This window comes from Apus apus, chromosome 1 (assembly GCF_020740795.1).
Source record: "Apus apus isolate bApuApu2 chromosome 1, bApuApu2.pri.cur, whole genome shotgun sequence".
Taxonomy (NCBI): domain Eukaryota; kingdom Metazoa; phylum Chordata; class Aves; order Apodiformes; family Apodidae; genus Apus; species Apus apus.
The window spans coordinates 18423563-18487287 of record NC_067282.1 but is presented as its reverse complement, the minus strand read 5'-3'; the positions used below and the strand labels follow the sequence as shown (position 1 = coordinate 18487287).

General features: G+C 40.9%; 1 protein-coding gene across 3 annotated transcripts; it reads left to right on the top strand.

Moving 5' to 3' along the window:
• Positions 1 to 4157: 4157 nt before the first annotated feature.
• On the top strand, positions 4158 to 61267 carry CRYL1 (crystallin lambda 1). 3 transcript variants are annotated; one of them, XM_051609402.1, is made up of 8 exons: positions 4158 to 4252; positions 6754 to 6861; positions 16637 to 16763; positions 30851 to 31012; positions 34593 to 34787; positions 43657 to 43762; positions 57049 to 57155; positions 59147 to 61267. In XM_051609402.1, the coding sequence occupies exons 1-8, from the start codon at positions 4221 to 4223 to the stop codon at positions 59258 to 59260; spliced, it is 951 nt and encodes a 316-aa protein (XP_051465362.1). In that variant the 5' UTR covers positions 4158 to 4220; the 3' UTR covers positions 59261 to 61267. The 3 variants fall into 3 exon arrangements, with proteins under 3 accessions (XP_051465362.1, XP_051465380.1, XP_051465371.1); XM_051609420.1 differs by lacking the exon at positions 59147 to 61267 and adding an exon at positions 50856 to 50897 and having other exon boundaries at positions 57049 to 57140; XM_051609411.1 differs by lacking the exons at positions 43657 to 43762; positions 57049 to 57155; positions 59147 to 61267 and adding an exon at positions 41466 to 43414.
• The last annotated feature ends 2458 nt before the right edge of the window (positions 61268 to 63725 follow it).

The window sequence follows — 63725 nt, the reverse complement described above, 5'->3', positions numbered from 1 at the left end:
ATTAGGTTGTGCGTATTTCCAAGACGGGAACCTGTCTGGTAAGGAATAAAAGTGTCGTATGATGGATGTACAAACACATTTTGTTTCCCCCTGTGCTTTCCTCAGGAAATCACCATTTCTTCCCAGTAAGCTGAGAAATCTGCTGTCAAAACTGTATGGATCAATTAAAGTTTGTGAACCTTCCCACCTGCTGTAGTTTCTGAAATGAAATAAGAAAATAAAGGCCCTATTGTCTTAGAATAAGATGGTTCCTACTACAATTTTTACTACTTTCTCTTAGTTGGTGTTTTGGAAACCCTGATCATCATTACACTCTTGGGAAAATTTCCCATGCCTAAATAGAGTAAAGCAGGGATCTCTGAGTGTGCCTGCAGTATTTTTGAGAGGGAAAACATCTTATGAGGCCAACTGTAACATACCCCTACTGCCTTATGCTAATGGCATAAGAAACTGCAAAGACAGCATACAGCCAGAGCACCCTTTTTGTGGTCAGGGTTTGTGAGCGTTATGCAACGTCAGGGCTTTCTGCTGCTCACCTTCTGCCTCAAAGTCCTTTCCGAATTGATAAGGCCCAGAGGATATGAGTGAAAGGTCTCTCAACTCTAGCTCCCAACAAGAGAAGCAAAGATAACATAAAGAAGTATTAAGATATTATCACCTCTTGCATCAACACGTTCATGTTCCGTGCACAAACCACTTTCACACAGAAACTTCAGACTGGAGACCTTTGGACATGAGAATCTTTATACCTGAAGTTTACAAGTATCTTGCAGAATAACAGACTTATGGTGGGAAAAAATTTCAGGTGAGTTACTTGCCACAAATGAGGAACTTAAGCATGAGAAATACAAATACATTTCTAGCCCCCCTTTTCTGCCTGTGACTCCTCAGAAATAATTGACCCTGTGGTTTTTTAGATTTTTCTCATTGTCCCTCGACACAGTCATGTGTAGTTGAGCAGCAGGTCCATTCTGTGGTGAGAGCCCTAGCTCTACAACCCAGCTTGTCCATATTTGGAACCTGGGCATACTGGAGCCCAGCATATTCTGATGTTTTAGCCCAGTTACCTAGGACAGTGGAAAGAAAGCACCCTGATAAGGAGGCAGTGTATCTATCTTGGAAATTAAATGGTGCTGGGGCAGCACTGGAATCTGACCATATTCATGTTACCAGACTTTCTTAACCTCCAAAAGGTGGTGTATACATTCAAACCACCTATAGGAAGTGGCCCCTGGCCTTTATGGTCCCTGACCATGAAGGGAATTATTTGGGAGAGTGAAAACTAACTAACACTAGAATGGACTATTTTAAGCCCAGAGACAGTCAACTCCAGCACCTTGTCTAGACCCTGATGATGCTGTGAGTTGCTCACACTGCCCGAGTGTGCACCAGGGGGCCAGGAGCTTGGGAACAATCCCTGACCCAGCTCCTCAGGCCTTTCAGTCCAGCTACTACATGTTTTGTTTTGTTTTGTTTTTTTCTGATGCTATGAAGTACATACAATTTCTTTCATGGTCTATCTGTCTTTTTGCAGCAATAACATGGCAAATAAGGACTCAGACAAACTGTTCCAGGACGTGCTAACTTGGGTTCAGGGGTTACTGGCCACCATCTGCCTGTTTTAATCACTGTTAGTGTGTACCTTAACCTTGTTCTGGTAGTTTAACTGTTCATCTGATCAGCCACAAATTGGTGTTTTTAGAAAACAGTCTGAATTTAAAAAGTAATTCTCCCATTCTAATCTTTAAAAAGCAATTTTCTAGCATCGAATTCCAGGCTCACCAGGTGTTCAGAAGTTTCCTGCTGTCCTGTAGAGACACCCTTCAGCTAGCTCAACTGCCACAAACAGGGGAGCTGCATTTAACTACTCCTCTGGGAATTAATGGATCTTGTCAGCATACCTCTAAAAATAAAATACAGAATGTATTTACAATTAAAGCATTTCTAATACTGAACTTTAAAAAATATTTTCTTAGTTGAAAACATGAGCTGAATGGTAAATGAACTTAAAGGTATCTAAACTTATTTTAAAGAAAAATAAAAATTAAAAAACCCCTAAAGCCTCAGATCGTGGTCTTCCTGTACTTGAAAACTCAAACTCCAGCTATTTTGTGTTTTGCTGATTGGTCTGTGTTACAGCCTTGATACTCTGGGTTCATTTATCTCATACTGCCTGTTACTTTCTTCTGTTATCAAGTGTGTGAACAGTAGGGGTCTTAGAATCTTTCCATATTAGCTCATTATTTCTGTGCTGCTAAAAACACACCTCTGTAACAGTATTTAATGTGAAGTTCTTCCAGTTAATGTTTCCTAACACAGAAAAATAGTTAAAGAAACCTTTTGTCTCTTGTAGGAGACTTAAAAATCAATTTTATATTTGTGATCTCTGAGTTGGTGTGTATAAACATTTATAAATTATGCTAAATTATTGCTAAAAACAATGCTTTCCATGCCAGGCCACACAAGTGATGAGCAGCAGAACTGGCACGGCATCCTGCACTTTCTGTCCCACTTCCCCAAATCTTCCTGTGGCCCAGTATGGCTGCTTTGTGCCACCTGCATTTCCCAGCTACTGGCAGGTCTCAGGTTATGTGCGTGGTGTTAAGGTCAGGAAGTAAAGGAGATGCTATTTTGGTTTTCCACCTGATGTTCCTTGAGTTGTCTTTGTTAAGCCTTTAGGCATTTACACTTTTTAGATCTCTGTCTCCTTGCTGAATGTGGTTGGAATTAGCAAAGTGCTAGTGAGGGGGACGGATCCACAAAGAGATTATGGGTATCTTTTTAAAAATGTATTTCTAGGGAACTAGAAGACATGACGGCCCAGCCAAGGTTCAAACTGTACACAAACAAGGGTTGACTGAACTTTGTCAGTAACTATGAAGCTTTTATTCTGGGAACAAATGTATCAATTTTCAACTTAGTTTTTTTCAGAAAGCCAGAAACACAAGAAAACTTGCAAGTATTTCTCAGGTCTACTGAGTACAGTAATATAATCTTTGATAACAAGTTAAACATTTAAAATGTCAACTTTTGTTTCTTTTTGGGAATATCCATCATGGTTACATAGAAATAGGCAAATGAGTGCAGAGCTCACCGACAGAGCTTTAAACTAGACTTGAAGGGGGAAGCAGATAGTATCAGTCTTCCCTGTGACAAGGTGTGGGATGACACACCAAGGCAAGAGGGATGGGGCACCAGCAAGGGCCCTCAGTCTGTCGCTCAGAGACGTGCTGGTCGCACTGGAGCACACACGCAGTCTGATGGAGATGAGCCAGGGGCACCTAAGGTAATAGGAGCCAACAGGGAAACAACAGGGAAGTACCCTGAAGGAATTAAGATGTGCTTTTCTAAAAAGGTGATACAACTGACATACAGCCCAGCTGAAATGCAGGAGGTTGGACTAGGTTCTGACCTTGACTGCTCTGTAAGTCTGTGAGTAGCAACTACTCAGAATTAAAAAAATTAGTAATGCAGCATGCCAGCAAGCACAGTAGGGCAGCCTGAAGAATTATGTTGATATCGTAATGTCATATTTTTGCACAATTTTGAATTTTTTGTATGAAAACCAGGGACAGCAAGAACTTATTTTTGATTCAAAACTTAAAGCGTTTTTAAGAATGATAGGGCCTTGCTTAATGTGAAAAAAGTATGAAAATAGTTTCAAATTTGAACTTTGAAATTCCCTTTGTATCCTTCTAAAAAAAACCAGAGCAAAGGGATTTGATGTGTTCTAGTACTGCCTCTGGCCAGCGTGTGATGAGGCCTTTGCATCCTCAAAGGTGACTGCGGATCCCAAGACCCAGACACTCACAGATGTTTCAGTTTGAGAGATCACGGGGGGTACCTGAACACCTCTGCTTATTGGGCTGCAGAGGTCTTATCCTTTCCAACAGCAGAGTCAAACCTTGGCCTTTTACTCAAGCCTTGGCCTTGTCACACCTCCCTTCGGGTTCCGCCAGGCAGGCCCGTCCTGCCCCTGGTCCTGCGGGCATCGCCCCCGCCCGCCGCCCCTCGGAGCCGCGCCCCGCCGGGCACGGGGACAGCCCTGCCTGCCGGCGGGGGGAGCGGCCGCGGGCCCCGCGGCGCAGCCAATCGGAGCGCCCGTAGCAGCAGCCAATGAGGGCGGCCGTGACATGGCGGGAGCCGCGGGCGGGGCGGGCGCGCGCTGGGGCGGCGGCGGGCGCGGCGGGGCCGGCCGCTGGGCGCGCGCTGCCGCCGCCATGGACACCGCGGGGGTCGCCGTCATCGGCAGGTAGGGCCTGGGGTCCCGCGGGCGGGGGCAGCGGCCTGGGGAGGGGGCGCTAGGCCGGCTGGGCCCCTGGGGCCCCGGGGAGCGGCTGTCTGCGGACGTGCGGAGGGCCTCGGGCGCCGCGCTGGCGGGGTCCGGGCTGCGGGGAGGTGGGTTTGTCGCTTCAGCGCGGCTGGTGAGGCCCTGTCCCCCCCGGCCCTGTCCCCCCCGGCCCTGTCCCCCCCGGCCCTGCCCCCCTCGGCCCTGTCCCCCCGGCCCTGCGCTCGCAGGCGTCGGGAGCTGCCGCGAGGTGCTGCCTCGAGGCAGTCGGTGGGTTGGCGAGGGGAGGCCCTGCTGGGCAGGGCAGGGGTGCAAGGCGGGGGAGGTCGGGCCAGCCGCGGGTTAGTGCTGCTGCTGCTGGAATTCGGGAGTCTGGGGAGCAGTGCACCTGCTTGGCTCATTAGAGTGACTTTGATGAAGTTCCTCACAGCTCTTTGCTACTTAAAAAAACCCCCAAAAAAACACAAACAAAAAACAGACAACCCAAACCGTGTCTGGCATCGCTACTCAAAGTAAGTCAACCTTTAGGCCTGGAAGACTGATGCCCTTTTTCATTGCAGTGTTTTGTGTGCAAGTGCAGGAGGATTTGAGAAATCTGAGCACAATTTTAAGATGCTGATTGCCTAATATGTCAAGAAAGTCTTAAAGATTCTCTCAGGCACTCCTTTCTGGCCACGAGATACAGTGGTGTTTCGGACTTGTGTGGACATGCATTGTTGCATCCGGTTCTTGAGCTAAAACTGAAGTTCTGTCTTGGAACAATGATCCAGTTGGGAGGGAAGAAGCCTGTCAGACAGTAAGAGCCCCCTGCTCACGACTGTAATTCTGTGCTAAAAGTGAGACCACTTGAGGTCTGGGGAACTCATCTTGGTGTGCAAAGGGTTGGGAGAGCTGGATGTACTTTGTAGACCTTGTAGTTTGAAAGAAAAACAGATTCTACAGTCCTAAAACCTGTGAGAAATAAAATAAAAATACAGGTTTTTTGTCAAATGCTGATTTAAGGAAACTTAATTTAAAAGCTCAATGTGAGAGAGTTAATGCTAGTTTATAAAGATACTGAAGGCTCAGGTATGGTTGTTTAAGTGATCCAAATGCTTTTGCTTTAGAAATGCTTATTGCTCAGGAGTCAACAGTGGCTAACAAACCGTGACCTATACTTCACCTTCCTGTAACTGTGCTCGTTCTCAAGTTTGCCTGGGAACTTCTGAGATCTGGGCTTGCTACAGTGAAGTTGTGGATGCAGTTTTTGTTTAAGTTTTGAGTGAGAGTATAGTGTCTGCTTAACAAAACTAAATGCGAAGTGTCACTTTTTCTTAAAATCCCGGTTAGTTCCATTGATTCCTGCTGTTCCCTGAAACTTCCTGGTTTGTTCCCTTTTTTTATATTTAAACCAAAGGCTGAACATGTTCCTGTTTTATCTTCCTTCCTTTATCATCTGGCCTCTTGCTTTATCTCTGACTCTTACTCCCCTTTTAATTTATTATTTATGTCCTGGTTGCCTTGCATTTTTCGCTTGCCAAAGGTTGCTTAAGTTCAATACTAGAAGTACACCAATCTCAGAAATTACAGGAAATGCATGTAATTACCTCTGTAAACCTCTGCTGTAAGTCGTGAACTCTCCTGTTATCTTTGTTATGGAGATACTACCTTTTTTTTTGTGATCTCAGGATATTTAAGCTTAACTACACTTTTCCTCAGCCCTTCCATTTGAAGAGGCTGATGCCTGTTCTAAATCTAAGTTGAAATCTGCATTGCTGTAAGTTGTGATAGAATTGTCAGTTACTGCAAGAGTCCTCTGAGTTTCTCAGTAATGTGACTTCACCAAAAGATGTAGGCACACTGTTCCTGCATGGCTAGGTATGGTAGGGTGCTTCATGAGAAAATAAGGGTAGTGCTAGAGCTTGGTAGGTTGAAAAGCAGGATCAAACCCATGTTTTGGGTTTGCATGTTTATGGTATTTCATGAATTGTAGAGGACCCACTACTTTGGTAGCTGGGCTGTCGGTTTGCTGATCATCTCTGAAGCAGAATCCTGAACTCTAGGACCAATGAGCTGGTGTCTTGTCCTTAGGCAATGAACTGAACAGAGGAGTATTAAGATTTAAAAAAATCCCACACCCTAATGTAATTTAATGCACTAAGTTCAGGTTAAGATTGCAGCTGACAAATACTGCTGATGCTTGAGTCCACTGTACCAAAGTCGTAGGTCTTACTGTTTTAAATTCTACTGTTCTTTTTCTGTTTTGTCTTTTTATGCTTCATTATCTTCCTCTCAGTTCTCAGAGAAGTTGCTACACAGCTAGCAAAGGATGTTCCTCTGTTAGATTTGTTTCTTATCAATATACAACAAATCTTTTCATCAAATGTTGAAGAGTCCAAGCTCTGTTTTCCTTCTTGCAGTGCTTGTCAGACCCTCTTCCTCAAAATAAATGGTTCTTTATTAATTGCCTGGTATTGTCTTTTCAGTGGACTCATTGGTCGCAGCTGGGCCATGGTGTTTGCTGCTGGAGGCTTCAAAGTGAAACTTTATGATATTGAACAACAACAGCTAACAAGTGCACTGGAAAACATTCGGTACGTCACCTGAATTGAAACGAGTGGGATGGTAATGAAACTACAGAATTCTATGTGTCTATGATTTCTGTAATTATGAATGAACAGCCACAACCTATTATTTAAGGGAAGATAGATTTTTAAGCTTGGAAGAAGGCTTTAACTTAGAGGTACAGACCTGTTAAGATCAGAACAACTGTTCTCCTGACTCTCTCAATGACGTTTCTGAAGAGCACTTTTATTCTTAAATAATAATTTAATAACTTAAGTTCAGATGAAAGTCCTTGAAATTATGTTTAGCGTGATTAAGTTATCTATAGGCTAAGCTTAACATACATTAACATAAGAGGTTTTTTTGCGTAGAAAGAGAAAGAAGGCTTTTGAAATGGAAATAGGTTAATAATATGGGTTGCTGAGGAGTCCTGATACAGTTATTAGTATTTTATAGCTAGAACTTTTGTAATTTTTAATGTAATATTTTTTGAGCCCTAGAAGAGCAGATTGGTAGTGCTGCTAATGATGCAGCTTCTGCTTCGTTATAGTAGAGGCTGGGAGGCATCTTTAGAAGGAGAAAATCTGAGAGCATGAATACAAAAGTCACACAATTTCAGATCAACAGTCCTCCAACGCTTTGTTCTGCTGCCCTGTGGCACTATGGTGAAGGCAAAATGCTTTTGACACATGGCAGAACTACAATTTCAAGTCCTGCCTGTCTGCTTCCTTCCCCCAACCTTCAGTGCCTAGAGGTTACTCATGTTTTCATGTTTTCTCTGGATTTCCTCCAAGGTTTTCTCTAACCTTCGTTTGAACCTGTGTAAATCCTGTTGCAACCTCCTTGCCAAAGGACTTCGTGTTCTGCAGGTTTACGTCTTGCTTTGTGAAGAGCTCTTCCCTTTTGTTTGAGGTCAGCCTGGCTCCTCAGATGCCTTGTTTGGCCTCAAGTTCTTATGCTAGGAGGGACAGCCGCTGGTTGGTTCTATTTACCCCGTTCATGCTGGACCTGAAATATTGCTATCTCTGTGCCTTTGAGAGAAATAGTGCATTTATAGAGTGGCTCTGTGCGCCATCTTATGTTGCTATATCAGCATTTAATTCTGAAGTTTAGGTTAAATGCATCAGCCTTCCCTTCATGATGCTTTGGAGTGAAATAATGTCAGCTGGTATGGGGAGGAAGCTGCACCTAAAAAAAGCATCATGGTGTGTTGCATCCTTCTTGCTTTCATTAACAAGGTGGAATAACAGCTTTCTGTAATAGCAAGGAGGAGTGACTTCAGGAGCCCATTGGAGGTCAGTTCAGTTGTTGGAGGTCAGTTCAGTTGGAGGTCAGATGTTAAACAGCATGCGAAATCTGGTGAGATTTGCTAAAAAAGGCTTGATGACAAAAGAAGGGGGCAAAATCTATCTTCTGCAATTTTAAAAATTCTTTTTCTTTCATGAAATCTCTTTTCAGGTAGGTTTTAGACCAAACATCTCTGTTGCTACACCTAGATAACAGACACTTTTGTTGTTTGCAGAATTGTCATGGTGGTAGCCATGATATTCTAGAGTATTGTGGAGGAAGTAGTTTTGCAGTCTACAACACTGAAGATAGCACTTTTACCTGATTTTTTTCTTTTTCTAATATAAAAATGAGGAATTTAGGCTTCCAACGTTTTTGGATTGGAAAAGTGAAGCATAAAATGTCATGTGTAATAGGGTAGAGAATTCTGTTTGTGTGTGTCTGTACTGCCCCGTGCCTGCATGTGCTGCCCCATAGGAGTTCAAGGCAGGTTTTGCCTTTTACATTAGATGTTCTTAACTTAAAATTAAACTTGCATATCTTGGCAGTTGTAACATCTTAGTTTATAACCCTACGTTGAGGACAACATAGGTTTGGGGTTTTTTTATAGAAATACAAGCTATGTAGTTTCTTCAACCAGTATTTTAATTATTGAATCTATCAAAATATGGTCAAACTTGAGCTTCTTTGCACTGATTTCATAGCATAGAGGCTGCAGTAAATCCCTTTGATTTACTGCTGAAAGGAGTAGAAATTATACTGAAGTGTTGACTGTTAACATGATTGACTTTTAGTACTTTAACTTGTAACTCATTGTTCTGAATTTATATAAGCATGTTTCAAAAGGGCATGTTGGGGTCATTAACCTCATGAGGTCATTGACCTCATGAATTCAACTCTCACACAACAGTAGGTGGGCAGCAAGCATGTGTGGTCCTACAAGAGAACTGGAATGGGCCTGGTATGGGCCTGCAAAGGTCATGAGAGCCTGCATGTATCCGTATGGAAAATCCGAATATACTCTGTGAATGTGTTCAAAACACTTGGTTATGGGTAAAAAATAAGATGGAAGTGTGGAATTTGGATTGACTGAAGTAAGTGGAAGTGCATATCATCATGTTAGATACAGATCAGATCAGAAAGGTCTGATACAGAGGAGAGTGTGTTTACTAAGTTCTAATGTGGTGTGATGGATTTACTGCCTACCTACCTGTTGCCAGGCACATGGCAGTTGGTTCCCTGACAGACCAAATGACTGTGCATTGGGTTGAACTGGGTGTACCAGGGCTGTTATTAACCAGTGTGTGCTCTAATGGAACAACCTTTTCTTCAGCTGAAGAAACAAACTAATGAACAGCTGTGTGCCACACTTGACCTACTGAATACAAGTTGAAGGAAGCTGCCATGGAAGAATGTAACTTTTCATATCCAATATGCTTTCTTCTGCATTATTGTGATTCTGGTTTGAATGTGAGATTGAAACATTTTAAAATAATGAGAATTAGAAAAACAAGTACTACCCTGTTCTTGAGAGTATCCCTAAAGCATATAATGTAGATATGCGTTAGTACATGGCCTCCCCTCCTGTAACCTTTACAATTCTTGTAATATGTAAACTTTTTAAAGGTAGTTACTTTCCTACCATTCTAAACATAACTATGCTCTTGATAAAGAGTGATTAATTACAGTGAAAATGCTGTTGTGTTTTTTTCCCTATGTAACTGGCTCAAGTTTTATATAGAACAGTTTTTGTAGGAATAACGAAAGACTTTTTCCAGGGGAAAAAGTTTAGTTGACTCTGAAGAGGACACTGAGGCTTGGATACATGCACATGCATTCTGTGATGTCACTGTAGAAGTAGATGCTGGTTAAATATGGCATGTAGTTGGGTACAAAATGGTATCTCCTTCAGGACAGAAGAGCGGGTAACTATTTTTGACATGTAAAAACCAAACAGTTGTATGCATATCAGGCTATAGCTAACTTCAGAAAAAAAAATCATAGAAGATACGAGGAAGTGATCTGTGCTAAAATATAAAGATGAGAATCTTTCAAAAACTACATATTCAATCCACTGAACAGCAGATTTATGCTAGAAGCGCTTTTCTATCTTCTGATCCTTCCTTTCTTTTCATAGGCCAAGTAGAAAATTTAACCATAAATGATATTGAACTTGATATATAGTGAAGTGCAGTATTGTACTAAGCAGCCTTAACTTTTTCCTTGCATAGGAGCTGTGAAAAATGAACAAGATGCAGGGGCTAGAAGAAAAGTATAATTTCCCTGCCCATCCCTGGCCAAGTGGAGAAAAGTACTTTTAAGTATTTTGTATTGTTGTGAGTGTGGAGTTTGTAACGAAGTACCTGATGTATGGCAAGTTGCAAGGCCAAGGAAGCCAACCATAGCTATGCCTATGATTTTGTTATAGCCAGAGTTTTGTAAGGATTCCTTCTGTAACTCAAGGTCATCATCTTTCTAATTCCAAGAGGAGACTAGTCTCTAGAAAAGACATTTGAATGTATGTTACTTATTGCTGTCTGGTGCCCTCTTATGCTTTGTTTGTATAAAAAGGGGAACAACTTACTGGAGTGGTTTTGCAGCATGAGGGGTAGGTTTCACTGTCTTTTCCTAGCTCATGGCCTGTTCCATGGCTATGTGGTTAGATAACTTTCCCAAGTTGGCTTCCTCTTGCATTCTCTGGTTTGTATTGCTGTATTTTATAGTATTGACACTGTATTTGTATTTAGGGCAAAATTCAGCTTATCTTAGATCCTCCTTGACAGTTTTATAATATCTCCTTTGAGAGAACACCTTCTAAGTAGACAATTCTTATTGGAGCGTATTTTGATCTTGATTGCTTAACACTTGCACATCAAGCTTGTGCTAAATTATAGGCTTGATTCTGCCTTTCACTTTTACCCACCCCCCTCCTCCATGAAAAGTGCTAAGGGAAGTCGCTTCATTTGCAGATCATGTTATTATGCTTTGGAAGGGGGTAGAGTCAGTCTTTCCAAAGGTTCTGCCTGGCTGTTCTGTAGCTAAAAACACCTCTAAAGGGACATGTTGTCTTCTCACCTATGTGAGATGCCACCTGTGTGGCAGTCAGTTCCTGGGCAGCTAGAATATAAGATTTAAATATGACTGACTTTTGCTTTTGAGGAAATGGGGTCAAGTTGCACCAGGGGAGGTTCAGATTGAGTATTAGGAAAAATTTCTTCACAGAAAGAGTGGAGAGGCATTGGAACAGCCTGCCCAGGGAGGTGGTAGTGGCACTGTCCCTAGAGGTGTTAAAAAAACAGGTAGGCATGGTTTTTCAGGAGATGGTTTAGTGGTTACGGGTTGTAGGGCAGACAGTTGGACTTTATGATCTTGAAGGTCTTTTCCAACCTTGATGATTCTATGAGTACAAAGGCTGTGTTTTGTGAATAGTTATGGTGATGGCATTTGACTGGTAAGCAGAGTCATAGAATGATTTGGGTCAGAAGGGACCCGAAAGCTCTTCTAGTTCCTATGCCTCTGCCGTGGGCCAAAACACCTCCCACTAGACCAGGTTGCTCAAAGCCCCATCCAGCCTGGCCTTGAATACATCCACAGCTTCTCTGGGTGATCTGTGCCAGTGTCTCTCTGCCTTCATAGTAAAGAATTTCTTCTAAAGATCTAATGTAAATATACCCCCTTCGAGTTTAAAACAGTCATCATTATCAGATCTTGTAAGAGTCCGTGTCCAGCTTTCCTCTAAGCAACCTTCAGGTACTGGAAGGCTGTTTTAAGGCCTCCCTGGAGCCTTCTCCCCCCGGGCTGAGCAATCCCAACTCTTCAGCTTGTTTTCACAGGAGAGGTGCTCCAGCCCTCTGATCATCTTTGTAGTCCTCCTCTGGATTTGCTCTGACAGCTCCATGTCCTTATGTTAGGGGTGCCAGAACTGGACACAGTACTCCAGGTAGAGTCTCGCAAGAGCAGAGGGCATGAATTGCCTCCCTCGACCTTGAAGCAAATGCTGGCTCAGTTCCCAGAGTAGTGTTGACATGGGCAGTTGGGTATAACGGTAAAACTCTGAAGGTAGACAAAGTGGGGGTTCTAAAAGCAAGTAGTATTTTTTATTTTTTTTTTTTAATGGATCCATATTCTTCATTCTTGAGATAGTCAAACTCTTCAAGCTATCCTCGGGGATGATCACTCTCAAGTCAGTCTCGCCCTGCCAGGAATAAAAAGTCATCCAGCAGAGGTCAGTGGTGCACTTCTGTACAGACAAACTCTTCAGGTTTGTGCTTTAATGTAAGATAAATACCGGGGGGAAGCTCTCTTCCTTTGCCATGAAAATGAGGGCAATCTAATACTCCAGGAGACTATTAAGAGGTTTTAGCATTTGGAACACTTAAAATCAATTTGTGGAACAAACCAGCCAGAATGGGAGGGAAGGCCAAAATTCAAGTAATGTACAAATTGTATTTCCTATTCCACGCTTTAAATAACTATACTAATTTAAATAAATAGCTAGCATGAAGATTGATGATGTTAACAGTAAAATTTTTGTCTAGAAGGAAAAATCATTGCAGCCTTAAGTAACTGAAGGAGGCCTAGAGGAAAGCTGGGGAGGGACTTGTTGCAAGGGCTTGTAGTGAGAGGACAAGGGGTAATGGTTTTAAACAGAAAGAAGAGAGATTTAGGTTAGAGATCAGGAGGAAATTCTTTAGTGTGATGGTAGTGAGACACTGGAACAGGCTGCCCAGAGAAGTTGTGGAAGATCCAGGCCAGGTTAGGTGGGACTCTGAGCAGCCTGATGTAGTGGGAGGTTTCCCTGTGCATGCAGGGGGTTGGAACTTGATGATATTTAAGGTCCCTTCCAACTCTAATCATTCAATGAAGATGGTGATTTTGCAAGTTAATTAAGAATTTGCGTTCTTGGTGCACAGTGTAGTGTGGAGTTGCTTATGACAGAAAAGCAGAAATGATAGGATGGTTATCACTGGCAGAGAAGGAAATGTATGGAGCAGGATACAGGAGCTATGAACTTCTGTAAAAACTTGTGGAAGAAAAGTAAGTCAGATCTCATAGTCTGTCACTGTAGCCTTTTTGAATGCCTTAGTTACCAGTCATAGCATGGAGTTTCAGAGGACCAGGGAGGATGAGACTAGTTTCATACTGCATAGAAAGTGAACAGCAACTTAATCCTTTTCTTCAAATAAATAAATAATTCTCATATGGTCTGTTGAAACTTAATTTTTGGTTTTGTTTTCTAAAAGCAGTATACAGCCTACAAGCAAGAGGAAGATGCTGAATTTAGGCAAATGCACTTGTGAAATTAACTTCTGATGAATAGATAATTAAGACCTTTTAAGTTGAAGGAAATAGCCTCAAGTTGTACCCAGGGTTTAGATTGGGTATTAGGAAAAACTTCTTGGGAGGGTGTCAAGCACTGGAAAGGCTGCCCAGTTAAGTGATTGAGTCACCATCCCTGGAGTTATTTAAAAGATATGTATATGTGGCACTTAGGGGCATGGTTTTGTGGTGGACTTGGCATTGTTGGGTTAACAGTTTGCTTTGATCATCTTAATGGTCTTTTCTAACTTAAATGGTTCTATAATTGGTTCCTTACCATCTCACTTCACAAAGAGAGAAGGAGTCAGAAGTTTGAAAGCTTTAGTTTAGGTGCACCTGCTTCTTTACAGATGAAGCACTGGCACCTTTAGAATGCTGGAAGCTTTAAATCTTGGATGGAACTTCTGCCTAGCAAGATGTGATGTAACCTGGCAGCTTGAAAAATGGAGCTGAAGCTTCCTGTTTCCCATTCCTGACCACACAGTTTGCTGAAAGACAGAAGTCTGTGTGTTCCAGCTGTCCATCTGCTGTGTTGTTAAGAAACCAAATCGGGAACTAATCCAGAAACTTGATTAATTTCCTGCTTATTTTTGTGGTGCTGCCTGGAGGAGTGTGTTTGAGCACAATTTCCTCCCCCTCCCCAACCCTACCCCCCCCCTTTTTTTTTTTCTTTTTACCCTTTCTTGAAGGTCTTTTCAACAAAACTTACTAGAAAAGAGTTTCTGACCAGTTTAGCTTTGGGTAGGAAAGCTCTGGGGTTTTGAGCCTAAATCCATATTTGACAAAAGAGGCAGAAAGCTATTAATGGAACGCTTTTCATCACTTTTGGATTGCCTGAACTGGTAGGAATACTAATTTTGGTGGCAAATCTAATGAGCTCCAGGGAAGGAAAAAGGACAGACCTGAGCAGTGTCTAAAAAGTGTATGACTCTTGGCTTAATTTTCCAGCTAAGAATGAATTGAACCTCTTCAAAGCTCCTGTGTAATATAAACATGCTCTGCCTAAGAGTAAAAAATGATTATTTTTGTCAGAGCTGATCATAGACAAAGGAAGTGTTAGGACTTGCAGTACAGAAATTATTTGGAGTTAATTGTTGAAACAGTTCATTGAAGAGGGAAAGTTAATGCTTCTAGGAGTTGACTCTGTGTATGCATGCATGTGGTTTTTTTGTTGTTGGACTTCCCATTTTGAAATTTGGATGCATGTTCTGGTTTAGAAGGTGCATTCTCACCTTCACCTGCTTCAGAGAGAGCTTCTGACATCTTACCTACTCCCAAGTTGTTGAAAATACTTTGTATTTGTACTGAGTCCATGGTCATATGAAAGTTATTTATTTCTTGTGATTATTGTGTTAAACTTGGAGCAGAACTGCTCTGTGCTTTTTTGACTACTGCTATGTGGCTACTGAGTGCTCCTTGCCTTGATTTTTAGTAGGGTTGCTCTCAGGGTAAGGTATTGCTGTTCTGGATTGGTGTCAGAAAGCTGTATTAGAAGGTTGTTTTGTTTGCTGGGAAACAAATGTTCCCTATTCTGCTACTTTGAGTGAAATAAAGGATATCGAAGCAACTTGTAGAGCAGCAATTGTTTATGACCTCTCAAGAAAGTTACAAGAGGTAGAGCCTCTATTTGCTTGGACACTACACAACTGCATGGATGCTGAAGTAAAATTCTCAGTTAATGGTAGATTTAGTGAACCAGTTCAAGCTAAAGATCTGAGGGCCTAGTGAGGACTTCTGTGTAGTTTAAGTAGGAACTGGATTGTCTTTAAATAAATCCCTGCAGGCTTTCATTTTTGGTGACTTTAGAATACTGTGCTACTTTCTCTTGTGGGGGAAAAATACTTACTTCCATTATAAGACAAGATGGATTGCATGCTTAAATGCCTAAGAAAACCCCAGACAAATGGACCTGAAAAGCTAGTTTTTCCTTTCTCTAAAAGAGAGCTGAAGATAATTCTCAGATGTACATGCTGACAGCATAGGTGAGATGAATCCCATGTTCTTTGTTTAGGAAAATCTGGGAGAGGAAGCTTAATGATTTTCTTTGTTCTTTGGACTCAAAACTTGTTGACTGGAAAGATCTCTAAATAAAAGGATGGTTTTACAAAATGTGGCTGTATTATTACACATTGCTCAGCATGTTGTCTGAAAGGAGTAGAGAGAAGTAGGCAATAGGATCTACATCTGTCTCCCTTTTCAATTAATTTAAAATGCTGTACAGCTTCTGTTAGTTACAGCTTTTCCACTCTCCAACTGGGTAGCAAGTGCAATTTATTGTTGTGTAAAAATGCATCCAAAAAAGTAAGCCAAAGCTTCAGAACTAGATTGGTAGGGAGAAGAGAAGATTTTGATGCTTTTTTGCCTGTTGCTAATCATCAGCTCAGTTTCCTCCTCTCTTAAGGGTGAACAGTTTTTACCAAGCAATAACCAAAGGCTCAGAGGAGTTCTGACTTGAGGTAACTAACACATTTAACTGTGGTACTAACTACATTAAATAGCTCTAGGTTGATTGTGATCAGATAGTTTAATCCCATTTAATTTCTGTGGAAATTGCTGCTCTTAAGTAACTTTTAAAAGTTTTGAAAATGACTTGCTTGCTCTGGACATTTGAGGAGTTTGAACTGCAGAGACTTTTTCTGAGAAGGTGGCATGTTCAGCCCCAGCAACAGTGTGTACTTGAACAAGCTCTGGTAACTCAATGTGGTAACTACTTGAGATTTTTGACACTTGCTCTGTAGTCATTCATTACCTGTGTAGTGGTATGGGGTTTTTTAGGAAGGACTCCTGGCTGTATGGAGTATTTTTATTAGTTTTTATACAGTTAAACCATGTTGCACTTCATAACAAGAATTACTGGTTGTTAAAGCAGAGTAAGTATATTAAAAGGACCTTTCTTCCCATTAAATATGAGTAGAAAAACTCGTATTGATCCTGCACCAGTGAAAGCAGGTTTGAGGTGGTGAAGAGCTTGCATCTAGGAGTAGATATTAGAGCTGTGCCTGAAGAGAAGGAAAAAATCTTTTAAGACAGGGGAACAGAGAGAAATTACTGAAATTAATCTTTATATTTTTGAGTTTAAATATATGCAGCGGCGTCACAAATAGCATAGTACTGCTGGTTTGTTAAGAAGCTTTTTAAGAATTAGTCATGGCTTAACAATTGTAAAGTACTTATATGTGCATATGTTGTTTCTGTCAGCAAACAAATTAAAGAGCTGGAGAAGACAGGATTCCTGAAAGGAGATTTGAGTGCTGAGCAGCAGTTATCTCTCATTAGCATCTGTACGGACCTGAAGGCAGCAGTAGAGGGTGCTACTTTCATTCAGGTAAGCAAAGATTTGAGAATTCTTAGCAAACAGATCAGAAAGATTATCAAGAACTGTGCTGTGCAGTGGATTGGCAATGGAGAGTTCAGCATCCTGACCACATAAGGATCATTGTGTTTATTAAAATTAAAGTTCTTTCTAGCCTAGTTTCTTGACATAGGAAATTACGCCTCTTTGCAGGATTTCTCCACCTGAAAGTCCTTGCAAGTTTCTTTTACCCAATGCTGGAAGTGGCTGGTGGCTTGCTAAGCTAAGAGAGAATTGCTGACCTCCATTTGTAACTATGACTGTACCTCTTAGAAATACAAAGGTGAGGGAGGTTAGGAGGCACAAGATTCTTAGGGAGATACTATCTCTTAGGGAACACCACATGTTCTGGTGTTGGGACTAAAACATCCTTATTCCTCTCCAGCTACTCTGGAAAGGCAGGGAGCATGGCTATGCTGAGGGGTGACTTCTGTTCTAACTGTGGGGAACCATTGTAGCCAAAGCACCTATCTGACCGAGTGGTAGTATTAAAAACAGGGTTGATATATAGGGCTGGAATCTGTGCTGCTAAGTTAAACTGGGATGGGGAACAAGTTACGCTACTGGACCTAACAGTCTGTGGCAGCTTAACTGTAAGTATGCATCCTGGCCTGGCATATTTCAGGGAACAGGTGAATCGAGGACCATTTCTGGAAGAAAGTATGAATTAATGAATTTGCATTGGACTCAGCATCTCCTACCCTACGTGGTTCCCCAGTATTATTCCAGTATTGTACCATTAACTGTGTCTACATGCCTGTTATACCCAAGAGTTTGCAATTTATATATTTGAGGCAGTAAATCCTACAGTCTGCTTAACTGCAACACATCCCTAATAATAAACTGAATTAAAAGGGTACAGATTTCTAGATTTTTTCTTCCTCCCAAGTTGGTGAAATGGAGGGGAGAGAATAAGAGGCAGAGCAAAGCCTCACCCAGGAGTTAAGGTGTGAATGCACTAAAAGTTTTTACAGAGGAACACTATTTTGTTTTCACTTCCTTTTCTGCAGATCATGAAACTATGTAATGTTACCCGAGTATCTTACCGCTTTACTAGTATTGTGCTCAGAGCTTGTAAGTTCATATTATTGTCTTCGCATATATATTGCTTACCTCTAACTGGTTTAGTCTGCAAATGTGTCCCCTAGTCACTCGATCCTATGAAGTCCTTCCACAAATGTTTGCAGTTGAAATGACGATGACTGACTTGATTTTGTAAGCTAACTTTCTGGTCATCTCTGAATGGATATGACAAAAGGGCAGAAATACCTGTGAAACAGTACTGATCAGCATCTTCCACTGAGTAAGGACTGACTGTTCCTCCTGCTGTCTGTTTCCTCTCTTTTTGCCAGTTACTGTCCATGAAAGGACCTTTTATCTCACATGTGACCAGTTCACTTGCTTGAAACCTTTCATTATTTTTTGTTGCAAGATTTCTGGGCATTCACACAAACTGCTTCATCTACATGACTCTTGTGTCCGTGCTTGTTGCTTCCTTTAGAGAATTCTGCTAGGTCTGTGAATCAGGACTTAGCTATGGAAAAGTTGCTTTGATTCTTCCCTATTTATGTAATATTCATTCAATGCTACCCTTTTCTCTTGCTTGATAGAGACATAATGCTTACAGGTCGTTGTTGAGATCTTTCCTGAAGTTTCCTTAAAAGTTGCATCATGAATGCCACTCTTCTGCTCTTTGGTACCAAAATAGTGTTTGTTCAGTATTGTTTCAAGTGAGCAGTTGTTTATCACTCTTACTGTGCTGGCTATTCAAACCACCCGATACCTTAGTTCTGGTTCCTCTCTCCTGTTTTCTATGACTTGAGACAGAGCCTGGGAGTCCTCAAGATTAGGGCTTCAGATTCCTGCAAGGATCAGAAGGCAGAACAGAATAGTTGCAAAGAAATCACTGTTCTGTGCATGTACACCAGGTGGTCGTCCTTCTGGACTCTCATAAGCTACGTTGTTCTCCGTGCATTTTGAAGAAATAAGGGAATTAAAAAAAAATATTCCTCTTGCTTTCTGGTATTATTTTATGTTCCCTTTCCCCTTTTGATGTCTCTTAACATGTAGTCATTAAGCATAAAAATAATTCAAGAAGCAGCTGCAATGTGCCTGTAGGTAACAAATGTTATGTCTGAAACACTGTTGTTGTAATCATGTATCAGTTTCAAACGACAGCACCACAGTTTGGTTTGATACATGTAAGTGGGCAAATTATTTGAGCTAGTCCTTAATTTGTCCTTGGAAGGGGAATTAGAATAAAATAATCTCAATTCTAGGCTCACAGCCTTATTTCAGCAGTTGTCACCGTTTGACTCAGGTTTGACAACAATGCTCTCGATCCCCTCCCCCTCCCACCCAGGTAGGGAAGGAGAGAGAGAAAAAGAGAGAGACTTGGCTGGATTGAAAACTAACCTACACAGCTTTATTAAAACACTAATGATAAAAGAAAATATGTACAATTATATACAGATGTGTTCAGGAATGTGCAAAAGCTTCTCGCCTCCCCCCACCCCCAGCATCTCCTGAGCTGTGAACAGTCCTGACAAGTGCCGGAGCTGCCGGAGAGAGCGCAGAGTGAGGAGGGTCAGGAGAGCTCCAGCCTGGGGGTCGATGGTGATGGATGGACAGAGTCCTCCCTGGACACCTGCCATGGATGGAAGAGAAGGGAAGAAGAAGCAGGAAGGAAGTTGTCTTCTGTGATCTCTGACCTTCCTCTGAGCTTACATAGGTGTATGGAATGAAATATCTCTGGCCAGTTTTGCTGTCTGTCTAATTCAGCCTCCTATGGGGGGGTCATAGGTCTCCCCGTAGTGTCTGAGCCAGCAGGGTGAAGATGTGACCTTGAAGACCTAGCAGTTAGAAAAACATTCCACTGTCTTATCAGCCTTAGTTAGAACACACTGTGACTAGTTAAAAGAAAGCTTGCTGAGGAAAAAAAAAAAAATCAGTAAAAGGAAAAGTGTCTTCATCCTGACTCAAACCAGAACACCAGTGAACAGACTACTTTCTGTCTGAACTGTATTAAACTTCAGAAATACTGCCTAGAGCAGCTTTGGACATGGAAGGACAAAATGGACTTATTGTAACTCATGAGTGCAAGTGTTCCAACTTCTAGTTTTTTAAAAAACAAAATACCAGTTTCATTAATGTTAGGTAAAATAGAGGACACTGTTTTCTTGCTTAATGAGATAACCTACTGATTAACTTGTTAGAAGGCTTTCATGAGAACTGCGTTTCTTTACCGTAGGGTTCAGCTGGTTAAATCTTAACAGCTTCTCAAATTTGGCCTTTGTAGAGCCAAGCTTTAAAAATTTCCTTGATCTTTGCACACCTTGAATAAATTCTGCAGACAGTTGCCTTTTATGTTGTTTTCGTGGGACATAACTTAAAACAGATAGGATGAAGTAGTAAAAAGTGGAACTTCTAAAATTACATCAGTGAAGATATAAAAGTGAAAAATATGCAAGAAATAATTAGAAGGACTGAGTAAGAAGAAAATGCATAACAATAATGTCAAGAACCTTTAAAAACAAGGTATGCCTTGATGCATATTATTTTATATATTCCCTCTCCTGAGTGTTTTGATTAAGTAACGTGGCTTTATTGGTGTGCTTTGCCTCAACTTCAGAAGGAAACCAGTTGTACTGGGTTTTTTTGCTCTAAAACAGAATATTCACCCACTTTCACTTCTCAGAGCTTTCCATACTACTTAGAGTAAGTGCATAACCTACAGCAGTTAGGTAAATGTGCACTGCAGGCTTCTTTCATCACTAAAATCTTTAATTCTGAAATAAGTTTTCCATTAGCTGCAAACTGCATGGAAACAAATTAAGGGATGTATTTGTACTGTAATATCCCTGATATTGGACTATCATGGACAAGGCAAATGTTTCTTAATGTTGCTCTCTTTCTTGTGTAAATATGACTTCTGTCTGTTGTCCTTATGTGACTACTGGGTGCTGAACTTACTAGTACTCCTTTCACTATTAAAACAGATCTGAGTGGATGTGTGTCTAGTTCCTAAATAATACAAGTTGAATAGAAATCAGTGCAGCACTTGTATGATCTCTTACCACAATACTACTAAAATGAAAACATCTCCCTCTAAATGCTTTGCTTTGAAACAATTTACTAACAAAATAATGAAGTTTACTAGCTCTCAGAGGAGGATATGAGATGACTATTGTTAAGATCTTACTCTTAACACTTGAGCTGCTGTGTGCACTGGTGAGTTGTGAGGCCGGGCTGATTAAAGCAGGAAAGGTGGCTGAGAGGTGATTTCTGAACCCATCAGCTGTGCTGTGCCATGGGACAAAGCAGACTGGCAAGGGGATGAAATTAAGGTTGTAACTTGTACTTTGTGGTCTGAGGATTTATATGCTTTTGTTTTAAAGGAGCTCTACCTAAAAGCCTTAGAAAGGTTTCTCCCTCTCCTTTAAAAAGAGAGGGTATCTTCCTGGTGTCCTGTCCCATCTTCCCCTGCAAACTTTTGAACTGGTAATAATGACACTAAAAGATCTACAGCTTTGTCTCTTTTAAATGTTGCTGGCTCTTTTCTCTCTCCTGGTTAGACATACTTAGAAAAAAACCTGTTATCAACTTAAAAACAGCTGCCAAATAGCCTAGTAATATGTTAGAATGGGAAACCAGCATTGACGTGGGAGCCTTGACTGAAGATGTCTCATGTCTCCAGTTATAAAAATGTCTTTGATTGGCTGGTACCAGTTTCTGCCACTAGCTTTTGTTTTACTTTCCTGATGGCTTTCAAGAGCCCTTTTACTTCTGGGGATGAAGGAATATCTGCAGACAGCAATGGTTGAAGATGCCTTCAGATGTCCTGAGCTCATAGGATAGATGACCATCCAGGTTTGGAAGCTGTGTTAATGATGTACCTCTGTAAACACAAAGCTGGGAGGTGGAGTGTGCAAACATAGCAGTAACCTGGCTTCCTCTGGGCTGGTCAGTGGTCAGCTCTGAGCACTGGACAAACAAACATGGGTCTTGTTCTCAACTGGGTAAATGGATCCGCAGGCCTGGTGTTGCCCTACTTACTTTAAACACTGACCTGAGCCACCAGAGGTTATGTTTTGGCTTCTGAGGGAGCTGATTTTAAGCATGTGACCTGACTCGCTGTCTTTGTAGAAGTTTTGAGAAAACTCTTTTCCTGATCTCAAAGACATTCTGTAAAATACTTTATCAGGTCAGTTTTAGAGATGAGCTGAAAGATGATGTTTGAGTAAAGAGCTTGTCAGTGTCACTCATATAGTGTTGCTGCTGAATGGACATTTGTCCTTCCAAACTTTCTAACATTCACTCCCCATCTCTCCTGAGCTTGTAACAATTGGTGTTATCTACCATTACAGACTTGAATATAGTTTTGGTCCCTGTTACAGGAGGTAGTCGTTGCCATAACTGTCATCCTGCCCAGCAGTTAATCTTGCTCTTCAGATTCTTTTTCAGTGCTCCCTGGCCTCCTTTCTAGGGCTGTATTGTATTTCTGTTGCCTTTCCTAGATCACTTCCCATATTTTTCAGGGTGGATGGGATCACGGTAGAAGAAAACAGAAGATCTAATACTTTGAGAAAGGATGTAGGAAGGAGGATGTCAACCAACCTGTCTGAGATCTTACTGCTCTTCCAGAAGGGAAAAAAAAGAATCTTCATCTCTTTAGTAGAAGCCTGATCAGCTTGTCTGTCTGTCCTTTGAAACTTTTGTAGGACGCATGAGCATAATGGAAAAAGATGGATCTCTTCATGGCTTGATACTGACACTAGGTGAAACAAAACTTGCCTTAATTTGTTTTATGTCTTAAACCCAAACAATGCCATTCCCCAAAACCTGCCAAATCTGCATGTTTCGCTTTAGAAAATGTAGTTTTGAGAACTAGTTCTTTCTCGAATCCTATTTTATACTAAAGGTTGAGGAGATATTTATTATTCAGTCATTTATCCTGAGGAGTATAAAATAGCAGTAACTTGATATTTTTATTGCTCCAGTTCCTGAACAGGGTATGATTTTGAACTGTAGGAAAGTACAAAATGTTTCCATAAATGCTGGATTTCACCTCACCGAAGTGTTATTTACTTGTACAGTATAATGTGGTAGACAGTCTTTCATGTCACTCAACAGGTAATGATTAAAGAATCATCAGATTTCACAGTGGGATGAGCTCATAAATTCAATACAACTAAGAAGTTACCACTTCTGTAGATTTGAAGTGAGTTATAGCCCTAATTTTTTTTTTAAATCAGATTAGTCTGAAATTACTGAGTTTTAACTGATGCTTTTACAACTGCTTTGTAATAAGGTTACTCATCTGCTGTACTTCAGTTGATGTTCTTGAATTCTGTTAAAGCTTTTCTGAATATGAACTTAACACTGTTCTAAAAGACAGGCAATTGCAAATTTGTTATAAGACAGTTTTAAAACTGTATTTTAATGGAAATTAAAACTAGTTCAAACTGTATGAATCGGAGTTAAACTTGTTTGGGGTGTTGTTACTCTGATTCCCTCCCTCCAAGTCCTCTCCTCCTTACCTGAACAGTGTATGAGAGTACATTTATCAGAAGAGAAACCTTTACCTTTGCTGCCTTATCAACTACAGAGTTTTCCAAAATCAGGCTGGAAGGGACTTCAGAGGTTACTTGGCTAACCCCTATCCCCAGGCAGGATTAGTCATACCTTGTCAACTGTCTTAGCAAAAATGGGTTAACCTCTTCTTAAAATCTTCATGTGATGCGATTCCTCATTCTCCCCCTTCTAAGCGTTATACTTTGGTGTATACCTGCCCTGTAGAAAGCCTGTAACTGAAGCCCCAGAATGTGGACATACATAACCATGCCTTTGTATTTATTTTTTTTCTGTAATTCTGTCAGATGGTGATAATACGGACCCGTCATTAAGAAATGGTCAGTCTGCTTTTCAGTTAAAGGAGCTATTATCCTTATTCTGCTTTCTTACGCTTGCCTCACAAGATACCAGTTCTTTTTCAGGCTGAAAAGAAGGTTGTGGTTGCCAAGGTTGTGTGGCTTGTTTTGGGCTAACTAGAATTGTTTCACATCTAAGTATTGTTTTGTTGCCAGACATTTTTGTTAGTGTTCTGGTATTTGGGCATGTGCTTGAAACTATCTTGGAGGAAGTTGTGTATTGAGGTATGTGGAATGAGTATCTGCAGGGGGAAAAGGGGCAGACAACCTCATGAGCTTCTATTCCCTCATGTGTATTTCATATGGTTTCAGTTCCTGCATCACCTCCAAGTGTTTCAGGGTCAAATCCCACTTAACCTCACCTCCCTGCTGTGGTGCACAGCCAGGTTGCTCCCCCCTGTTTTCCCTGTGACCCCTTGCCGCTGGGGACTTGGGTTCTAGTCATGCTCTAACATAATCATGTCAGTTATCAGGGGTCTGTGCTGTTGGTTGTTTTTGTGGGCTTATTGTGTGGGGATTTTTTGTTCCTTTAAATCTTGTTTTAACTGATCAAAATGCTGACACCAGACTGAAGATGTGCAATAGCCTGGGGACTCCTTCAGTAACAGCTGTGTGTACATGTCTCATGTTTCTGTGCTGCATCCCAGACCTGAACAGTGGTGAGCAAGGTTGTGCATCTCCTGCCCTGCTGCTCTCCCTGCCTTTACCCTCAGATGAGCGTAAGTGATACTTGCGAAAAGGGAACTTAAGTAAATATGTTTTGTCCCCACCATCTTTGCAGTTTGAAGTGATGCATTTCTATTTGGCACCTTGTGTTAATTAACATCCTGGTATACTCTTATATCCACATACTAAGCATCTTTAAAGTGGAAATGACAGAAACACAGCATTCTGGATGCACCTGCACTTGGAGCAAATAGGTGCAGTCTTGCTTGGATAACTTCAGTAACCTCAACTTTGCTATTAGTATTGGGGGGAACAGGATTGGTTGCAGACTTGAAGGATTTAATTTGTAGAAAGATTATTTTAGCATAAGTGCCTTTTATTTCTGAAGTCACTCTTTTAATCATTATGATTGTTGTTTAGATGTGGTAAAATTATATGGAATAGCATTAGACTGTACAGTAGCTATAGTAATAGAGTTTTGAAATCTATGTATAATTTAATTAAATTTCCAAGTCTCCTTTTCAGATATCTTTAATGTCTGCATTTTTACAGAAAAGTTGAATGCTATTTAAAATCAGGTTCCTCCTTTTAAGTAATTTTGTTGATCTCGCTTTGTTTTAGAAATACGACTTTCTAAAAGGATTTGGTAGATTGAAAATAAAACAATTATACCTGAAATATTTTCTGGGAAGTTCTTTTTCTAGTGGATTATAAAGATAGAAGATAATGAATGTCTTTGTAAATTGATTAGGCAGAAAAACTTTCAGAAAAGCTGTTTTTCTGCGATTCAGAACTCAATGCTGTGAAGATCATGGCATCCTAAAATGGTTTTGATTGGGAGCTTAAAGATCATACAATTCCAACTCCCCTGGCACGGGGTGAGGACACCTCCTACTACATCAGGCAGCTCAGAGCCCCACCCACCCTGACCTTGAACACTTCCAGGGAGGGGGCATCCACAACTTCCCTGCGCAACTGTTCCAGTGTCTTGCCATGCTCACAGTGAGGAATTTCTTCTTAATGTCTAGCTTATTCTTATATCTGCCCTATTCCAGTTTAAAACTGTTACCTCTTATCCGTTTGCTACATGACCTTGTAAAAAGCCCCCCTCCCCAGCTTTCCTGTAGCCCCTTCAGGTACTGGAAGGCTGCTATAAGGTCTCCATGAAGCCTTTTCTTCTCCAGGCTGAACAACCCCACGTCTCTTAGCCTGTCTTTGTAGGAGAGGTACTCCAGCCTTCTGATTGTCTCCCTGGCCCTCCTCTGGACTTGCTCCAACAGCTTCATGTCTTTCTTATGCTGGGGGACACCAGAACTGGTCACACTGTGGGGACACACTGAGTATACGCTGGGTCTCACAGGAGCCAAGGGTAAGAATCCCCTCCCTTGATCTTCCTATTTCCACAAAAAGCTGGATGAAATGTGGTTCCTATCACAGGAATGCTGACGATTCAGGTTCAGCTTGTGAGACAGTTTGGTGATCTGAAGGCTGCTGTTACTTGACTCTGGGAACTGTTCTACAAAAGTGTCTCAAAATTGCCAGCTAAATTATAGCACTGAAAAACTGAGACCACTTAACATGCTGTAAATTACATGCATATAAATAGAGGAACAGAGCCAGGGTTTGTGGCATGTTTGGAGATCCTTGCTTAACTGCAGAAGATGAAGAGCGTCCTTGTAGCAAAGTAGTTATGGATTCTAAACTATTTACCTGCTACTTGAAGCTCTTGAATTTACTGAGAAAAGGAAGTCACAAAATTCTTGAAAATAATTTTCTTCCTCAGTATGGTTTGGCAAGGCTACAAGGCATTGTTGCTGTAGCAGCTGCAGCATGGCAGTGAAGTGCAGCTTTTGGGGATTAAGTGATGCAAGATTGAAGGTAGGAGAGGATAGCTGCCTAGGGTATTGGTTACATGCAGTGAGCTAACGTGCACAGAGCCCTGCCTTGGTTTGAATGAGGAGCCATTTGAGAGCTTATGGGTCAGGATTAACAGGATCAGCAATGTGGAAGACATGGTGAGAGGTGTCTGCTGCAGATCTTCTGATCAGAAGGAAGTTGCCTTCTTCAGGCAGCTGTAAGAAGCCTCACATTCACAGGCCTTTGTCTTCATGGTGAGGCTTCAACCACATCAATCTCCTGTGCTAGAGCACAGCACAGGTGGCCACAAACAAATCAGGAGGATTCTGGAATGCCTTCCTAGTAACAGGTGGTTGAGGAGCAGAAGAGGGGGACATGCTTTGCTAGACCTCATACTTAAAAACAAGGAAGTACTGGTTAGAGGTGTGAAGGCTTGGGAGAAGCCTTGTTACAGTGAACATGAAGTGGTGGAATTGAGGATCCTGAGAGGATAAGCAAGAGAAAAAATGGGATCACAGCCCTGGACTTTGTGGAAGACAACTTTGGCTTGTTGAGGCAAAAATTTACTTGGAAGAACCCTGTGGCATAAGATATAGCCCTGGAATGAAGAGGGGTCTAGGAGAGCCCAAGCTTGATCTGCCTTTGCTTCCAGGAATTTGTATTATCATAAATAGTAAGATGGCCAGGGGAAGAAATGGTTTATTGATAATGTTTTGAATATGAAGCAGCCAGAATCTAATCAAAAGGTTGAAACTCATAATTGTGTAGCTGTGGCCTTCAAACTTCAAACTGTGACAACATCTCCAGGTGCTCTTACAGAAAGTGTCTTGCTTGTTGATGAGTGGTGGTTAATCTTTTACATTTTTCATGCTAGTGTAAATATTTGTATTTCAGCTTATACTGCCATGCTTGTATAGGACAAGACCGTTTATTTTAGGGCTGTACCACTGTGTTGCAATGTTTTACTTCAGGCCATGCTTTGTTTCTTTCACATCCCAGTGCTAATAAATCCACAGCCTTGACAGTGATTCTCATTGCTAGTGTAAGGAGTAGATATTTTGCAAGGTGACGTTCTGGGGAATATTTTCCTAGAAGGTGGTACAAGTGAGTTGTTACCTTGGTATATCTGAGAATGGCTAGGAAGAACCTGGGCAGATGCCAGTATTTAAATATAGGTAAATGAAGTTGTGCTGTTAGAGGAGCATGGACACGTGTGGGAGCACAGATGGTGGATAACATGGTGGGAAGGGCCTCTACAAAAACACAGTCACTGGATTTAAACAGATGAAACTCCCTAGCTTTCCATGTGTTGGCATTCAAGGGGTTGTATTATATGAGTGCAACTTATTAATTAGGGTCTACTAGACCTCCATCAGCTTGTCATGTTATCAGTGTTGTCTGCTAGGGAGAGAGTCTAGTACACGTTTATCTTTGTATAGTTCTTTAAAAGTTTGTAGGCTGGTCAAGTAGCTGCTATGCGTTCTCTGAACCATGTATTTGAATAATGTAAAACCTAATACCTTTAAGTCTTTAATTGAGTACAACTCTTCCAGGAGGTGGGTTTCAAAAATTAACAACTGTCATATTTTGATCAGTCTTTTAAAAAAGGTATATATAATTAAGTTTGAATTGGAAGTCAGATTAGCAGCAGCCTTGTTCAGGTGCTCAGGCCTTAGAATAATGGTGTACTGTTTGCTGCAAATGAGATGGGTGATCTTCTCTACAAAAAGAGCACAGAAATATACAGTGTCACTTAAAATGCGTAGAGCTTTATGCTAACCTGTTTGCACTGATTCTTTGAGAGAGACTGTGATAGCTTTACAACTGTATCTTATCTGCTCACTGTTTGATCTTCTTTTTCTCAGGGTAAACAGAATAGCTTCAGACTTCATTAGGCTCCATAACTGACAGCAAGTGAGGTTCCTGTTTAATGGATTGTTCAGAGCTTAGTTTTCCCATGTTCTTCAGGGAATTCGTGTCTCTGAGAAAATAATTGCATGCTTGATGAGGACAGAAACTTTATTACTGTGGTCCAACAACCTGAATACAATTGTGACACTATATGAGAAACTTCAAGCAAATGGGCCATTCAGAAACCTTATGTAACTGTGGCAGGCTTGAGTTTCCAGCAAATTTGAGTTTGCCTTTTTGATTATCATCTGATGGGAGAAGAGGCTTAGAGTTTCAAGTTCACAATAAACCTATTCAGAGCAACTCTTATTAGCTTGAACAGTATCTGCAGAGTTCTCTTTGGCTTTACTAAAAGAAACTATTTAAACTTAACCAACAAGCAGGGATCCTGGAATTATAAGCGGGGTATCATTTTGTTTTGATAAGGCCATCTATTACTTTAGGCTCTATCTGGAGTTCTTAAATGACCTTGTTTATCTCTTTTGCATCATAGAACTTCTAGTACAGTTCATGCAACTTGCTTATTTTTTAAGACTTCAGATTCCTTTAACCCATTTACTTGGTTAAAAACTCTGGCTCTGGGCATTCCTGCCACAGAATTTGTCTGAAGCTGCAGGTATTAAATGTAAATTTTGGATTATATTAAATGTATAGCCTTTTCTCTTACCCTTGTGTGCAGTTCAGCGTACCAAGCAGGACAGAATGACATGCTGACAGGTGAGAAAAGGTTAGAGTTGGAAAAGAGCAGGTGTTTTCTGTGTTTTAAAGGAAAAGCTGAGGTTTTTCAAGTTTGGGATCCTGTTTGGATTTTTTAAACCCTTCATCAAAAACCCAGAGAAAAAGTTGACTTTGTTGTGTTGTGTTGTTCTTGTAGCCGGAAGTCTTTCCTGTTGATTGTGGGATCCACTGTAGTTATTTTGTTAGTCTGACTTCAGTACCAGGGAAGCTGATGGAGCGGATCATCCTGAGTACCATTATGCAGTACATGCAGAACAACCACATGATCAAGCCCAGTCAGCATGGCTTCATTAAGGGCAGGTCCTGTTTGACTAACCTCATCTCCCTCTTATGACAGAATGACCTGCTTATTGGACAAGAGAAGGCCTGTGGATGTTGCCTACCTTGACTTTATCAAGGCCATTGACAAGGTTTCCCACAGCATTCTCCTAGAGGAGGTGGCTGCTCGTGGCTTGGATGTGCGCACACCTTGCTGGATAAAAAGCTGGTTGGACAGCTGAGTCCAAAGAGTTGTGTTCAATGGAGTTAAATCTGGTTTGGGGCCAGTCATGAGTGGTGTTCCCCAGGGCTCAGTGCTGGGGCTGCTCCTGTTTAACATCTTTACTGATGATTTGGATGAGGGGACAGATTCCACCCTCAGTAAGTTTGCAGATGACACTCAGCTGGGTGGGAGTGATCTTTTTGAGGGTAGGGAGGATCTGGAGAGGCTGGATCGATGGGCAGAGGACAACTGTATGAGTTTCAATGAGACCAAATGTTGGGTCCTGCACTTTGGCCACAACAACCCCAGCAGCACTACGGACTTGGGGAGAAGTGGCTGGAGAGCTGCCCAGCAGAGAGGGACCTGGGGGTGCTGACTGACAGCAGCTGAACTTGAGCCAGCAGTGTGCACAGGTGGCCAAGAAGGCCAATGGCATCCTGGCTTGTATCAGGAATAGAGTGACCAGCAGGAGCAGGGAGGTGATCCTGCCCCTCTACTCAGCCTTGGTGAGGCTGCAACTCGAGCACTGTGTGCAGTTTAGGCCTCTGCATTGTAGGAAGGACATTGAGGTGCTGGAGAAGGTGCAGAGAAGGGCACCCTTTAGAGGTCTGGAGATCAGGTCTTATGAGGAGAGGCTGAGAGAGCTGGGGCTGTTCAGCCTGGAGAAGAGGAAGCTGAGGGGAGACCTCATTGCTCTCTACAACTACCTGCAAGGAGGTTGTAGTGAGGTGGGTGTTGGCCTTTCCTCCCTAGTGACTAGTGATAGGACAAGAGGAAATGGGGTCAAGTTGTTCCAGAGGAGGTTCAGGTTGGATATTAGGAAAAATTTATTCACAAAAAGAATGGTGAGGTGTTGGAACAGGCTGCCCAGAGAGGTGGTGCAGGCACTGTCTCTGGAGGTGTTAAAAAAATGGGTGGACATGGTGTTTCAGGAGATGGTTTAGTGGTTAGGGGTTGTAGGGTGGACAGTTGGACTTGGTGTTTCTGAAGGTCTTTTTCAACCTTGATGATTCTGTGATTCTATCCTCCCATGTCCTTGTTGCTCCCAGACTGATGGACTTCTGCGTGCTGTCCTTCAGGCAGCTCCTGGGGAAGATTTTTACATTCTAGTGGCTGTAAATTGTGGCTCTTTCATTCATTTCCATCTTAGAGAGAATATATTTTCTTTATTCCTCCATACTCTTGTTTGAGTGTGTGTAAAAGTCTAAATTTTAAACAAAGCAGAATAATTTGGTTTGGGGTGGTAATGTGGTGTGTGCTGGTCTGCCTTCTGCTATAGAGAAACTCTTCGACTTTCCATTTTGTGTATGTGGGAAGGTATTCTTGTGTTACTGCTCACTGATTTAGCTAGGTTAATGAAAGTAGATGGTTTGTGTCGAGTTCCTTGGTGTCAGTGAGGGATCAATGAAGTCTGTAATGTATGGATAAATACTATTGAACTAGACAACTTCTAATACTGATTTTTGTTTTTATTCCAGGAGTGTACTCCAGAGGACCTGGAACTGAAAAAGAAGATTTTCGGTCAGTTAGATCTTATTGTTGATGACAATGTTATCTTGAGCAGCTCGACCTCTTGTCTCTTACCTAGCAAGTTGTTCACTGGCCTTAAACATGTTAAGCAGTGTATCGTGTCACATCCTGTAAGTATGGCAGCACATTTTGTTTTTGTAGTAGTACGTATGTTTGACTAAACTGCATCCCAAACTCTTCCCTGCAGACTGAGAATTATAGAAAGATATTTGGAATGCTTGTGTTAGTGTGCAGGGACCTGAATTTTCAGAAAATATTTTGTTTGGTCGTTCTTTGAGCAGAACCTCAAAATGCTGAAGGGCATCTGTGAGCCTCTGTAGAGGTCTGTATGGGGCTGCCAGACAGCAATTTGTCTCATCTGTGCTCAGTATGGAAGAGCATTTTGTCTTGATCACTGGGATTCTTATTGCTTCTGTTTTCCACTCCTCAATAGCTAGTAAATGTTAGCCTATGCTAGTCTGGTGTTTGACAGATCAGTTGAAAGGACTGTGGTTATGAAGGTCTGCAGTTATCTGGAAAAAGATGCTGCTCTGACATCTGCAATTTGGGAACTACTTGTCTTTCCAAGTGTAGTGTCAGTTTCCTAGTCATGCCCAGGAGTGGCAGTGTGAACACCAAAATACAGCACTGCTTTACTGTGACATCTCTACCTGTGGCTTAATGCTGCAGTGCCAAAGTATTTGGTCAGACCCTTTCTGACACACCTCCACCAGCACCATTGTACCTTGGGGTTATTGGGAAGCAAAAAGGACAAAAGAATTGGTTTCTTTCTGTATATTTAGTTTTCATCCCCTTTTAATACATAATTTTTTTAAAAGGGTCAAACTTCAAAATATATATCTGTGCCTAGGTTTAGCTTTTCTCCAGTCTAAAATTCAGTAGTTCCTTATCTTATATTTCCAGATAGTAACTTTCTGTAGTGCAAGAGATGCTGTCTCTTCTAGACTTCTGATTTAAGTAACTATAGCTAAGATTATTTTATTTTTTTTTAACCAATTCCAGGGCTTCTGCCTATTCTCTGACTGTTGGTCAGTCTTTGATTTTATATTACTCTTTCTTACTATTTTCCCAACTTGGTATGTACCAGTTGACTTGTTTAGTCTGAGCTGCAGTCTTCATAGGAGCCACTTCTGCAACTAGGTTTTACCAGATTTGGAAAGGTAGCTAGTCTCTGTGTAAGCTTTTTCTAGGCTGCTGTTGTACGGATATTTCTGTTTTCCAAAGCAAATACACTGGAGTGCCTTAAAATGTCTAATTGTTCTGAAATGGTTTTGCCATCCAGCTGAGACTGTTTTCCTAGTAATCTCAGCTTCACTCAAAGAAGAGTGTACTGGAGAAGCTGTGAGCCAGTGTACTCTTTCAGGGGCATATCTGCATCTCTTATGTCAGGAAATATGCTGGCTTTGTAATAGTTACTGGCTTTTGGTGTTTTCTATTTCAATAATGACCTTACTAACATCTTGAAGACAACAGCAGAACATGGAGAATGGTGGCTGTAGGAAGTAATCAGCCTAGGAAGGCTCTGTGAAAACAAGTTTTGATATGCCAGAAAAAGTTAAAGCTAAAGTTGTAAAGCTTCTGGCATAGGTGAGCATGTTGAGGAGAAATGAAATGCTGAAAGGGTAGAAGGAGCTCATCCCTTTGCTTAACATAGCAATAGGTTCAGTACTTAGAAAAAATAAATCCAGTCCCGTAGCACAGCTGTGTGATAGAAATTCATGCAGTACTTGTAAGTACAGCTGTTCTCTGCAAGCACTTGCAGTATTGGTAAAGGTCTGCAGAGTGTTTCCTTTCTCATGTCCTGTGTATGCCTGCAAGGTCATGCAGCCAGAAGGAATGAGGTAGAGGAGACAGTGTGCCATTGAATAATGTCCCTTGCTGTACAGGAAACCATACAATCAAATCACTGTAAAAATGTATTCAGATCTATCTTTTAAATTTATTATCTCTTTTATTAATTCCGCTACTCCTGTTGCAAGTTGTGTCTTTTAAATTTTGTTCCAATTTTATTAACAGTCCATCAGATTTAATTTGATGTTTGTTGGTAGCTTTTGTGTAGCTTAACTATCCCTCTGTGTTTGTCATATCCTTTCTTAGCTTTCATTTTGTAAGGCTGAGTAATGTGTAAGCTCATATGCTCCCTGAAGAAGGGCTTTGCATTCCTCTTCAAATTTTAGAAACCTTCCACCACCCTCAGTTTTATCCATGTTTTACCACTTTTAGATTTACCAACGTCTGTTACCTCATTCCTAAAAAACTGTCGTCCTCAGTGTGCTCGTGAACACACCTGTATACTCCCCATGCCAAGTTCATGAAATAGAATATTTCAATAAGATGATTGTCAACACTGTTCTTGGGAGAAATTTATAATAGCCGCAGTCTCTCTCAACAATTAACTTGTCCTCTTCCTGATTGGAATCTGTGATATACTTGAGGGTTAGATAAGGCTTCAGAGAACTTCTTGGTCCTTGAAGTGGTTTGCATCTTGCTAAATTGCCTGGCACCAGACCTGCAATGGTGTCCAGCATGCCACTCTCAGCACCGGTGGTGGCACTGACAAGGAGGCCGATATGAGAGAGTTTGTTGAAACACAAGGCATTTTAAAGGGGTTGAAGTAAGTGTTTTACATTGGTAGTTAAAGCAGATGTAGCCTACAACAGGTTTTGTGTTGGTCAGACCCTACTGTAAAAGGAACCATGTAAGTACTGAAAAGAGAACATAGAGAGGGGAAGGACTGCGTGCATCTTGCTGTGATCCTGTACTTGCATTTACATTAGCACAGTTAAGAGTGTTTGACTATAAGGGAGAATGGCAAAAGAATGGCTACATAATTACCATCCTTTAAATGTCAGTGTTATTTCTGCTAGTAAGTTATGTTAGCTCCTTCTGCTGCCTGGAAACTAGACTGGGAGCTGAGTTTAGCATCTGAAGAATATGGCTGCAGGACTGCTGCTTTTGTAAAGGGCATGCAGGCAGTAACACTATGACCTGAAGACTTTTTAGCTGTTAGTAGGATGTTCTTTAGAATTGTTTTGTTTATCTTTTCAAAAATACATTACACAAAGGGCATGACTTGATGAGAAAATACATTTAGGAATAGTGAGAGAGAGGTTTTGTTTGTTTGGGTTCTTTTGAAGTAGGTACAGTGTTTGAAGGTAACCTGTTCTGAAGCTTTTTCAAAGTATGTTTTATGTGATATCTATTACTGCATTTAGCATATATTTGCAGGCTTGGACCAGTAGCAGTTTGTTTATTAAGTGTTGTATCTTGCAGGTGATGTTTAGCAATAATTTTGTTATAAGTACCTGAATATCTAAAAGGAAACGCCTTGCTTAATTTGGAAAGACAGGTGGTGGCCATATGTCTTACAACAAAAAACAGCTTCAATATTGAGATAACATTGGTTACTCAAGTCAGTATAAAGTGTTCTAATACCATTTGAATGCTATAATCTTTAACGTAGCTCCATGAACTTTGCCGGGCTTAAAATAGAGTTAGATTTAATGCAAGATTACTTCTTTTAAAATTTTGAATTAATACAGCAGCTTTTATTGGATTGGTGAAGTCTTTCAGGGTCTAAAGGTCAGACTTGCTGTGTATAGCTAGTAGCAAGCTATAAAGATGATTTCTATGAACTTGTTCTGTTAATCTGTTAATAGCTGACATTCTTAATTTGTGTTTCTTTTTGAGGTAAATCCACCTTATTTTGTGCCATTGGTTGAAATTGTTCCTCATCCAGAAACAGATCCTTCCGCTGTAGAGAGAACATATGCCCTGATGAAGAAGATTGGTCAGTCACCTGTCAAACTAAACAGAGAAGTTGAGGGGTTTGTTTTGAATCGGCTCCAGTATGCAGTGATAAGTGAAGCCTGGAGACTTGTGGATGTATGTATATTTATTTTTTTTCCAGCTTCTATACACGTACACTGCTAGTTTGATAGATTTGACAAGTTAAATTTTCTATAATTTTGTCATCTTTGTTAAACTGTCCCTTATAAGCATGAAATATATACCAACATGTAAATTAAAAACAGTAAGAATTGTTGTGAGTTATAAATAGCAAAGACCGAGAAAAACAAAGTTATATGATCATAACTATCTTTTATCCTGCTTTCTTCTCAGAATACTGTCATTTTCAGGACAATCAAAAGAACAACTTTAAAAGCACATAAATGAAAATACTTATTTTGCTTCTTTGTAGGTTGTCTAATCACTTCCTGTTATTTTCTGAATGTTGCTGGCCTACTCTACAGTGGTTACGAAAATACTATTTTCTTTCTGGTTTTTCAGTAACTGCACTCATAAGTTCAACGGTTATTTGATACTTGTAGTTAAAGACAGATTCCTCCTCCTCCTGCCCATTCAGACTACTAGCTGAGAATAATTTGTTTATCCCCCTTCACTTTTTCCCACAGTTGCCTCTTTTGTGCTGCAAAGTCTGATCTTTCATCAGGAAGAGCTGAATTATGAGTCTATTGCTGTTCTGTTGAGAAGAGATTCAGTTGGGCTTGAGTTGGGCTTACTTTTTTGTCATGGAGAGTGTTTTAATTTTTTAAGCTGTTTAGAACAACCGTGCACATAAATAAGGTGATAGTGATATATTGTAAACAAAGTAACTCTTTTTCCAAAGCAGTATCTACACATGGTTGCTGAACTGTTTTTACTTATCTCTAGATAGCTTCCATTAGCAGCACAATGTTAACACTATAAAGGAGGAGGTGAATAATAATAAATAAAACAATATTGTTATGAATGAACCAGTCTTCTACTGGAGATGTTTCTTTAAACTAAAAAGTTTTTGTTATTAAAGCTAATAAAAATTCTTAAGTATATGGTAAGCAAAAACTCTTCAGAAAGCTGTAATAATATTGAAAGACACAAGGTAGAAAGGTTAGTGAGCTCTAAATTTCTTTTTAAACCCTAATAACCCAAGATTAATAATAGGTTTTGAGAAAAAAAATGTGAAAATTACTACTAAAAACATGAACAAGGAAAGCAGGTTCCCAGTGAAAAAGGTAACTGAGCAGCAGTGTTCACTGCTGAGGAGATTCCCACACTGTAACCTTTCCTTGAAAGGAAAGGATCTGATGTAGAACAAGTCGTGCTAAGGAAAGGATTTTTGGAGCAGAAAAGAGTAAATGAACAATAGCAGACTGTGAAGGAGAAATGGAATTTATCCTAGAATCCCAAATATGAAGTTGATTAAGTACTGATTGAAGTACTATTTTACACACCAACAATATAATACCACAGAAATAGAAGTTAGCACATAGTCTGAGCCTTTCTTATAGAGTTCAAAGCATTGTTGGGAAACTGTGGACCAGGAAGTCTATAATATGTAAGCATATTGATAAAATACACGTGGCCAGCAGTGCCTCAAAAATATAGTAGGATTCTTTCGTGTCTCTGAGAGCCATAAACTGAATTGTGGAAGTCACTGCTGTTGAAACCTAGGATGCTGAAAATATGAAAGGGTTCTGGGAATTTTTCAACACACTCCTGTTACAGGAAAAGCATGCAGAAGCAACCTGCAGCTGTTGAAGTTTCACAGACTGGACTGCTGGAAGCTGAGGCAGTGCGTGTCATTGAAAGTATCACTCTTTATTTTAGTCTTCAGTTATGAAAAGAGTATAAGAACACTTAATGAAAAGAAGAATTATAAGAACACTATTTGAAAAGCAGTATTTATTTGAGATGAACCTGTATTGACCCTTTTTGTGTGTGTGGTGGTAAGTGGGTAGTAACAAAATAGTGCTTGATGCACTGAGAGATAATGAAAGTTACTTTTGTGGTGAATCATCAAAGCTTCCAACTTAGTTTCTGTATAATTTCATTGCATTGCAGGCAAGTACACATTTAAACTGTAGCAACTTTGGCTGTATTTCTATTCCAATAGCTTGAACAAATAGTGGCTATCAAAGGTGTATAGCTTCAGCTGTGTGACTTCAGGAGACATGTTGCCTTTGAAGGGAAGAGAATCACTGAGAGCTGCAGGCCTGGGGCATTTTCAATGTTTCTACTGTTGTGCTGCCAACTTATTAATTTTTACTGCAAGTTATGATCTTTTGGTGTTTCCAGTTTCAAAGTGGGGAAAAATACTTCTTGCTTCTAATTGTAAAGTCACTTTTCAGTCCTTATGGTTGAAAATGTCAGCCTCCCCACCTCTCAGTCTTTGAGAGGCTCTTAAAAATCAAGTTTTAATCACATGGATTCCTTCTGGTAACAAAAGTTTTCCTTACCCTAAGAAGCAATGGGGCTGGAAGACAGCTATTAACAGGAGGGACATATTAATAAGCATTATTGTCCAAAATGACCATACTACTAATCCTTTTGTGGTTAGATATGTAAGTTGCATGTGTTGGATGAGGCAATCCAAGTCAAATGGATGCTGAACATAAAGATTCTTATGAAATTATTTAAGAACAGTTCTATATTACTTCTTACTATTGTAAAGGAACAATGAGAGAGAACCATAAAACATAATTGCAAATTTACTTGTTCTCTTGGTGGTTGCAAAGGTCTGAAGAAGTGTATTTGTATGCCTACAGTTACCTGCCATAAATTGATCAGTACTTCTATTTCTGTTAGAAGTTTTATTTGATTTTAACATGGTGAGTGCTTGAGAAAGATCTGTGGTGTTGCTGGAGGATTGTTATATTTGCACTGCAGTGCATCCTTTCTTTGCCACATAAGATCATAAATATTCCAGATACAAATGTGTGTGAACCAGGAGAGAAACAGAGCAGCAGTCTTCAAGTGTTCTGAAGCCACTTGAAAGGATCTTAAATGAGCCCCTTTAAACATGTAAACAACTATCTGTTTGTTTGAGGACTTTGAGATGCAAGCTTGAAAGTTCTTCTCTGTGTACTTGTCTCAAAAATATTTACAGTAATGGCAGTGGAGTGATCTTACACATTTGCACATATTCTTACATCAAAGTCCAAGTACAGACACCTTTGCATGGACAGTCTTAGGGTTTTGTGGTTTGGTTTTGGTTTTGTTTTTGTTTGGTTTTTTTTTGTCAGTTATGCTTATTCAAGAAACTAGTGGAAGCATCTCCAGTAGAAGTGTTAATATACTGTTAAAATAATGCATTGGTGGTAGGACAGACATGCAGGTACAGCTGTACTAATGACAGTTACCTGGAACACTTTATCACAAGTGGACTGAGCAGCTTGCAAGACTTTAGTTCCCAAATGTAGCCCAGCAACTGATGACCTGCCAGTCTCTCTTTTATTTAGCAGTGCTGTGCTAGGATGTGTGATGGGCGAGACATGGGGCACGGATCATATGATTTGAGTAGGGCTCTAATGCAGAGCATCAATGTGGGGCTTTATAGAAAGCAATGTGGTTAAATATGGCTCCTTGCTGGATGCTGTGTGGGGCGTACTAACTTATGCCATGTGGGTCAAAGAGTAGGAGAGGCTATGACACTGCACAAATCTGAGGTAAGGCCCTGCCAGCAGATTGGGTTCAAGCTCAGACTCCATGTGGTGCTCAAATTGTATGTGGGTGTGGATGCTGGAGCAGAAACAGAAGTGTAATTGAGCACAAAGTAGTGAAAGTAGCAATGAGAAACCTGTGTATTGGGATACAGTTTGTGTTTGCCAAAAGTGCTGGGGTCCCCAGGAGCATGCACAAATACAGGCTGGGCAGTGAATGGATTGAGAACAAACAGCCTTGAAGAGAAGGACCTGGCATAGTTGGTCCATGAAAAGTTCAACATGAGCTGGCAATATGCACTTGCAGCCCAGAAAGCCAACAGAAAGCCCCCTTTATTCTCCTCCTCTACTCCACTCTTCTGAGACCCCACCTGGAGTACTGTGTCCAGTTCTGGGGTCCCTAACATAAGAAGGACCTGGAGCTGTTGGACCAAATCCAGAGGAGCACCACAAAGATGATGAGAGGGCTGGAGCACCTCTCCTATAAAGACAGGCTGAGAGAGGTGGGGCTGTTCAGCCTGGAGAAGAGAAGGCTCTGGGGAGACCTTACAGTGGCCTTCCCAATATCATTAGAATAATCTGTAGACAGTAATACACCTCAAACAGCTTTCTCTGTTACTCCCTGTTACTGTTTATTTACTTTCTCCTGCCTCAATTGACAGTGGACACCGGTGTGTCTTACTTTGTAACTCCTTGGAGCAGAGACTGATTGCCTTGATTTGCCTGGGGAGCACCTTGTGCACTGCTGACACTATTACTTTTGTACTTTTAGCAGTACCAATACATTCTATACTGTCTTGGGATTTTGTTGCAAGAGTGTTAGTTAAATAGCTTGACTTTGTCTTGTTCTGAAGGTAAAGCTTTGTTTGTCTTAATTCAGAAAATAACGGCCAAAGCGTTTCACAAAAGCTTAAGATCAGAAGTTTCAAACCTTACTCTGAGTATCTTGGACTGTGCATTTACTGTGGATTACTGAGTGGAAGCTGATCTTCAGTGAAATATTTTTCTAAGTGTTGCCTGGAATTTGCAAGGAGGTAATGAAATACAGCTGCAGATAGAGAGGAGAACATGGCAGTTTTTCAACCCTGATCTAATTTAGGGGTTTCAGATGCTTTTGGGAACCTGCTAAAATTATTTTATGTGATGGATCAGAGCGTAAGTGTCTTAAGAGTCTCTGTTTTCCTCTGTATAAGCTTTTCATACTGTCTTAATGTTTTTTTGTTGTTTTTTTTTCTGTAAAAGTGGGTTTTCTTTTAGGTTATAGTCATTGCAAAAAACAAGAATTGGAAGCCCTGCCATTTTCATTAATCTTGTGGAAAATAAACAGTCATGGTTTGGCTGTGTGTCCATTTTAGTTTGTTTTCACAGCAATTGGGTGCATTGGCTTCAGTCCCTAATTTTTGTACCTCTCCATTCTTAAGTGAATAGCTTGGCAATCCTTAAATGCTGGCAAATATTAATAATTGTATTATAGTGTTATCCAGTGGACCATTCCAAAAGATCAAAGATAAGGTAGAGGGTTAAACATGTAGTTACAGTGCCCTATAAAAAGAGGGATATCATAAAAGGTTTTTAAAGGGCCAGGGAGAAAAGTAGTGTTGAAACCAAGTGTTTCTTACAGAGTGAGGTGAGTGAGCGTGCCATGGAAGAAGGAAGAAAAAGGTCCGCAAAGTAAGGAGGTGTGGAGTGTGTAGGACAAAAAGTTCGTCAAACCTGATGAAATGGAAAGAGAAGGAGCCTGTAGAGGGATCCAGGAGATAAGTCATATACTCAAAATGACAGGACTAGAAAAAGATTTCATCAGGGCGTGGGTGGAAGGGACATGATTGAAATGCTGGTGAAGATAAGGGTGTAACAAGCGCTGCTGAGAGAGAATGCATATATTAGTGGCAATCAGGAATAAAAAGAGTACTGGATTTGGGAGATACAGAGGATGACATGGCAAATTTGGAGACAGAAAATGTGTGATCTGGGAGGGAGTAGAGTCCAAAATAACTCTATAGACAGACTGGAGTAGGAGAACATGATGAATTGGTATCATGAGAAAAAGTAAGATTGTTTTTTTGACATGTCACATTTAGGGTGATTACAAAGTTGGTGACAGAAATTGTGATGTGGGTGTGACACTTGGATGTAGAGACTGTTGATTAAAACCAAGCAGGTTGCGTCAGTGTCTAAAGTTAGAGATGGCAGAACTGCCAGAGGTTTTTGGAAAGGAGAAAAAAGGTTCCCTGCAGAGTGAGAAGCACTCATAAAATACTGAAGGAGCATTAGGACAATACTGTGGCATCACAGGAGATTAAAATCTTGAGGAAGATGAGATTGTTGTATGTAAATGGTGTTGTAAGAAGTGTGGAGGAGTCTGAGCTAGTATAGATCTTGAAGTTTGACTGGCCATTGGGGTCACTGAGGGTTTTGGTGAATTTATTTTAAATTAAGATCTTAATTCTGTAGCTGTGAAAGCTTTTGGTGAACTCTTAACATACTTCCTTTTCCCTCTGACAAGTGCTCAAGGGGAAGGCTTTTAAGAAGGGCTACCCGGGATGAGGAGGGTGAAGAATCTCCTTGGGAAGCTTGTTTCATACTTAGACTTAATGAAACTAGGTTGGAACTAACTTGTTTGCTTCTTAGCATAAACACCGATCATTGTGGAAGACGCTTTGCTGACCTAGCACCCACCCTGCTGAATCATTCCAACTTACAATCTCCTTAACATAAGTGGGAGTAGGGTTATTCCCCAGGAGAGGATGGTCTAACTTGTTTGTCTTTTATGTGTTTTTAATTTCTGAAAAAAAAAAAAAAAAAAGACTTCTTTTTAAGAGGGTCTGTGTGACAAGGAGAAATTGAGCTTGTGTATGGAATAATATATTCTGCAATTGGAGGGATCTGTCGTGTTATCCTTCTGGTAGCTGCAGTTTTCCCTTTTAAGCAGCTGTAGTCAAAAGGCCGAGAGCAAAGCATTCATCTCATGATTCTGAAGGCATCTTGTCTTCAACTGTCAGTATTGAAGCTGAGAACTATGATACCAAACAAAATAAATTGTTTTTTAATTTGAAAATTGATTTGCAACGATTCTGAAGTGTTTCGAGAGCCTGTTAACTCTTTAATATTATGTTTACAGTTTTTAACTGCTGCTGTGGTTCAAATGCTTGTCTGGAACTTGTGGTTAATCTTTTGTCTGCAAATCCATGTCAACCAGGAAAAAAACAAAAATCACTCATCAAGCACAGCTTTACCAGCTCGACTCATTGTTTGGATGAAACACTCCCAGCAGAAGAGAGCTTTTGTTGACTTTGCTGATGTTGTTCATAGAAGTTGTGTTGCCATGTCAGGGGAAAATACTTTCACAGAACGTATGGTGCTTGTGTTAGTTACACGGATGCTGGTCTGTAACCCAAATGCTGTCTGAGGTTTTTGTTTAGTCCTTTCTTTACACAGACCTTCCTGTCTGCCTCTAGATGAGTTTCTTTACCATACCTTTAAGTTGAAGGAAATAATGCTTCTTATCCCTGCCATATTTATGTGTAGCTAAATTGTTACTAGAGGTGTGAGTTCCATATATGGTGGGCAGATATTAATAATTTTGTTACTGTTTCTTTTTCAAGACAGAGTTCAAAAAGGCTCTGTTTAAGCCTGAGATTATGAAACTTGATGACTGTGGCCAGCTATAGAAATTGTTTGTCCTTGACTTACAGCTTTCATTTAAAGTAGCAGTAGATGATGTAGCTGATGAACATAGGAAGACACTGGATGCGATTCAGCTCACTTAAGATGGGATTTCTACAATGTAGACCTAGACATCCAAGCTCCTTACTCATGTTTCAGTCAGTGAGGAGAATTAGGCCCTTTTAGGACATAACTCATCTTCCCTATTCTAGATGCTGATTCCCTTTTTCTCCCTAGTGATTATAAAGAGAGTCAAGATGTCTAGCTCAGATGTCAAGGTTTAAAAATGTCAGGAGAGCTGTCCTGCGTTCCCGTAACTCTAGCAGATCACTGTGATATGAAGAAGCATTCAGACAGGGCCCTGCAAGAGGGAAATTGAACAGATAAAGACCTGCCTTTTGCCAAGCAAATGATACGGCCTACTGGTGTTCTGGAGCTCAAAGGGGCTTGTGGAGAAAGGGCCACTGCGTGGGGACAAGCACCTCAGGGTAGGGTGAGAAGGCAGATTAGAAACAATTCAGTGTCTCTTCCACCTTCTTAATGTTAAGGAAATGTTTGCATGTCTCTGGTAATAAGGAGGACAAGTTCTTGAAACCAAGCTTTATCTGATAGAATTGGTTAGAACAGGTCTTAATTAATTCCTGTTTTCTAGTAGGTGGAAAATAACCTCATATAATAAATATTTTCTTCTCAAGTAATCTGTTAAGTTAATGAACCATAACTCTTTCTTCCCTTTGGTTGTGGTTGGGTTTTTTTGCAAGCTTTCCTGTGCTTGTCCTAACCTGATGGGGGCGGTGGCTTTCTTGTAAGTGCTACCATGTGGGTGGAACAGCAGTTCTCAACTTCTTACGAGAAAAAAATGCTTCACTTTGCATGCTCTGTATCCTGCCAGCTCTGAGACATGAGGCTGGTGATGAACTCCAGAACCTGGGCAGGTTGAGGCTGGGTAGGTTGAACGTTCAGTGAGTTTTGTGGGAAGGAGTGGCAGCTGCATTGCTTACATGTTTGGTCTAAGCCTTTTTTGCAGGTGGCCTCAGGAGTAGTATCCACTGCTGCATCCCCATTCTGCCAGTTGTGTCTTGGCCCAAAAATCCAGAGCAAAGATAATTTGAAGGGAGGTGTGAGATTTAGCCAAAACTCCTGTATTTAAAAGGGCTGGTGTAGTACTTGGATTTGATATAAACTCTTGCTATAAAAGTGTAATGTCTGCTCGGTGTTCTCTGATTCTTAGTTCTTGAGAAAAAAAGTATATTGGTTACCTAAACAGCTCATTTTTGTTTTAGTACATGAATTATTGTAAGTAATAAGTATCAGGCAAACTAGTGTGTACAAATAATACATATTGTATTAAAAAGTATATTAATATATAAATTTAAAAATAAAATTCTGTCAAAATGTATCAAAGTGTGTTTGGATTGTGAAGTACAGCGACCTTAGAGATGTGTTTATACTGAACCATAGGAAGGCTTGCATAATAGATGGATATTTCTGCCAAGCAGTTATGTTTCTGTTTGCAACTTAACTGCTATTTCTAGCCTTAGTTGTTATTACTGATTTATTTTTTTAATTATATCCAGAAAGCAGGCAATTTTGCATTAAACCCAAACATTCACAAATCTTCCTTTGTGTTCACTTTTGCTGCTTAGGAAGGAGTAATATCTCCTACTGATCTAGACCTTGTGATGTCTGATGGATTAGGAATGCGATATGCATTTATTGGACCTTTGGAAACCATGCATCTTAATGCAGAAGGTAGGTAGTTTAAAATTATATCAATAAGAAAGGAAGGCTTACATTACACAAGACTCTAGAAATGTTATATCACAAACCAGGTTAGGATTGCTGCAGTGATGACTCATCTCTCTTTAATAATAAGAAAAGGAAAAGGTATCTAAAACTTGAGGTTGGATGGAAGGAAATGGATGTTGACTATCCCATAACAAGTGATCAAACGAAAGATGACAAATAATTGAAGCACTAGCTGTGTACTTCCTTGTTTTCAAGATTCATCCCAGTGCTTTGGAGACACTGCTCCACCATAGTTCAGGACTGTCAGAGTGTCAGGAAAAGAAAGTATTGGGAAAGTTCATCTGACAATCTGGTGTAAACAGAAACACATTTTCTGAGTGCTCCCCTTCCCTCCCCTCCCCTCCAGACTTTTGTAGCAAGGCTCTCTAAATATCAATGGAGTTGGATTGCTTTAAGCTGGCTTCAATTCTGAGTGAAGTAAAGTTGCTTCTGTCAGCAAAATGCTAAGCATACAAAGTTGACTTGACAAAGCAGTCAAGTAACAGTTCAACATCTGATTTGCATAATCAACACAGATTTTTAGATGTTTTTAGAATTGTATACTTGAATCCTAGCTAAATAAAAAGTGGATTGCATAAAATGAAATAAAAATTACAGATCAGAATCACCAAGGTTTGAGCAATGAATTTAATGATTTAATGAAACATGAGAACTTCAAGAAATGAATTTCAACTAAATAAATTTTTAGCTCTTTGTAATATTGTCTGCATCTTTATTCTGGTTTTGCACAGTCCCTGACATGATAGACCCCTGCTCCATTGCTGGATCTTTTAGGCACTGCTGCCATGGCTAATAATATGATGATAAAACAAAAAAAGAAACCAAGCTCATAAAATATCAATGAAAAAGTAGAAGTGTTACTTTGTGTCTACTTGTTGATTAGTTACTTGGCAGAAACTTAAGTCTCTAAAGGCTAAGCAATTTTGACATGAATGTGGAATTGTGGATCCTCCACTAGAGTCTTTCAGCTTCTCAGTTTGGTTGCATATCAATAAATTAAATGTCACTAAGTATTTTCTTTTGTGCATTGTTAGGTAAACAACATCCATTCTCTAAGTAGAGGCACCTTCCTAGAAGTTTCCCTCTTCTGCTCTATCAATATCTGGCAGTTTCCAGTCCTCTTCAGTGTTTTCAGACTTGCTCAATATAAACCATAGACATTCTTTACATAGAACAGAACAGATGCACATGGGACTAGCCTTAAAAACAGCAATCTACCTGAAATCTTGCAGGCTGAAGTTGTTCAGTCCTTTTCCCCCACCACTCCACTAAGCTGCCATGCCATGCCCTGCAGGAACTGTCCCTGCACAGGGTCTTCTGTGAGAGTAATTTGCCTCTACTAAAACATAAAACCAAAACAAAATGCTTCTTAATACCAAAGGAGTTTTTCGTCTGTTTTAGAGATCGAATCATACTTGTGAATCTTTTTTCTTAATCTATGTTCTAGACTCCTTAATACTAAAACAATGTTTGCTTGACATGAACAGAATCATGTAAGATGAGTTGGTTTTGATGCTCTTCCTGGAGTTCCCATTGGCATTTGATGTTCCATCATGATCCATCTTAGCTTCCTTCCTCCACTCAGGAAGTAGGCATTGTTGCAAAAACATTTATGAAATTTCCCATCTCAAACCAGTTTTAGGTAACATATGCAACTGGTAGGTTGCATATTCATGGCAGAGGTTATCCAGCTTCTAGACTTAGTGCTACCTTCAGTTAGGAATTTTAGTATTCCAGAGCAGAGAAGAAAAATTATTACATATAATCCAAGAGACTGATAAACCAGAAGAGTGGTCATATGATGGGCTTGCAAAATACAAAGCCAAAATATACGTGTAGAGTTATTTTAACATTATATAATATTCTCCATTTAAAATTACCCTAAAAGAACATAATTAGTACACTTGTGGACTGGGCCACTTGCACAGAAGCATCTTGTTGGCTTGTTCAGTAACTTGGGTTGTGAGAAGTATTTATTCACTCTTCAGTCTTGCAGATGCATTATCTCTGAGTCTAGAGCTGCTCCAGTTTATGTGCTGGCTGGCTGACTCGGGCTGTTGCTCTCATCAGAGACAGCTGCTGATGTCAGGACACATGACCAGTGCCAATTCCTCTTTGGTTGCCCATTATTGCTTCGCATCATGTGGAACAGTATGGACCCCATTTTGATTGCCCAAGACAGGCTGCTCTGATGTATTTTACTAATAGTGTCTATTTTTTGTCAGCGGAGGCAAATGGAGGTAGAAATAAGAAACCCCCTCTCTCCCATTTGTTAGCCTGTCTAGCAGCTTCACCATCTTCAGAGTAGCTGCCTTTCTTTACAGCCTTAAGATACTAAAAACCCATAATCTTAAACTCTGAACAGTGAGTGGTTAATCAGATGTTGGGGTTAATGTGTGTTAATCAGATGGTGGGGATGCTGGAAGCATGTGAGGAAAAAATGTGTTATTTGTGGGAGATCATGGGAGATGGTCTTTGGGTGTTGTGATATTTTTGCTTGGTTTTGAATAAAGAATATTGTTTCAGTTATTTTTTTTCTGAAATAGTGGGTTTTCTTTCTATGTGGGATATGTACATCAAGATCTTCCCATAAACTTGCTATGTGCTAATGCCAGGTTTCCCCCATGTTAGTTCTTCCATCCTTTCCTCCATTTTCATAAGTAGTCCTATCAAAAGCTATTATCCAGGCTACTTTAGATTACCAGTTAATCAATGCATGAATATTAGGAATGTTGAATGTATGGTAGTGAGCTGACAGCCTTGAACATGTAAGAAAATTAGAGTGTTGGTCACTAAAAGAAACAGAAGCAGCAGCAGCAACAGCTGTTTGAGAACTGAATTGCAACAACTAGGTAGGAAACCCACTGGGGGAAAAAAAGCACATCCAAATTGCATAACGTTATAATGTTTATTTTGGTTAATAAAATTAAAGTTGATTTCAGTTTCAATAAGCTCTGCCTTTTGAGTGTGTCAGCTTGTGATTTCACATGGCACCATCACAAGCTGTTAAGTCTTTCACAAGGAATATCAATAAATTGCACTGGAGTAATTTTACCCATTTGCTTATCATGGGTTTATGTTAGCAAACACAGTGTCTCTCCTGTACATGTACCTGGCTGGCTGTGAATATATGGAAGATTATCTACCTGAACTTGTGTGAAGCATTTGACACTGTCCTGCATGACATCTGTGTGTTTAGATTGGTCTTAACATGCTGGATATGAATTGGCTGGATGGTCATGCTCAAACAGTTGCAGTCAATGGCTTGATGTCCAAGTGGAGATCAGTGATGAGTGGAGTTCCCCAGGGGTTGGTACTGGGACCAGAACTGCATAACTTCTTTGTTGGTTACATGGACAGTAGGATTGAGTGCACCCTCAGCAAGTTTGCAGATGACACCAAGCTGTGTGATGCAGATGACACCAAGCTGTGTGATGCAGTCAACAGGCTGGAGGGAGGGGAGGCCATCTAGAGGGCTCTTGACAGGCTTAAGAGGTGGGCCTGTGCACACTACATGGAGTTTGACAAGTGCAAGGTCCTGCACATGGTTCAGGGCAAGTACAAGTACAGGCTGGGTGAAGAATGGATTGAGAACAGGACTTGAGGGTGTTGGTTGATGAAAAGCTCAACATAAGCCAGCAATGTGCATTTGCAGCCCAGAAAGCCAACTGTAGCCTGGGTGCACCAAAAGAAGTGTGACCAGCAGGTCTATGGAGGTGATTCTTCCCCTATGTTCTGCTCTCATGAGACCCTACCTGGAGTACTGTGTCCAGTTCTGGTGTTCCCAACATAAGGATGTGGAGCTGTTGGAATTAATCCAGAGGAGGGCCACAGAAGATCATCATGGTGCTGGAGCACTTCTCAATATGAAGACAGGCTGAGGGGGTTGGGGCTGTTCAGCCTGGAGAAGGCTCTGGGGAGACTTCATAGTGGCCTTCCAGTACCTGAAGGGGCTACAGTAAAGCTGGGGAGGGGCTTTTTACAAGGGCTTGTAGTGGTAGGATGAGGGGTAATGGTTTTAAACTGGAATAGTTTTAGATTAGATATTAGGAAGAAATTCTTTCCTGTAAGGGTAGTGAGACACTGGCACAGGTTGCCCAGAGAAGTTGTGGAAGCCCCCTCCCTGGAAGTGCTCAAGGTAAGGTTTGTTGGGGCTTGGAGCAACCTGGTCTAGTAGAAGGTGTCACTGCCTGTGCAGAGGGTTTGAACTAGATGATCTTTAAGGTCCCTTCCAACTCAAACTGTTCTATGGTTCTGTGATCTAGCCTTAGTAAGACTGTGTCTCCTGAATCTCTTTTTTCCTGAACTTTATGCCTTTGCAAAAAATAATCTATAAAACCAGAGGTTAGACTAACATACTGTATTTTACATGTTTGCAGCAGAAGTTCTTCATACACGTTTCATCATATGTCTTAGATCAGTTACTTTATTAGTGGGTTATTTAGTGAGCTGTAATTGGAATTGAATCTTGATCTGAAGTGCTGATATTACTAGAAGTGCTGGATAGAGGGTAATTAGAAGGATCTTTTTTACTATTTTGTCTCCTGAATTTATAAAAACACCATTCCAGAATCATATTCTACCTATCACTCACTGTGTTATTTGTACAGGTGTCTATGGGAGTTGTGTGGAAACTAGGGCTGATAATAACCCTATAATGTAAGTGAAAGTATCTGGTAAGATAGGAATCAGTCCTTCATGGTCAAAATTGTGTTTCTCTTACTGGAAGTGGGAATGCTTGCTTGTCTTAGAAGCATGTGCCAGATTAATTTGTTTTGGATAACAGGAGCAGAATGATTGTGCTGTATGAAAAGCACAAAACATAAAAATGAAAGAGTGGGAGAATCATAAGCCATAGTTAAAAGGAAGGAAATATTTTCTTGTCTGGCTAGGTAAAACACAGCCAGGCATGTTGTTTTACTCAAGACAGGCATTCTGGCTGGCTCAAAAACAGACACTATTTTCATGGCTGTGGCTGCTGCTTTAATGCTGCTATGTAGGGAGCAAACCAAGCTTCAACCCTATTCAGAGTTTCTGTACCACAAGCTAGTAAGTAGAAGATGTGAGAATCTCTCAGTTACGGTCGTAAAATCTAAGAAAAGGAAGATTGTCTCCACTTCTATCCAACCTATGTGTTATGTTTTATGAAAATACTTCAACTTAATTCAGGAGTGCTTGTAAGAAGATGCTACTGAGATGAGATATCACTGTGTTACAATCATGCAAAAACCTCTTTTATTAACTCACCAGTTATACGTGTTTACACACTTTCCATTCACTTCCCAATAGGCTGAAGAAAGCAGTTTATAGTCCTTCTAGAACTGCTGTTTGAAAAGTTTGTGTGCAGTAATCAAAGATGTGAATTTTTCAGCACGCTTGGCTGCTGTACACCAGTTTCTTTCTTTGGACTCTTAGGTGGTTACCTCTGCCTTCTGAAAGAAGCATGTGACTTTTCACAGGAATTCTTAATGCTTTATTGCTTTATCGCTCAGGTCATTATAGATGTGTCCTAAAAAACACATCTTGCTGTGTCCTTCTCCCTTGTGGTAACAAAATAATGTCTGTAGTCACCAAGTGGCTCAGACTGAGGATTTCACCCCAGATTTGAAAATGATCAAACAAAATAACAGCTTCATATTGACTCAGTTTAATTCCTTGATCCAGCTCACAGCAGTCCAACACAAGTGTTTGTGCATTGCTGTTCAGATTATAACAAAGGGACAGTAAGAATAAAGCTTTTTTTTGGTGCTACCACTGTCTTAGCGTAGTGGAAAGTATTCACACAGCTGCTGTGTAAGTGAATTCCATATGGGAATCTGTCAGCAAAGCAAAGAAGTCTGGACTTTTTTTTTCTCTGAACATAACCTAACCATGATTGATTGCTCCATGAAGTTTTGAAACTTCTGTTCTCAGCCATTCTGTTCAGTCTTACCAAGTGCAACTTCTTCTTAGGTTTTACCTGCTAAAATCAACCCCACCCCAGTCTTTTAAAATTGTTGATGCTATTACATCTTGACCATCACACCTACTCTTTTTGAGTCATTACAGTATCCTATGCTGCTTATCAGGTTCAAAGTCATCAAGTTAATACTCAGTATCGTGAGGCACCGTATCTCTTTGGCATGTGCCCTGTCCTTGCTGGTAACACTTGCTCGTGTCTTTTGTCTTTCACAAGTATCTCAGTGCCTTCCCTGTTTTGTCCCGTGTGTAGTGTCCTTACCAGACTGGTTTACCAAGTTTGCTTGCTTGCATCCTTCAGCCTTCATGACTTTTGTCTTTCTTATGAAGAGGAAGGAAAGACACTTAGCTTTCAAGAGCTAAGTTCCTTCATACTATAATGCATGAACATACTACATTTTATGCTGTCATGTTTCCCTTGGTTTTTTTCCTACTACTCCCATCACCTTTGTGTTTATGAACCTCACTTGTGAAGAGGGCTTCTCAAGGCAGTGAAGCATTTTATGCATGCTTCTAAGCTACATATCTGTCGTGAGTTCCTTTTCCTTCATCAGTGCTGTGTTAATCTTGATGTGACTAGAGGTGTTTTATTGATACCTGTGATACACCCCACCAGTGCAAGTCCTTCAGGTAAGGACCTGCAAACCTGTAGTGTAGTTATGTGAACAAATTATTGTGGGATAGTTCATTAGCCATTTTGGAAGTGGCCTGGACTCTTCATAGAAGCTAAGTAAGCAGCAGTTTATTCTTTCTTTGTTGGTGGTACAGAGCCTTGCATTTCCTAGACACAAACGGGCAGCTGAAGAGCCTTGAATTGGTGCCCTCATCTAGTTTGTGGTAACATGTTCCTGTAACTATACTGTACAATCAGAAATGCTGAGTGGGTTTGGAACTTTCAAGCAAGGTAGTGTATTCCTGTTTACATCTCATATAATCCTGTATCCACTACTTCCTTAGAATATTTTGTTACTCGTTCCTCTTCTACTTTTCCTTATAGTTGTAAACATGTGGTGGGAGGAAGATTCAGGGAACTTCTACCTTCCCTGGAGGCATTTCTGATTGTGTTCATGGTTCTCAGGTGCCTGCTGCAACATCAGCCCCTTCCCTCTACATTGATGAGGTGAGTGTGCAAGGAAGATGGAGGTTTAGACAGGGAGCCAACAAACTTCATAGACAAGAAGAAGCTATTGTTGTTCCTGTGCTGTGAGTTGATTCCCCTCTTCCTCAGTCCCAGGTGCATCTCACTTAATTCCTTTTTTTCCAATTGGAGATAATGGGAGAGTGTGGGAACAGCAGCTGGATGCACTGAGAGATCCTGATTGTTTTTAACAGCCCCATTTGCCATCTTCCTGTTTCTCCAGCTCCTAGGTGCTGCTCTGTCTTTGTCACACTGTTTACAGATGCTAATTCTTCCAGCTTAAGCTGTTCCCCGGGCAGTATCAGCCAGGATTAAAGTTAAAGGGCACTGGTCATGTTTGTTTTCCATCTTCTTGTCCCTGTGCTCCACTATAGTGCTCTTCTCATCCAGCTTTGCAATAGCCCTGACTTTTGAACCAAAGGACTCATAAGTATAAAGGCCTTGAGTCACATATTTGCCAATTTTGAGTTTGCAGTTGAAAAGCCAAGTCCACCCTCAGTTTGGCATGTAGTATACATGCCTGCATGTTGCCATTTCAGCTACAATGTTGAGATCAACTATATTAAATGCGCCTGCTCCTCCCTAGACCCATAACTTTTTTTTTTTGTACCTTTTCCTAGTTTGCTGACTTTGCGTAAGGCTTCTTTTCATTCATATATTGCATGCAGTGAGTGAGTTATGTTACCCAACCTGCATTTGGAATGTCTCTGTTGCGTTGGTGAGCTACACCCACCCAGAAATTGTTCTGATTCATTCAAGCTGTGGGTGAGCTGCCAGCAGGAGCTCAATTTCCAAGACTAGCTGGCTTAGTGAGCTTTGAAGGCCAGCTCCAGCTCAGGAGTTCACATGCACCATGCATCACATGGATCAGCCACATCCAAGCATTCAGCTTTCTCAAGATACTGATGTTATATCTCTTCAGTTGGAGACTCTTGTAGAAAGATTTCTTACACACAATCTTCTACCTTATTCAGACTGTACGAGAATCCAAATTACTCAGATCAATGGTATTATTTCACAAGCTTACAGTGTGGTTGAGAGGCTCCCCTTGTATCAAACCCAAGCTATTCAGCGCTGGTCCAAGTGTCATAGGCCTCTGTCAGCTTGATAAACACCAGCATAACTGGTAACTGATACTGCTCTGTTTGCTGTTCCTTTTGTTGCCAATTGCTCATGCAGATTTGCTTGAATTGCCATATTTTGACTGAATTGCTGGTTTTGATGTTGTGATTGTCCAGCTGGCAACCAGCAACTGTGAGTTAGCAAGGTTTACCTAAGTCCACATAGTTCTACACTCTTCAGCCTCAGTAATGTCTACTTTTACATCTGGGAACTTTCTATGGTGTTGCATCATGTGGGGGCAAACTTTTTTCTCAGACTCCTCACTGTTAGAAGAAGCAGCCCACATGAGAAGGGTGAAATTTAAATATTATCATCTTGTGGCTGGTGCATGAGTCTCAACTAGAGTTGTCTTGGGTTCCCAAGATTCCTCATGTGAATAGCATATCCCCATGGCTTGGCCTCAGGTGCCAAGGTCTCTGAGCTCAGCTGTTAAGATGTTACAGGCAAGCAGTCATGCTAATGAGAGTGTATGGTCAGTAAACCCTGATACCAGTGGTCCTTTCCAGAGTGTTTACAGAGGTGGGTGGTCTCTGCTTATTCCCTCAGCATACAGATAGAACTGTATCACAGCCATTCAACGTCCCACAGTAATTCTTCTCTTCCTGAGTCTCACTTCTTGCAAGTGGTGTTTTGAAGCCCACTACAATTCGAAGGTTTGTTGGTGTTTTTCAATCAAGAAAATTGAGCAACATACTAAATTTCCATATAATTAGAACACAGATATACCTGTATGACCAGCTGACTTCACTTTTTGTGTTGGAGAAGGCCAGATCATGCCAGAGTATGTTCTAGGAACACATATGCTCCATGGGTAGGTAATACAAGAAAAAGGGCTGACTAAGTGCTCATTGGCACACTTGTGGCACCAGTCATAGGTTCAAGCTACTTAACTGCTGTTTTTCTCAGAGCCTCCTTCATGATACTGGAGAATGTTTCTAGTATATTTTTTAAGAGAGTTAAATACTCTCAAATCTCTCCATATTTCTCTCATGCAATGGACAAGTTCTCCAGTTCTGTCCTTTCAGTTCTTTATCTGGTGGTCGTCATGACTTCACAGTTCTAAATTCTCAAAGAAAATTTAATAGTTCCTTGATTATCTGTCCTCTGAAAGCTGTTTTGTCTTTGGTCCAGAAACAAGAGTGTTCTCCATTCTCTTATGGACCTCGGAGGCCTTTTGGAAAACCTGTATTTCAGTGGTTTCAGGCATCTTGAGCCTGTAGTTTATGATTCAGAGTTGCCAGTAGTCAGGTTTTCATTCCTTCATCCACCTTTCAACCTCAGCCATTTAGGGCTAGACAGGTGTTACTTCTTTGGAACTGATTATCAGACACTATTGCATTCCAGGGAACTGTCTACAAATTGTTCAGGAAAGAGACTGCTTAATGGCTCTTGACCTGAGTTGCATTCTTTTCTTTGGTAGTCAGGCCACCCCACTTACATTTCCTGTATTTTGTGGTTGGATAAGACCATGATCAGTTCAGGTTCATGCTTCTTGGTCTGTACAATCTCCTGAGTCTTCATGAAAGATTTGGTGACTGTAACTACTTGCCCTTCTCTTCTGCAGCTTTCTCCTCTTAGCTTTGTTGATTAGCTAATAAAAAGAGAATAAAGGATGCAAATTCTTCAGTCTCTATGGTTCTCGGAAAAGTAAGATTGTCACAAGCTTTTAGTGGATATCCAGAACTTCCCTTCTCAGATCTAAGGTGTTTGTCAGGATAATAATATTCTTACTCATGTCAGCTTTCTTACTGCCAGACAAGTGTTGCTCATTTACTGTTGTGGTGCAGCTCATGACTTCTTCATTGATGTACAGTGGGAAAGGCTGCTTTATCCTTTCTTGATTATGTGGCAGTTAGTAGCACTAAAAAGTCTACTACATGTATGTGTCTAGCTAAATGACCGATTTCTCTTTTTGGTGCACTTTTCACAGTCATTATTTTGAGATTCCTACTGGAGCTGTTGGAAGCTGGAACTTTCCCCGATTCAGCCAGGGTCTGCTTGACTGCCATTTTAACCATTACTACCATTTAGCTGGTTCTCAGTTTCTCTGACCACATGCTTTATTAAGATATTCACAGCAGGGTCAGCTCTGAGGTCAGACAAGCTGCTCAGGGTTTCATCCAGTCTTGAAAATCCCCAGGGATGGAGACTGCACAAACTGTGGGCAACCTGTGCCAGTGCTTGAGTATCCAGTCTGAACCTCTCATTTCAGATTCTGTCTGTTGTCCTCCTGCCATGCAACTACTGTAAAGAGCCCAGCTCTGTCTGCTGAGTGACCTCCCTGTAGGCACGGGGGAGCTGCTCTTAGGTTGCCCCCCAAAATCCATTTCTGCTCACAGCTGAGCAAGCCCAGCTCCCCCAGCCTCTCCTCAGAGGACAGTTACTCCAGCCCCCACCACTTTGGTGGCCTCTAATGAAGTTTTTAATGTCTTTTTTGAATTGGAGGGCCCAAACTGAATGCAATATTCTGTATGCAGTCTAAGTAAAGGGAGCTAATTACTTCCTTCAGTCTAATGGCTGTGCTGTTAACACAGCCCAGGATGCTGTTGGTCCTCTTTGCCTCCAGGGCATGCTGTTGGCTCGTGTTCAGCTTGCTGCCTACCAAGATCAGGAATTCTTGAGGTTCACAAGCCTGTGTTGTTGCAAGGAGCACTTCCTTCTGAGGTGCAGGATCTTGCATTTGTCCATGTTCATTTTTTTAAGGTTTTCTATTGGCTCTTTCCTCCAGCCTGACCAAGGGCAGCCCTGCCCTCCAATGTATAAGCTGGTCTGGCCCCTTCACCCCCACCTCCCACCCTTGCCCAATTTGATATCATTCACAAACTTCATGAGCAACTGCTGTTAAGCAGTACAGATCTCAGGATAGATTGCTGCGGTACTCAGGCTCAGGGGTATCCAACCCATGTTTTGTCCATCTAGGTGTCAAAACATTCAGACTTTTAATGTCCTAACTTTGATACTGAATATCATAGGAGACAGTGTCAAATGCTATTCCAAAGTTGATGGAAATTATATTTACTACTTTACTATTTTCCACAAATTCAGTTATTTTATCACAGAAGGCAGTGAGGTCAGTCAGACATGATTTACATGCTGTACCCATTAGTGACTACATTCCAACTGTCACAGTCACTTTCTTCTTATTCCTGTGTCCAGGAATTTGTTTCAAGAGGACTTCCTTTTTTATTTTCTCAGGCATAGAAGTGAGATTAATTGACCTGTAGTACCCTGGCTTGTTCCTTTTACCTTTTCTGAAGATGGGTGCAATATTTGGCTTCAGTCATCTGGGGATCTCAAATTATGAGATTGATGCATCAACTGGAGTGATTTAAAAAATATGATAGCCTTGCAAGGGCATGGGCCATTTCTGTCATATCCTAGGCCAGTCTGTCTTGTCCGATGGTCTCAGGTGGGTCTGAAGTCTTGCATAGTCACTGACTAGATTGTCACCTACTGCAGATCATTCCTCTCCTCTTTGAACCCTGCCTCTAAGGACGGAGGCATAGAAGTCATTGAAGTCAATGAAGACTGAAGCTAAGAAAGCAATGAGTAACTCCACTTTACCTGTTTCTCCTGTCTCTAGATCACCCACCCATTCAGCAACAGGCCCACACTTTCCTTGTTCAGCCTTCTATTGCTAATGTAACAGCTGAAGCCCTTCTTGTTGCCCTTGACATCCTTGCAAGTCTCAACTGGAGCTCTGCTTTGGCTTTCCTGACACCATCGCTACGTGCCTGGGCAATGTTTTCAAATTTCCGCTTTACAACCTGTGCTTGATTCTACCTCCTGTATGCTGCTTTTTTGCAATGCAGCTCACTCAAGCCAATCTCTTCATACATCTACTTGTCCTCCTATCAGGATGGACTTGTATGATCTTGCCGTTGGCGGATGCTGTCCTTTACTGGCCTCTCCACTCACCGATCCTGACCCCCAGGCTCTCACCCAGCCAGCTGCCCATCTCATAGAACAGCTCCATATATCTGAGCTGCTTCCATACAGAGATAGCACACCCCCTCCTTGTCTTTCCTGTCTCTCCTGAAGTAGGTATCTGTCCACTGCAGCACTCCAGTTGTGCCAGCCATCCCACCACGCCTCAGTTGCTCCAACAGTGCTGTAGTTGTGTGACCACATGTGGAGCTCTCATTTCCACTGCTTGTTTCCCAGGCTGCACACATTTGTGTACATACACTAGAGGTGGACTCCTGCTTTTTTTTTTACTTTCTTGAGGTTTCTCTTATATCTGTTACTCTTCACTTTTTTCTTTCTACCCCTGTACACCCCATCCTCATTTGACTACAAGTTGCAATCTCATTTTTTTCAGTGTTCTTAATATAAAGCTTTTCCCACCAGATTGGTCAGGTTTTTTGCAGATGCCTTTTCCCCACTTTGTCAGGTGAATCTCATCTCCCCCCACCAGTGCTCAACCCTCAAAGAGGGCCTGGTGGTCATAAAAGCCAAATCCTTGTCTCCAGCCCCAGATGCAATACAAAGTCTTGATCTGGAAGATCTGTCTGTTCTTATTAAGCCTTTCTCCTCCACTGGAGGCTACCTGGGTCTCCATGTGTTTGACCCTTTCCCCCAAGCCATGTTACTCTTGTCACACTCCAGATCAATACATAAAAATAATAAGAGGAATGCTTGAACTGGTCAAACAGGGGGAGAGAACCAAACTTTTCCTGTGGACACTGGTCAGGGAAGCTTTCTGGTCTCAAGTAACAAAGCTTAAGTATATCCATCGTTACGTACTATACCCCTCGCATCTCATTGCCTGCTGTTATCTAACATTAATTGGTTTGGCAGTGAAGGAATGTCCTACATGATCTTTCCATGAAGCTTAATGGAAATGTGGTGGATAGAATTCATTTTACCGTAATGACAATTAGATGTCGTAGGCATAAGAGCACATCTGGTTTTTTGGACTGTGATTTAAAGCAGAGCTTAAGCACGGGCAGTCTTACTGAACTTAAGTAGGAATTTCTGTTGAAATGTAATTTTTCACTCTTATTTTTAGGTATTTCAAACTATTGTGAAAGATACCGTGAAGGTATGAGACTTGTTCTGAACACCTTTGGACCAGTTCCAGAATTTTCAGGTGAAATTAAGCAGAAAATCACTCAGGTAAATAAGCAGTTGATAAATGCAGTGACATTCAGAACAAATAACGTTAGTTTTAACATTTGTACTATTTCAGTTTACTGTTGGAGGTATCTGTAGTCTGTATTTCTTGGGTGATCATGTGCTTTGAATGAAAAGATGAGTCCAGAATGCACAAAGTCTCTCTTCAAAGCACTGTGATATACATCAAGGGAAAGTGATCTAGCGGCTGAGTAACATTGTTACTAGACAGAGCAATCGAACAGCTATAGGTCATTGACACTAAATCCTCCACACTATTGCTTACCACTTCTGTGTCCTCTACCATAATATGCACAGCTCCAAGCTTCCTTTCCTGCATGTCTTTTCTCCCTGTCTCTTCCTCCTTCCAGCATCAGCCCTGTAGCTTTTTACTTCTGAATGTTCTTTTTTTTGTTTTTGTATGCTTTACAAGTTAGAGCTCCAGCCTGCAGTGCTTGCAAATACACATTTAAATTAAGTATGTGAGCAGTCTGGTAAGGTTATTTGCATGTTTAAAGATAAGATATATTTAAGTCCTGTGCTAGATTGGGACCCAGGTTGTCCGTTAACATTTCTAAGCCCACAGTTTGTTTGTACTCACTGTATAAGCTGTTTCTATGATTATAGGAATTAACTGAAGTATTGTTATTTCTTAACTATGCCTTTTCATAGCTGCCTTTTTTAATGCTTCACTAAAGAACACATGTATATATTGAGTCATTCTTGATTAATTCCATATATGGAAGCTGCCTGGGATACACCATTTTTGTTCTTTTTGTTCCTATTTATACAATTCCAGCATCAACTATGTAAAAAAGGAAAAAGATTCTATTATGCTTAAATAAAGCATAGGCAGCTTATAATAACAATCAATAATTGTTGATTTATTAATGATTAGGAGCTTTTGATTAGTATGAAACAGTTTTCTTTCTTTATGGAGAGCTGGATTCCACCTCAGCATCTGTTTCTGTGTCTCTTTATTATCTTTGGTCTTCAATGCCAAAGATGGGTCTGCAAGAATCCTCTTAAGGGTAAAACATAATGCATTTCTTATCTCACTCCTTTGTCCCTCCACCTGATTTTTTTTCTGGAATGTCTGCAGTTTGCCAATCACTGGAGGAAGGTCCAGGTTTTACCCAGTTTCTCAACACTTGCATTTTGAACCTAAGACCCCAGATGCTATTTTGGCAAAGATCACCTTGTGATCTCTATTTGCAGTCTCAAACCACCTTTTATTCTTTGAAAGAAAATCTATTACAATATACTAGCTGGCCAGACCTTACTAGCTCTTGTTCTCAATTTGGTAATGCATTAAACTGGCACTTCTAAGACAACTTTGATTATACACTCAGAAATACTTTTTTTTTTTTTTTTCCTTTAAATGCCACTTTTGTGTGCTAACTTGTTCGGACTTCTACCTTTGTGTCATCAAATAGTGCTATGCTCTCTGTCCCCCATATTCCAATAAACAACAAAAATAATAATTCTGGGTTTGTTATGTGTCATTTTGATTATAACTGGCACTCCTAAGACAAAACATTTTTCACGAATGTGGTATCCCTCATTACATTTATTAGGAGCCAGAGAGAGATCACAGCTTTAAACATATACACACAGGAATTTGGTTTAAAGCACATTTTCAACCACATACATGGCCAGGTTGTTTCCTTCCCATTTAATAACAGGTTATTAACAAAGAGACTAGAGAGTGGCTGTGTGGGGCAAACCGAGAAAAAACATGATGCTTTGATGTTTCTGAAGGCACTTTCATTGTCACATTCGGGCCAACCTCCTCCAAGTGGGAGTACTTGTCCTCTCATACATGTTAGCTCACTTCCAGACACCCATGTAAGGAATTATTGGCCTATTTCTTGTGATAGAATAAATTATAGTTTGTTCAGATGGTTATTTGGTCTGATGCAGGAAAAGCAGGGCAACAATGCTGGTGAGAACTTGGAACGTGAGATTCAATCAACTTCAATTTTCTATTCCAGGCAATGTCTGAAAAAATTCCAGTTGTTCCAAAAATATTGGATGCCAGGAGAAAATGGAGAGATGAATGTCTTACTGGTCTTGCCAAACTGAAAAAACAAATGAAATCTGACTGAGGTGCACCTTGTTTAACAGGAGAGATCAAATGAAGAGCTTCATAAAAAGTGGAAGGCTTTGGTCATGCAGAAGAGGAGACTGAATGTGCAACCAACAATACGCACAAGTGTAGAGACCAATTAAACATTTGGTCCAAATTTATAATGATGTAATTAATTAATAACTGGAAACAGTCATTGAAAAGTTTAGTTGAAATTTATCAAATTATTATATATATATGCATTAAATGTGTAAGCATTAAGTAGCTTTAGCAGTATTAATACTGTGCAGTGCTGGAACACAGTTATGTTTAAATAATGCATTTTTCAGCTTGCTTAGGAATTCAGCGCTTGAACAATATTTGCTTATGCAGGGATCTGAAATAGGCAAACATCAGCTGTTTGTCTCTGGAGAAAATAAGCCCTCACCCACCAATCACTGTGACCGCGAGGTTAATTTGTAAAGCACTGACTGTAGATAGGAGAAGGTTGTGTTGAGCAAAGAGCACATTCACTGGCTGGTGACCTGAGACCTCAGCAGCAGAAAGGGTCAGCTCAACTTAGCTCTGTAACTGTTCAACAATGTGGGGGAAAGAATTACTCCTCCTTTCCCCTCCCTTTTGCACTTCTATACCTGTATAATGATCTAAATGTGAGTAAATAGAGCATAATTCCCAACCCCCCCCCCATCTTCTACTCCTGGTTCTGTAAGACTTGCCAGAGTGGTCTTTAAGACCATGCACTTGATAACCCCATGGCTTTGCCTCTAGTCCAGCTCAGATGTTTGATGCTGGCCATTGGCATTGCTGCATAAATATTTGCTCCATTTTAAGACTTGTCCATGACAAATAGGATATTTTTATGTAATAGCTTGTTTGGGCGACAGTGGTGTAGTGGATTGGTCTGGGCTGTCTCCCAGGCTACTCTGTGATTGAGTGACCTTGGGAAGCCAGTTCACCCCTCTGATACCATGTCTGAAGCAAGGAGTGCTTCTTTAGGGCTTAGGTAGCTGAAAGGACCTCAGTTACCTGCTATTTTGCTCCTCTGCAGAGGCAAAGATGCAGTGGCCTAGAGGTAGCATAAGGACAAAGCATGCACCTGGGAGTAGTAAAATCCTCAGTTGCTGCAGTGGCCTGTTTCAGTCCACAGCAGGCATAGTGCATATCAAATGAATGTATGTACCCTGTAATGTAGTTGGACTTTGAGCTTAGCTGGAACCTTGGGACATTATTGTTATGCAGATAGTCAGGATAACTGGAAACAGTGCATTGCATCCACACTGCTCGAGTTAAGCATTGTGCTAACTGGTCGCGTAGCTTCAGTCACAGCACAGCTACAGAAGTATCAATTTTGTTAATGCTCTGCTCAGGGCATTTCAAATCTTGTTTTTTACGGAGGGTGCAGCACACAAATAGGTTACTGAAACTTAATTAGTTGTCATTTTGAGCTGAACAGCAGAAATGTCTGCATGAACATACCAATACCAATTATTTCTGCTTAGGTCACAGTAAAAGTTAGACCTAAGAAAAATTGTATTATGACATAAGTGGTAAGCCAAGAACACATCTCTGGATGTGAAACATGGTATGGGGGGCATATTGCTGAGGTTGTCCTCTACTCTTTTATAGTCAGTGGAGAGAAAGGAAAATTGGTAAGCTCAATATATTTTATCCCAATATAGACCTAAAATTGTCAGGTTTATTCTGTTTTTATGGCCACAGCGACCTGCTCAATGTGCATTTAGACATTTGAAGTTGGGGAGGTCAATCCTCACTCCTGATGCCTTCTTGAGCAATCATTAATTATGGGGCTGATTTCCTCATTTCATGTGGTGAGGCCATAGGAGGTTCCAATTACTTTCAGGATTAGACCTGTTTTACTATGAGCATAGGACATTTTAATTGCTAATTACCTCACATTGCTTCTGTTTATTCTGAAATATGTTAAAACTTGATCATAGCATCAAATATTTGCCTCCATCTTTATTATTTGCTTATGAATAAAATATTTTAATGATGAAGTTATTAACTAATGTGCTCTAGTGTGATACTTTAGTAATAATTCCACATAATGTGCCTTTAGAAACCAGTGCTCTGGTAAAATAATTTGTGGAAGTCAATGGGAGTAAATGGACAAGAAATAATGTGCATTTCCCTATAGTTTGCATGTTGGCAGCCAGTTGCTCCAGACGTGGGGCCCTGACATGAGGGAATGGCTCCAGAGCACTTTTGTGTAGTGAGCATCTCCTCCCCAGAGTCTGGGGTACAGCAAAACTCACCTGGGAGCACCAGCTCCCACCCAGGTTCACAGCTACAAGTTGAAGGAGAGGTGCTTGACAAAAAATGTGGTTTAGCTGACATTTGCTTAGGCTTTGAAGCACGCAGAATTATTGGTAAGTGCAACAACAACTGGAAAGCATTAGGAAAAAGTACCTAAAGGAATCACAGAATTGTCATGGTTGGAACAGACCTCCAAGATAACCAAGTCCAACCGTCAACCCAGGAAAAAAAACCACCATGCCCACTAGAGGTTACACATCAGGATTGCTTTGCTATGGCATAGAGTTACAAGAAGGTCTTTGAGAACAGGTAACTGTGCCTCCCTTGCAGAGACTGACACAGAGGATGGGGGCCCTCCATGAGACGAGGAGCCTGGCAGATATGAGCCTAGCAATTACTGTGTCAGCAGGAAAAGCAAATGTTTTTTTTCTTTCAACAGCCTACCAGGCCCAAAGGGAGTGTTTCAGAAATTAATTTGGATCTAGAATAAACAAGTCTAAGTGAATCTGTTCGCTCTGGCTGCCTGCTCATCTGCTCCCATTCCCCAAAGCTCCAGTCACACTGGCAGGATAACCATCCACTTGCCTGCTTCCATTCTTTGTGTGTGTGTGTGCTATTGCAAATCAGTCAAGATGGGTGGAAAGACAAAAACTGACCCCAGCGGAAAACTCACATTTGGTGTGATAAGGCTTTGTGTCAAGCCAGCAGCCAAGGATTTCTCTCTGTTCTTTTCTGTGATTTCAGAAAGAGAAAGGAATTACTCTCTGCAACATGTTACTTGGAGTTAAGTGGCAGGGCAGCTTAGATCACAACGTTAGAGAGAGTTACCCGTTGACTGGCATTTCTTATAGTTCATTTTTTGCATAGAACTTTGCTTTCTCTTTTATTGTACAACTTTAATTTGGAAGAGTCATTTGACTGTTGAATACAAACTAATATTCGTATATGAATAATGATAAATACTTACTTTTATAATAAGGCATAACAGAGAGACAGGAGCTTAAATCTGGACTATTCATTTGAATGAGTACATTTAACCGTGCAAAAACAATATTCAAATGGCAAGAACCCTGCAGACAGGCTAGGAAAATTGGGGCTGTTCAGCCTAGAGAAGAGAAGGCTCCAGGGAGACCTTATAGCACCTTCCAGTACTTGAAAGGGGCTACAGGAAAGCTGGGGAGGGGCTTTTCACCGGAGAAGATAGTGATAGGACAAGGGGTAATGGTTTTAAACTGAGAGAGGGGAGATTTAGGCTAGATGTTAGGAAGAAGTTCTTCACTATAAGGGTGGTGAGGAGCTGGAATGGGTTGTCCAGGGAGGTTGGTAATGCCCCATCCCTGCAGGTTTTTAAGGCCAGGTTGAACGAGCTTTTGTGCAGCCTGGTCTAGTGGTAGGGTTCCCTGCTCATGGCAGGGGGGTTGGAACTTGATGATCTTTAAGGTCCCTTCCAACCTTAATGATTCTGTGATTTAGCTGCATCTCTTAATACTCACAAAGACTTAAATATTGCTTACAGCATGTGTTGGGAGACACCAGTAGCAAAGGTTGGTTCCTCACCACTACTTCTGTACAAAGCTATCCATTGGGAAGGGTGAGTACCCGCATCCTCCACTGCTGAGTATGATGCCATAAAGCACAGAGCTGTGGCTCCACAGGCCTGCTTCTTTTATAAATAGGAGGTCAAAAAAGTGTTGTATCAATAGTCTCAAAAGAACTGGGGAAAAAAAAAGATGCTAGAGTTCCCTTTTGAGGGAAAACAGAGCAACTTTGAATCCTTGATCCCCAGAATTTGCTCTGAAGGTCCAGTTTGCAAATGTTTACACATCGTTGTGAAATCCTCTGAGAACGGTTTCAGCTGGCTCCAACTGCAAACCAGCTGCAAGTGAAGCCATAGACAAATTGCTGCTGAATTAGCAGTTTTTTGTACACAGCTCATCAAAACTTGGTCCAGTGTCCTCCTTGCTCTGAGGAAAAGCCTACACCAGTCCTATGGGAGTGGAGCAAATTTCAAGAACTCCTGGTAAGTGCACTGTTTCCACAAAGTTCACTGGACATTTCAAGTACATCAAACCACTCAGTTCTCTAGCTTACTAGATAACTTACTTAATGTATATTCAGATATATGCTCCATACAGTTGTGCATCCCTCAGCATTTTCCCTTCTCTCTCTGGCGATTTTTGTTCCTTCAGTGAGGATGGATTGCCCTT

What these genes read in the sequence shown, in the direction of transcription:
- CRYL1 (XM_051609402.1), top strand. Translation starts at nt 4,221, where the DNA reads ATGGACACCGCGGGGGTCGCCGTCATCGGCAG. An exon ending in AGGGTGCTACTTTCATTCAG is followed by an intron (nt 16,764 to 30,850) that starts GTAAGCAAAGAT and finishes TTTTTATTCCAG; the next exon opens with GAGTGTACTCCAGAGGACCT. An exon ending in AGTGTATCGTGTCACATCCT is followed by an intron (nt 31,013 to 34,592) that starts GTAAGTATGGCA and finishes TTTCTTTTTGAG; the next exon opens with GTAAATCCACCTTATTTTGT.